Genomic DNA, 70490 nt, shown 5'->3' on the forward strand with positions numbered 1-70490 from the left:
GGGGAAGGATCGGTGGATTCGGCCCTTCAACCTGAAAGGCACCCGGGGATATCTGCTCCTCCTGGGCTTAAGGTGTCTCTGAAGCTCCGGCCAGGAATGAGACTACCATCTTTTGAAGGATTTCTGAAGTGGTAAATCAGAGGTTGGGGAGGAGTGTGGGATGTCGGAGAAACTCGACCCTTGCCATCCCTTGTAGGCGCTTGCGATGCCAAGGCAGGCATCGAAGACGGCAATTTCCCCGAAAGAGAAACAGAGCGAAGGGGAGAAACCCCAGCGCTTTAACCTCGGAGTGCCGCGAGGGGCAAGGGCCCCCAGAAGCTCGCGGGTGGGAATCCCAGAGCCCGCGGTAGCTCCATGCGCTCAGTTCGCCCACCCGCCAAGCTGCGGCGTAGGGCCGGGAAGTTCTGGCGCGAAACCGCAGGCCCCGCCCGAGGATCTGCGCGGGGCGCGGCCCCCGGGCGCAGCGGCTGCCACTCCCAGCTCTTCGCCCCGCGGGGAGCGCGCCGCTGCCCACCGCCTCCAATCATGACTCTGCGTGGAGCGCTTTAAATATGCATAGGCGCGTCACGTTGTGCGAGTCGGGATCCGTCCGTAGGGAGGGAGCCAATATCTCTATAAATGTGTCCAGAGTGGGCCGAGAAGGGTTAAAAGACTGCAGGAGAGAGAGAGGTGGGGCGGGGGTCTACAGCCCCGGTGATCGGAGCCCTGGTTGGCAACACCGGTGAGTTGCTCCTCTCATTGCCCTCCCTCGCTGTTTCTATCAAAGGAGTGCTGACCCGGGGAGGAGGTGGGAGGTGCCCGCGGATGCCTGGCGTGAGCGGTCCTGAGGCTGCCAGGACCCCCCGCAAGGGACTGGCATTTTGGCCTGGAAGCCGTCGGACTCCGGGGAAAGTCCTGAGTGCGCCGGCCTAGAGGAAGGCACGTTCCCTAAGGGTGCGTGGTCACTGCCGCCTTCCACCGCCAATCTGCTTTTAGAGCGAAGTCCTTGTCCGAGGTTATAAATCTCGGTTTTGGCCTCCAAGCCCCAGGCCTTTCCTGCCCAGAACAGGTGACTCTGCCCGCTGCCGGCGCCCCAAATCTCGCGCCTCCTGCGCTCCGAGGGACCTGACCCCCCCGCAGCCTCGCCATGTTGCCCTGGGGACTGAGCTGCCTGTCGGTCCTGGGGGCGGCGGGCACCGCTCTCCTGTGCGCCGGCCTGCTGCTCAGCCTGGCCCAGCACCTCTGGACCCTCCGCTGGACGCTGAGCCGGGACCGGGCCTCCGCCCTGCCCCTGCCCAAGGGCTCCATGGGCTGGCCCTTCTTCGGTGAAACGCTGCACTGGTTAGTTCAGGTGAGCAGTCCGTCCGTCCCCGCGCCCCAATGTGGCCCCTTCTTCCCTGGCTCCCACTGACCTCTCCTCGCTCTCAGTGCTCCTAGGGTTACTAGCCAGTCTCTTCCTGGAGCATCCCCTGTCCTTTGCCCAGCAGCTGCCTGGAAGGGACTGTATGTCACTGTAGTTCTCCCCAGGGTAACTTAAACACGTCCCGACACAACGCGGGGGTGAACAGAGGGGTTCTAGGAAGGGGTCTGAGGAGCACGTCACCCTAGTCCTACTAGCATAGAATCAGGACTCGGGGCGCGTCTCAGCGATCAGTCCTTGGGCGCTCCGTCCCCATTCAAATCCTCGGTTTCCTCATCTCCCCAATGGGAACAGGAGCATCTATAATCCCATAGGGTAGTCGCGAGGCCCATTTGAGACTCTCAAGAGTAACGCGCCAGCTGGAGCAGGGAGTTGTTATCTAGCGGCACTTGGGACGTCCAGCGGCCCCAGCCCTCTGCTCCGCCCCGCTCGCCCGCAGGGCTCGCGCTTCCACAGCTCCCGCCGGGAGCGCTACGGGACAGTGTTCAAGACGCACCTGCTGGGCAGGCCGGTGATCCGCGTGAGCGGCGCCGAGAACGTGCGCACGATCCTGCTGGGCGAGCACCGCCTCGTGCGCAGCCAGTGGCCGCAGAGCGCGCACATCCTCCTGGGCTCTCACACACTGCTTGGCGCGGTCGGCGAGCCGCACCGGCAGCGGCGCAAGGTGAGCCAAAACCAAAGAAGCGGCCGTGGGACCCGCGGTTCTCAGGCTTCTGCTGCGGGCCAGGCCGGGGCTAGGTGTTAGGGGTACACAGTGGTCCTGGCCCGGACCCCTGGCTAATGAGTATGTGGCCTTGGAACAGTCCCTGGCGTTCTCCGGCTTCGGTTTATAAGGCCAGGGCTGGGACTGAAAGGCCCTTTCATCTTCGATCTTCTGTGACTCTGATACCAGAAGCGCCAGAAACTCAAACTTGGAGAGGTGTCAGGTACAACTTCCTGGCGGAGGTGGCAGCTGGAGCCTGGATGGATGGGAGGGAGTGTGTACATCAGAGAAGTAAAGGGAATGGCGCGAGCCAAAACCAACACGTTTAGGTCCAGGCCGCCTAGAAGTGAAGGAAGGGACCGAAATTGGCCCTCCGGCTCCTCTGGAATCGCCAGGCAGAGGAGGCCGGACCGCGGCCAGAGCTGACCCCGCGCGCTCCCCGCAGGTCCTGGCACGAGTGTTTAGCCGCGCGGCGCTGGAGCGCTACGTGCCCCGCCTGCAGGGGGCGCTGCGGCGCGAGGTGCGCTCCTGGTGCGCGGCCCGCGGGCCGGTCGCCGTCTACGAGGCCGCGAAGGCCCTCACCTTTCGCATGGCCGCGTGCATCCTGCTGGGGCTACGGCTGGACGAGGCGCAGTGCGCGCAGCTGGCCCAGACCTTCGAGCAGTTCGTGGAGAACCTCTTCTCGCTGCCCCTGGACGTGCCTTTCAGCGGCCTGCGCAAGGTACTACCGCCCCAGGCCCAGACCTTCCCCGTGGGGGCTCCCCAGCGTGAGCGGGCCTCCCAGACGAGGACTAGGCTTCCTCGGCGCGCCTCACGCGTCAAACACGCTGCGGGACCAAGGCACTACCCAGGGTGGGGAGGCGGCGTGGTACGGCTGTGGGCGCCCGCCGGGCTAGCTTCTGTCCTGACTCGCTGTGTGACCTGGGGCGGGTCACACACCCTCTCTGGGCCGCTCCTGACGGGACGTGCTGCGGCCGCAGTAGCTGCCGGCTTCCCGACTTTGGGTCTCCGTGGCAGGCGGCCGGCCAGTCAGCCCAGCCCCTCCCCAGAGCGGCGCCTCCTCGCCGGGCCTCCATCGCCTCTTTGGAAGCCCGGATGGCTGCAGAAGGGATGGGAGCTCTGGGGCCGCAGACATGCCCCAGGCCCAGCCCGGCGCCAGCCCGTGTTGGAGAGGGGTGGGTGCCAGAGCCCCGCCAGCGGCCTGGGGCCTGCTGGTTTCCGGATCGGAGAACCGCGGCGTCTTCAGACTGCAGAGCGACGGGCTGGCCCAGAGAGCGACTAGGAGGCTTCATCCGCCTTTCCTATCTCCCTGCTCTGGGGCTTCTCACTGTGCCAGTGCGCTGGGTTCCAGTCCCCTGAATAAAAATAATAGTTATGTCTAAAGGGGCATGCTATGGGCTGATCGCCTTGCATACATTTTCTGATTTAATCCTCTCAGCCTGTAAAGTTATTACAGTATTTTCTGGGTGCATCAAAGTGTCCCTTCCTCTATGCTGAAGAAACTGAAGCTCAGAGAGGTTAAATGACTTACCCAAGATCACACAGCTAGTAGGGGCAGAGGCAGGATTTGAACCCCATCTCCTCTGACTACAAAACCCATGTGCTCAGATGCTTTTGCTGTGCCTGCTCCCTGAACTCTGGAGCAGCACCCCACGCTCTTGCCTACCCCCTTACAGAGGCCGATGCCTAGAACATCCAACAGTGTCCTCTTAAGCCAGAGCTTTTCTGGGTGCATCAAAGTGTCCCTTCCTCTATGCACTGGTGCCCACTGCCCCTGCCTGAGCCTCGTGCAGGGAAAGAGCAATGGGCTGACTCCACCCTGACTGGGCTCTGTGCCAGGCATGGGCCCTGACAGCTGGGTGGCTCCGGGCAATGTCTTGACCCCCTCTGAGCCTCAGCATCCTCCCCTCAGGACAACAGTAACTGTTTGCCTTGCCCCAAAGGGGGCTTGTGATAAGAAAGAATGATGTGTAGGAATGGTGGACACATTCCTGACCATTTATTGAGCCCCTACTGCGTGCCAGGGGTGGAGCCAAGCTGGGAAAGGTTAATGCCAGGATCTTGGCAGAACCAGAGCAGCCCTGGAAGATTCTGGGGTAGGTGCCCAGGCCTGTCCCCCTCAGCCCTCCTGTCCCACCTCTCTTCTCTCCCCGTGCATCTAGGGCATCCGGGCGCGGGACCAGCTGCATCGGCACCTGGAGGAGGCCATTGCAGAGAAGCTTCATGAAGACAGGGCTGCAGAGCCAGGCGACGCCCTGGAAGTGATTATCCACAGCACTAGGGAGCTGGGCCGGGAGCTCTCAGTGCAGGAGCTGAAGGTCGGTGGGGGGAGGATGCTCCTTCTCCCTCCTTTGCCTTCCTAGCAGGTGTCTACACTCGTGCTGCGTGCTGTGTGGCCCCACTTTGAGCCACTGGCACTCCTCAGGAGGAGGGGAAAGAGGAGCCTGGGTTTCAGTCATGGCTCAGTCGCACCTGCTAGCCTGTGGCCTTAGGCCAGTCGCCATCCCTCTCAGTAGGAGTGCTGAAGGCCGGCATCCTAGGCCCGTCCTTCCAGGTTCTGGCCACAAACAGCTCTGCTCCCTCCTCCCCCTTCTCTGTCACTCTTGGCCTTTGCTCTGCTGTCCCCCTGCCTAGGAAGCCCTCTTCACTGGACTCAGTGTCAAACTCCGTGTCCTCCCCTCTTCCTCTCTTCCCATAACCCATGTCGGCACCTCTGCCTGTCCGTTTTGCCACTGCAGGGTCTCCCACAGAATCGGAACTCCTCCCCATGTACGCACAGAGCACACGCAGCAGAGTGAGCAGGGAAGCTTCAGAATGGCCCCCAGGACCTGCTGGAGAACCCAAAAGGGAGTGGAGAGGGCGTGGGGCAGGGGAAATTTAGAGATGGGACACCTCAGCCCTCCCGAAAGCAGCTCCCCTCCTTTCTCTGGCCCTCCATTTCCCACTTTCCGCCAGCCATGAAGCGTGGGGCTTGGCCTTAGTGTCTTCTCTGAGAATGGGGCTAAGAATTTCTGTCCTGACTCCTGGGTGGCTGTGAAGTCGGGAAGAGTCAAAGGGGTTAGAAGTAGATGAATGGTGGGCTCATGAGTCCTGGGGGAGCCCGTGGATAGGAGCAGCTCTGGGCTGTGAAGGGGAGCGGTGTGGAAAGGTGTGGGAAGGGGTGGACGGTCCCTTTGCTTTGACAGGGCCGGGGAGGGGGTGACAACGCCCTCCAGGTTCTCAGGAAGAGACCCACTGGCCAGCAGTCTTCAGCTCTGCTCTGGGCATCAGGGGCTGTTGGGGCTCCAAGGGCTCTGTCTTAGTTCCCCATCATGTCCAGAGCAGGCAGTTCGCCTGGGATCACATCATTTAGTCCACAAATATTATGTACTTATTTGGTGTCAGGCTCCGTCCTGGGACTGGGGATGTAAGGTGAGCAAAACACAACCCCTGCCTTCGAGGTGCGGGAGGGGAGGGGTGCACACGGATTCTGTGACCACACAAATCTGTATAAACCCAAACTGTGGGTGCTGCCAGGAAGGAAGACACTGGGAGCTGGGAGGGCAGAGGCAAGCAGTGAGGGCTGGGGCCTGGAGGGTGAAGCCACCAGGCCGCTCCCCTGTCCTCCCTGGGCTGCGCAGGCAGGGAAGAAGCTGAGTCACTCACGGGGACCGAGACTCCACTAGCGGGCGAAGGAAGCCCTGATGGCTGCTGTGGGGCCAGGCTGGGGCTGCCGCCGCAGGTGCCTTCCTCAGCTCCTCCTGAGTCCTCGTCAGGACGCCCGGCTCAGGTGGCAGACAGCACCAGCAGCTGAAGAGCCCCCCGGGCCTCCCAAGCCCGACCGCTGGGACTACCAGCTCTAGGGACCCTGCGCACCTGTCGGAGCCTCGGTTTCCAGCCCTGGCAAACGAGGGCAGTAACTGCCTCACAGGGTTGGGGTGAGACTCAGATGCGTTATTACGCGTAAAGCACTCAGAGCACACAGAATCCGTTCCTAGCACTATCTCTGGGACCCCTCCTGAGGAAAGTGGAGAGACGCCGGGTTTGCCCGTTGCTATAAGTGGCTTTCCCAAGGGGCAGGCTTGGGCTGCGCGCGGAGCCGCCACAGCAGCACGTCCCGGGTGGCTCTCTGGCCTACGCGCCACGGTGACCATGGGCCCTTCGCGCCTCGGCCGTGGGGCCACGAGGCCAGGGCCCCGCCGCCGGAGACTCAGCGCCGCCCGGGCTGTCTTGCAGGAGTCGGCCGTGGAGCTCCTCTTCGCCGCCTTCTTCACCACGGCCAGCGCCAGCACGTCCCTCGTCCTGCTGCTGCTGCAGCACCAGGCGGCCATCGCCAGGATCCGGCAGGAGCTGGCGGCGCAGGGGCTGGGGCGCGCGTGTGGCTGCGCGCCGGGGGCGGCGGGGGGCGGCGCGGGGCCCCGGCCCGACTGCGGCTGCCAGCCCGACCTCAGCCTCGCGGCGCTGGGCCGTCTGCGCTACGTCGACTGTGTGGTCAAAGAGGTGCTGCGCCTCCTGCCGCCCGTGTCCGGGGGCTACCGCACCGCGCTGCGCACCTTTGAGCTCGACGTAAGTGCGCCGCGCCTACCCCGCCGCCCGCCGCCTCCCCGGTGCCCCGGTTCGCGCGGAGGCCCGGGGATTAGGACGCCGAGGTCTCTTCTTCCCCTCTCAGAGCCTCCGCTTTCCCGACTGCAAAATGGGCTGAGCCCTGTTTCCTTTCCCGGGTCCACGGGAGGGACGCAAAGCCTGGGGAGCCGACCAGGTTAGGGGCCCCGCGCGCTCCAGCTTTTGGCAGCAGTGCGGGTCGGTCAACTCGAATAGAGCCGAGTTTTAGAGTAAAACCATACTTTTCTTCGTGCAGTACCCTCTTAGCCAGTGAGTCTCGGTGGGGTACAAGAGAGCCCCCCACTGTCCCATACCCCACCCTTCTGGCTCCCTCACAAGATCAAGGAACCGATCGTTGTTAGCTTTCTAGGAACCTCGCTAAAGCCAGATTCCAGGGAAACGGGACAATGAAAACGCGGGTTAGAATCTCTTAGGGGTCAGATCAGGCTGGGCAAGAAGGTCAAGGCCTAGGCCTGGCCTCATCTCTGTGAGACCTTGGGCACTTGCCGCCTCCCTCTGGGCCAGTTTACTCTCTGGATGGAAGCTGTCTTGGTCCCTTCCAGCTCTGACACTCCAGATGGGGTCAGGGCTGTGTGGCACAGTGATTGCACCGGAGAGTGGAGCCCCAGCATTGCCAAACTGAGGGTGTTTGCCTGAATGGCTGTTGCTGCAGCCCCCTCTGCCTCCAGCTCAGTCGCTGGGAGACTCCTGGCAGAGAGGGGTACCTCCTTCGCTGACCCTTAAACAGGAAACGTGGTGGCGCACTGCAAATCAGGGTTCCGGGGCATGGTAGGGACTGGGATTCTGCCCTGGGGGAGCTCCTCATGGAGAGAAAGGGGACCAGGGCCAACAGCTTCATCCTAAACTGTGGCATGAGGAAGAGTGCCGAATGACACCAAAACATTTTAGGGACTGGCATCTCAGCTGCAGGAGTGAAGGGTTAGGATGGGGACAACACACCACAGAGAGGGGACAAAAGTGAGTAGATTAGTGAGGGGTTTAGAAATGTCTTGGATGCTGCATCTTGGAATTCAGACTCCATTCTGCAGGCACTGGGGTGCCCTACAAGCCCTTAGGGAAACAGAGGGAGAGGAGCACAGGTCTGCCATGGTGAGCAGAGGGCAGGCGTCTTAGCCATCCTGCGGTTTACAAATGGGAAGACCAGCGTCTAGAGGGGAGAGAGCTCCTCTGTGGTTCTAAGACCTGTCCACCTGTTAAGAGCCTCTGGAGCCTGTCCAGGCGAGGGAAGCAGCTGATAGGGGGTTGGGAGACACATCAAGAAGAAGAATAGTTGAAATAGAGGTAGGCAGAGGGAACATGAAAGCCGCGTTCCAACGACTTAAGGATGCCCCAGTTTAATTCTCAGGTGCCCCTTCTTAAACGGGGGCTACCAGACCTGAAATGATGGTACAGCTGATGGATGGAGAGGACAGAGAGGCAGTCTGCACTTCAGTGCCAAGAAGAGCTTCATAATGAGCTGACCATAGAGGAATGGGGGTCCCTGTCTTTTGCGTTGTACCTACCCAGGCAGCTGGTAGGTGCAGGACTAGAATTTAGGTCTCTTGATCTAATGTCACAAGGAAAAAGAAAGACAAATACAAAACATCAAAACATAAATGACAATAGATCAAATTTACTGACCACTAATATATAGACCAGATCCGTTATTCTATCCTCACAACAACGAAATGGGCATTTTTGTTCTCAATTAAGAAACTGAGGCTCAGAGAGGTTATCTAGCCCAAAGACACACAGCTCACCAGAGAAGGAGCTGAGATAGGAACTCAGAGCCGCCTCCTAGCTTCCCGGTTAGACGCGCGTTCCTGCCGGTTTTCGGAAGCCTAGTGGATGCATCCGGGGTGGAGGGGTCGGCTCAGGCCCCGTTTCCAGGTGCCTAGCAGTCAGGCGGGTCTCCTCACCTCCCCGCAGGGCTACCAGATCCCCAAGGGCTGGAGCGTGATGTATAGCATCCGAGACACGCACGAGACGGCCGCGGTGTACCGCAGCCCGCCTGAGGGCTTCGACCCGGAGCGCTTTGGTGCGGCGGGCGAGGATGCGAGGGGCGCCTCCGGCCGCTTCCATTACATCCCGTTCGGAGGCGGTGCGCGCAGCTGCCTCGGCCGGGAGCTGGCGCAGGCAGTGCTCCAACTGCTCGCCGTGGAGCTGGTGCGCACGGCGCGCTGGGAACTGGCCACGCCTGCCTTCCCCGCCATGCAGACCGTGCCCATCGTGCACCCGGTGGACGGGCTGCGGCTGTTTTTCCACCCGCTCGTGCCTTCGGCAGCGCAAGATGGGCTGTGCCTCTGACCGGCTGCGCGGCGGGACAGGACTTGGCCAGTGGCAGCGGCGCGTTCGCAGCGCCGCCCATCTGCGCTTCCCCTGTGCCAGATCCGGCGCTCTCTCACTCGTTCAACAAACGGTCACCGAATGAGGCTCTGTGCCAGACTCCGAGGGAGGGGGAGCACGAGCCACTGCCATGGCCAGAGAAGCTCCGCCGGGCCGGTGAAAAGATGCCTCCTGCCCGCTCCGCGCCCTGGGGAAGGAAGGTCATGGGCCAAGCCTCTTAAGCCCTTCCCAGGATCTCGAAGCAGGAATGGAGGGAACAGATCGCCACTAGGAGCTAAGGGGCCTCGCCTTCCCGCGTCAAACTCGGCAGGATGCATGGGACGTGGGGCTCCGGGGAGGACTGCGCCTCATGGACCGTGCCAGAGACTCAGCGCACTCGGCCTGCAACCCCCCGTGCGAGGAAACAGGGACGCCCGGAGCGCATCCCTGGCCTGGCTCTGGGCCATAGGAAGACACACCGAGAAGGTGCCCAGCGGAAGGCCCTCAGGCTGCTGGCGTCCGCTTGGTGCGCTGTGGCCACTCTGCCGGTCTTGGCTGAAACTCAGAACTGTGGGCGCTTCCAGGGCTCTAGATGGCTCAACATCACCGGATTCTGCTGGAGACTTCTTAAAAGAAAAATTCATACTTCAGGAACGCGTTTAATCTTCCCATTTATACAGGGGAGAATAGGCACACCGAGATGTCTCTAAGGCTGGCTTATTTCCATGGGAGGTTGAGACATAATCAGAGAGGTTTGAGATATTTGTACCCCAAACAAGAAGGCCAAGAAATAAAGTTTCCCGGCAGCAGTTCAGCCAGGAGACTAAGGCTTAGCTGGGCAGCTGCTCCCTGGCAGGAAGGCATGGGGTGGAGTGTGGGGGAGACCTGAGAAAGACTCCCCCCCAAGGACCCATCCGAGTATACCCAGAGAGTGGCTGGGCACTGGGGCAGCTGGAGATCCAGGCTGCTGAAACTTCCTTCCTGAGTTATCTTTGTGATAGCTGGTTGCAGAGAGTTCCAGTTTACCTCTTCAGTCTCCTCTATTAGAGGAGAAACTGAGGGGAAACTCACCTGAGGAGCCAGCAATGGGCTCCTGGGCTGCAGTGTTCTCCGCCCCATCACTTACCCTCCTGCTCCAGCCTCTCGGACTATGGCCACCACCTAGGACTCAGCCCTTTCGTCCTTTCATAGTGACCCCTAGGTTGGCTTAAGGACTGTCTCTGGACCTTTCCAACACAGAAATTCCCACCAGTGTTTAAATCAAAGCCAAGAGTCTCCACTGTCATCATTCCCAAGAGACCACTTCAACCTGCCACCCATCTTCAGACATGCGGGGGCAGCTGGACATGACGGGGTGAGCCAGGGAAGTTGCCGCCCAGGCCCAAGCTGACCCCTTAGTGAACCAGAAGGAAGCTGGTGCCCTCCTGACCTTATGCTTAAGGTGGATCCCGGGGCCAGAAGGAAAGGGGGAAGTGGCAGGCGCAGGCAGGGTCAGGAGCTCAAGAGCACTGCGGGCCCTTCCTAACCAGGCTGACACCGCCATAACCCTCATCTAAGGCAATTCATCATCGGCTGCTGACCGCAGGCCTGGCGCCCGCCAGGCCATGGCCTCCAGAGACACCAGAGCAGGCAGAAGTGGCAGAGCTGGGACCTGCCCTCAGGGCGCTCCTGAGGCTGCAGAGACAACAGCCCCGCCTGAGAAGCTCCACCAGGATGAGGTGGCTTGGGATTGATTCTGATTTGGGGAGAGAAGAGAAATATGGGGAGGGGGTTTGCAGAAGCCCCAACGGTATAGCTGGTTCCGGGAGACCTGGTTTACCTGCTGTGGGATCTGGACCAACTATGAGCCCCAGGAGGAGGGGCGGCTCCAGCTATACTCTAATTTCCCATCCATCCATCATTTTCAGTAATTTCATGGACTATCTGAGCTCCTGTTTTAGTAGCTCCAGGTTCTCTGAGGAAGGAGCAGACGTGGTTCTTGCCCTCCTGGACTCGATATGCTCAGGAAGGAGGTAGACAATGAATAAACCAGCAGACAAAGGAGCAAGAACACAGTCCGATGGTGATAAGTGCTGTAGAGAAAATAAAACAGGCCTGTAGTACAGAGTGCCTGAGGGCTGAACTCAGCAGGGTGGGCGGGTGGGGAGACCTCCCTGAGGAGGTGACAGTTGACTTCGGAAGGAACCAGCCAGTGGGGACCTAGCAGAGGGGTGCCCCAAGCAGAGGAACAGCAGGTATAGAACCCTGGGAGGGGAATGAGGGCTCAAGAGATGGGAAGGAGGGGTTGAAGGGAGAACTGGGAGGAGAGGTGCCTAGCTCACATGACTCCAGTTTGCCTCTGCGTCCTCACTCCCCTCCCCCAGAAAAAAACTACTCCCTCCCCCTCAATTCTTAGGAAAAGTGAGGCTGTTTTGTAAACATCTCGGAAACATTTTGTTTTCCAATGAACCAACCCCCCCGCCCCACCCACCACTACCCAAAAAAGCTTGGCAAGGTTTTCAGGTCAAAGTTCTTATTGGGCTGGTAATTTATTGACCCCTCCCCCCTTCAAGATATTCTTTAATGATCTTCCCTCTCCCAGTTAATCCTTTCCTGCCAGACGCCCCTGTGGGGCTAGATGGGCAGATAGGCTAAAACATTTTCCCCCCTGTGGCAATTTCCAAAGCGCAGGCAGGCCCCGCTCATCTTGTGACCCAGCGCGCGCTGAACTTGGCGAGGTGGCCCTGCAGAGTTCACTCGGATGTCACGGTCCGGCCTGCAGGGGTCACAGGCGGGTCAGGCCCGAGGACTGGGAACGGGCCCCAGGTCACGCCCCCGCTCAGCAGCTTTGCTCACCGGCCCCAGGCACTGTCCAGAAAGGGGCGGGCCCGAGATTTCTGAGAATTACCTCCAGCGCGTCTCCTCCCGGTTCCTGCTGGTGTCCAGGTGTTGGCTGGCACCGTTCACAGTCGCCAGATCCTTAGAAGAAATGACAGTGGGAGAGACCCTTCTCTGGAGCCTCTGAGACGCCAAGTAGGGTTATGGGAAACGCTGGCTTTCCGAAACACGCCCTGTGGCGACCTGGGCTGGGAACGTTGCCCGGCCTGTGCGATCCCTACGACTCTGCAGACATTTCCCGATCCTGGGGGCTTTGGGGACCACTGCAGGAGAGCCACGTAATTAACTCTCAAGATCAAAGAGTTTTCTATCTCCAAGGGACGCTTTCCAAGGTGTGCGGCGAGCTCCTGCGAGAGCCCGTGTTCAGTTTTAAACAAACGTCCATCATTCTGTTTTCGTTTTCGGCGCCTTTGGTGCGTTCCGCCCTCCAACCCAGGGAGCCCTGACTGGTTCGAGGCGGCGTGGCTCGGGTGCGCTTCCCGCGGTATTTGAGCTCCAGGCATTGGCTGCAGTAGCAGCTGATGTCGTTGGGCAAAGGCCAGAAGTCCTGCTTCCCAGTATGGATTCCCTCAACACTCCCATTAGCGGCCGGCAGAGGCCTGGGTTTAGGATGGAGCATCCCTTTCACCTGGGTGGGAGCTGAGAGAGCGGAGGGAGGCTCCAGTGTCCCGAGTCCAGGTCACCCTGGTAACGTAGCCTATCGTGCCTGGAACTGGGAAGAGTATTTGCAACCAGAAGCCCCTTTTGGAAACTCACAACTACCCCGAGGTGTACACAGGTGGTGAATGATCGCCTCCATATTAAGCGGTGGAAGCAGGCGCAAGGATGTATGATGCCTTGACCCAGGTCATACAAGCAGAGATGGTGCTGGGACTTGGAGCCCACATTCCCAGGCTTTCCTTCCTCTCTCTCTGTCTCCTTATCCTGCCGGGCTAAGGACCCTCTTCCCCTCTGCCTAGCTGAGGCTGCAAGCCCCAGGGCCCTCGGAATCCCGCCGGCTGTGGCCTGATCGCAGAGCGCTGGTTGCCGAGCCGCGGATGAATTGCCCCTGCGGTCCCCTACTGGGGCGTCAGACTTGTGCAGGGTTGCACCGGAGTCCTGAGGGACCTGGAGGCCCTCTTGCACCCTTAAGTAGGTGCTTCCAAGACTTCATGAGTGCTGGCCTCCTTGAGGGGGTTGGAGAGCTGGGAGCCCGCAGGTCATGCCTAACTCCCCGCGGCTGTCCCTTGGGTCCTGGCCCTGCGCTTTTCTGCGGGCTCTTCGAAAAAGTCGGGAAGCCTATGCTTTGTTCTGCGTCCTGGATCTATTTCCCGACTTGTGGGACGAAGCAGCTGGACGATCCCTGAACACACTTCCCTCTGCTTCCCCAGCAGGTGGAAGGGAGCCCATGCGGCGCCTGTAAATGGAAAGTCAGCGAACGCAGCTCTGGGCTGGGACCGCCCGTCGGACTCGGCGGAAGGGATTCCAAAGAGACCGCCAGGAAGCCCAGAGCTTGGAGTTCGCGCTCCCTGGAGCCGGGCTCGGCCCCTGGCGCCATCTCGGAGCTCCGCACACCTTGTAGGGGGGAGGCAGGCTGCTCCAAGCCCCGCACCCCAGGAGGCGCGCTCCGAGGGAAGCCGCCACCACGCCGCCTCTGCCTCGGCGCGGAACAAACGGTTAAAGATTTTGGGCAGCGCCTCGCGGGGGGAGGAGCCAGGGGCCCAATCCGCAATTAAAGATGAACTTTGGGTGAACTAATTTGTCTGACCAAGTTAACGTGGGCAGCAACCTGGGCCGCCTATAAAGCGGGCGCTCGGCGGGGTTCGAAGCGCTGGCGGCGGCGGCAGGTGGCGCGCCATGGGGCTCCTGGCACTGCTGGCCAGCGCGCTCTGCACCTTCGTGCTACCGCTGCTGCTCTTCCTGGCCGCGATCAAGCTCTGGGACCTGTACTGCGTGAGCAGCCGCGACCGCAGCTGCGCCCTCCCTTTGCCCCCCGGAACTATGGGCTTCCCCTTCTTTGGGGAAACGTTACAGATGGTGCTACAGGTAAGGGAGCTTGGGGCGGGACAAGACTATTCTCCCCAGCCCGGCTCGGCTCCGGGCTTCCACTGAAGCCGGGGTAGGCGCCCCCGGGAGGGAGGTGGGGAGGGAGGTGACTACGGCTAGGATCGGGGCTAGCTGGAGGCGCAGCGCTCCCCGGCGCCCCCTCACGCCCGCCTCTCTCCTCCGCTTTCCTCTCGCAGCGAAGGAAATTCCTGCAGATGAAGCGCAGGAAATACGGCTTCATCTACAAGACACATTTGTTCGGGCGGCCCACAGTGCGGGTGATGGGCGCCGACAACGTGCGGCGCATCTTGCTCGGGGAGCACCGGCTGGTGTCGGTCCACTGGCCTGCGTCGGTGCGCACCATCCTGGGCTCCGGCTGCCTTTCTAACCTGCACGACTCCTCGCACAAGCAGCGCAAGAAGGTGAGGGCGGGGGTGCAGGCGCCTGGACAGGGAGGGGGACTCCATTTGCTGGAGGGGTTCAGGCAGATAGATGCTGGGCGAGTTCTAGCTGCATGAGGCGTCGGCTAGGACCCTCTCAAGCCCAGTTTAGCTTTCCTAGCCTGGAAGTGCCTTGGGTCTGGTGGGATTGAGGGTGCCTGGACCCTGGAAGGAAGAGGGACGGATGGGACCCGGTTTTAACCCTATCCCCTCCTCGGGGCTCAGGTGATTATGCGGGCCTTCAGCCGAGAGGCGCTGCAGTGCTACGTGCCGGTGATCGCCGAGGAAGTGGGCAACAGCCTGGAGCAGTGGCTGAGCTGCGGCGAGCGCGGCCTCCTGGTCTACCCCCAGGTGAAGCGCCTCATGTTCCGCATCGCCATGCGCATCTTGCTGGGCTGCGAGCCCCGGCTGGCCAACGGCGGGGACGCGGAGCAGCAACTGGTGGAGGCCTTCGAGGAAATGACCCGCAATCTTTTCTCGTTGCCCATCGACGTGCCCTTTAGTGGGCTGTACCGGGTAAGAGCGGCATGCAGGGTGCGGAGCTAGGTGACCGGGGCACCAGTACCCGGCGTCTGCTTACCGCCTTGCGCTCTCTGCGCTCAGGGCATGAAGGCGCGGAACCTCATCCACGCGCGCATCGAGGAGAACATTCGCGCCAAGATCTGCCGGCTGCGGGCGGCGGAGGCGGGCGAGGGCTGCAAAGATGCCCTGCAGCTTTTGATCGAGCACTCGTGGGAGAGGGGAGAGAGGCTGGACATGCAGGTGAGTGTCAGCTTCAGGAGAGGCACTGTGGAGTTTGTATCCCCTGGCTTTGCAAGCGCGGTTCCTGGGGTCCCCAAAGCGCCCTTCTCGGGCGCAGCTTCCCAGAGTGGGTAGCTCGCCCAGACCCCAGCGATGGGACCCCGAAGTTGAAATACCAGATCCGGAGAGCTGTGGAAGAGGCTGCGGCGGAGCAGGGAGAGTCCCCGGCCCTTCTAGGTTTTAAAGGGAAAGGTGGAATTTGCACAATGTAAATAAAGAATCTTGGGCGATTTAAGTACAACCAAGGCTTTAACTCAAAGAATTCCTGGTAGAGAAGGATCTTATTGGCCTTCCTGCTCTAGCTGAACTCAAGAGACCTTGCATTTTGTTTAAAAATGTTGCTTTCCTTGACTTTCTGTCAGCAAACTTTTAGCCCTTCTCGTCTTCCCTCCAGAACTCTCAGTTCGGTTCTGAGTAACCACCCTGGAAAACTGCATGCAGATTTGTAAAATCATCCTCTTATTCCACTCTCAGGCACTAAAGCAATCTTCAACTGAACTCCTTTTCGGAGGACACGAAACCACAGCCAGTGCAGCCACTTCTCTGATCACTTACCTGGGGCTCTACCCGCATGTTCTCCAGAAAGTTCGAGAAGAACTGAAGAGTAAGGTAGGAGGGCTCTGAAGGTTTCTTGGTAGCTTAAGAAACTCATCTGCTCCCTGGCTAACTTCCAAATGAGTAAGTGTGCTGCCTTTGCTGAATAGTTTGAAAGTGTAGAACCAAGGGGTGGGTGTGCCAGTGGAGAAAAAGAATTAGCCTGGTGAATAAAAAGGAGGGAATCTTGAGCTGTCATCCCACTCCACAGGGTTTGACCTTGTACTCCTACCCCTTCTCCAGTTTTTGATGAACCATGGAGATTTTCAGATAGGTTCCACTCTCTTGGATTTGTGCATTGGAGGGCATGAATGGGGACTCTTAGGTGGTGGTGGTGATGGGAAGGAGGAGATTGGGGGTTCTAAGGGGTGAGCAGCATTCACTTAGAATTGTAAATAGACAGTGGATTTGCGCCAAGGGGTGGAGGCAAATGGTCACTAGCTACTCCCTGTTCCCCCCTCACACTCTCCCATCATGGGGCCTTTGGGTTTAGCCGCCACTTAAGCCCTGTTTATGTCTGCTGGGCTGATTTTATTGGAGCACAAAATGACCGTTCACCTCTGTGTGACTGTTTTGATAGGGTTTACTTTGCAAGAGCAATCAAGACAACAAGTTGGACATGGAAATTTTGGAACAGCTTAAATACACTGGGTGTGTTATTAAAGAGACCCTTAGACTGAATCCCCCAGTTCCAGGAGGGTTTCGAGTTGCCCTGAAGACTTTTGAATTAAATGTAAGTTAAAATTCTCCCCTCCCCTTCTGTTGTGGTTTTGAATCTCCTCTCGCTTCCCTGTGCGTTGGCTTAAATTTCTTATGCTTTGATGATATTGTCCTGCCCCATGTGCACACGTTTCACAACCTGAATGTCTGTCTGTCTGTCTCTTTCCACAACCCCCCCCCCCCCCCCCCCACTTTCTTTCAACTCATAACTCCTTCAGGGATATCGGTGATAGCTTTTTGTTGTCAAAAGTTACATTCCAGTCTGTCAGCCCTCGGGACTTCACAATCTTTCACAGGGGTACCAGATTCCCAAGGGCTGGAATGTTATCTACAGTATCTGTGATACTCACGATGTGGCAGATGTCTTCACCAACAAGGAGGAGTTTAATCCTGACCGATTTATGCTGCCTCACCCGGAGGATGCTTCCAGGTTCAGCTTCATTCCATTTGGAGGAGGCCTTAGGAGCTGTGTAGGGAAAGAGTTCGCAAAAATTCTTCTCAAAATATTTACAGTGGAGCTAGCCAGGCATTGTGACTGGCGGCTTCTAAATGGACCTCCTACCATGAAAACGAGTCCCACCGTGTACCCTGTGGACGATCTCCCGGCCAGGTTCACGCGTTTCCAGGGAGAAATCTGATGGGCGGGAGTGCCCAGACCTCAGACTTATTTGAAGTGTACACATGAGTTTTTACATAGTGTCGTGTTGATTTTATTATATTTAATTGCAAAAATGTATATTATAATATTTATGTGTCTGCTACAGGACCACAATCTTTAAATATTAAAATAATGAATTTGGACAGTTGCCAAATAAAGTAAAATTTGAAGGTGCTTCTCTTGCATTTAAGATTCCTGTGGGGGAAAGCTCATCGGTTTTGTATTTGTATATTTAACCAGATTTCTAAATGTCTACATGCATGGTTTTGTCATCAGTGCATACCTATTTCCTGTGAGGACAAAACTTGAGCTGTTTTTTCTCTTAACACTTATTAGAAAATATGCATTATATGTGTATGTGTGTGTGAGTTACTCCAAAGGTAACTTTGTAAATTTTTCTATGGTGATTTAGATTCCCTATTTGGAAAAAATCTATCCAAGTTAATTTTAGATCTTTTTGGTTTTGTTTGCTTTACTTTAGAGAAAGATGAATTTGAAAAGGTAACACTTTGAGAACTATCGTATTCTAATATAACACCTTTAGTCCTACACTTATTATGTTTAATAAACATAATAAATTCGTGTTGTTACATAGTGCCAGAACTGTTTTCTGAAGTTAAAGCATTAGGTAATTCAAAGCCACTCTCTCTGATTATGAACAATTATTGACTAGAATGAGACCAAAAGCCCCTCGTCGGTTTCCTTTACTCAGAAGTTGCAGATGAAGACAGTGTTGGAAAAGGCCAGTTTCTGGTTTAGATAAGCTAGTCCAGGTTTTCTTTATTGAAAATAAGGCGGGAGGAGTAGATTTAGCAAACTGACAGATAAAGTTTTTATCTATGCCAGGCAATAGGGTGTGAGCCTGACATGACTGATAAAATGGCCCAGTCATGACCCTGTGAACCTTGGCTAACCTCTGGGAGAACGCGGTTTTGTCACATTTCTGACCCTGGCATAGCCATGTTCTGAACTGAAGGCCAGACTCTCAATCCAGAAAGGTTAGCCCCGGTGACGTGCTTATGCAAGCACATTTTCAGTTTTGAAATGGCACAATCTGCTTACTGAACCTCATGGCTTGTAGGTTTTGGACTTTAAAATTTTCATTACAATTTTAGAATTTGGCACTGCTGCAGCAACTAGGTGGCCTAAATAGGTGTCTGAAAAGGGTTCTGTCTACAATTAGAGTTGCATGTTCTACCTGACTTTAGTTTTTTAGGGGGAACTTGGATTATACGTATTGTTGGAATCCTTTGATTTTTAAGGGGTGTTTACATAATAACATATAATGCCTTATAATAACCTTATAATGCCTTTTTTAAAAAACGAGAACTCACAGGCTTATTTAGTTTTAGCCAAAGCTTTAGTGTACTGTGGTATGCAAAGATGACCCCTCCACCCATAACTTTCTCCCCGGATCATTCCTGCTAGGAGCACATTAGCCTGGGGACATCATTTCAGATAATTTATACAAGGCCATTTCTTAAGGGTTTCAATACTCTTCATTTTGCCAGAGGACAGTTAGCGTTTCAAAACACTGTCTTTGGCGACTCCGTGACCTCGTGTCTCTGTGAGCATAGGGCAGAAAGAAATTTGAACCCTTTTAGCAAACAATTCAATTTTTAAGATACACCTTTATTTTTTATCTGGAGAGCAGTGTTTCTGGCTTGCATTTCCTGGGGCTATATTTAGCCCAATTATACTCATTGATTACAGAGTAGCGCAGAATTTACCTTGAAAAATACTTTCGTTAAAGACGCAAGCTCTGATAACGCACTTAGTGCTGAGTGAAGGCAGTTCAGAAGAGCTGAGGCAGAATCATGTCTGCCGGCTGCTGTTCAATGGGCCTGGGTCACGACTACCTGGGCAAGATGTTTTTGCTCGGGCATCTCTGGGTCTGTCCATGCATCACCCAGTGGAGAAGTGTTTCGGGAGGCCACTGTTCTAGTTTTAGACTCGGCTGGAGTTGAGGAAGGAGGGGAGCCCGCTGGGAGAAATGACTCTCTGGGGCTTCCAGGGGCACGGCACAGTGATAGAAGGGCGCTGTGCTCTCCAGGGCCTTGGGTGGACCTGCCACGCTGGCCAAGTTGGTGCCCTCTGCTTCCCCTTCCACACATGTCCTTGGCCCTGGCCACCTCCCATCCCATCTTCTCTTCAGTCAGGGGTGGGGTGCCACCGGTGACAGACTATTGTCAGGACTGGCGTGCAAGAGCTTCCAGCTGGGTCTAGAATGCGTGAGCATTCAGAGGGATTGTAGCCTTCACCCAGCTCAGCCCTGAGAGGCCCAGAGATGGCCTGTGATTTGCCTGGGGCCACCCAGGGAGTGGCAGAACCAGGGAAGGGCCCTGCTGCTGTTTTTTCCTTTTCTCTCTCTCTTTTTTTTTATCAGCTAATAACACCTGCCTGATTTCTCTCCAAATTTTCACTGCCAGACAACTAGATCCAGGGTTCTCTACCTCCTAACTTCCCTTTATATCCCCTGCCACCACTCCCCTGCCCTGTGACAATCCTGATCAATTCTCTTGCAGGCCACCAGAGGCAACTGGTGAAATGGGAGCAGTGGCAGGAAGTGGCTGCTCCCCCAAGCTCCTCCTCTCCCACGTTTCAGGGTGCTTTTCGCACCATGCCACCCCCCAGAGGTCCACAAGGGGGCGGGCTTCTCCCTTCTATGCCAAGCTCAGGGCCCAGGGGTTTTCCCCACCAGTGTTGGTGAAATCCAGTGTCCACAGGCTCTGACCCGGGGTCTGCTTTTACCCCAGACAATGGGAGGCTCTGGACCACCCAGGGCGTAGCAAGTACTCAACCTCAGGCCTCGTCACGGCTGGCTGCCTGGCCCCTCTGGAAGGGTCACCCTAGGCTGGGTTGATCTGGATCATCATTCAGTTCCTAAAGTAGCCAACATCTCGCTGTGGCCCTAGAGGTCAGCTGGCTTGCGTTTCCAGCACTGGCCACATACTGCCCACGATCTGACCTAGGTTGCTCTCCCAATCCCTGGAAGATGGCTGTCAGTTTTGGGGTACGGAAGGAGCATGTTTTTTGAAGGGCATGAGCATACTAGTCAGTGTTCAAATGACCTTAACCAGGTCCAGGAGCCAGCTGACAAGAGCACTGTAGCAGTGCTCGAGGAAACAGGGATGTTTGAAGAGGTCGTGGTGGCCCCGCCTTCACATAGCTAAAGGGCCATTGCAGAAAATGCAGGTTCAGACCTGTTCTGAAGGACAGAGCACGCTTTTAGGAGGGTAAGTGAAAAGGAAGGAGACGTTAGCCCCATATAAGGGAAACAGTTGAGACAACTAGAGCCCTCTGGTGATGACACAGTCTACCTTGTGAGAGAGCAAGCTCCCCGTCAATGGAGGCATCCAAATGGGAGCTGGATAACTAAGCTGCCGTAAGGGTTCTGACATGGAGATGGAAGTTGGGTTAAATGACCCCCAAGTTCCCTTGCAAAATTAAGGAGTCGTGATTCTCTGCGATTTGATGCTGTCTTAATTCAGCTCCTCAGATACCTGCTTTACTCTGAGATGCAGATTATCTCTGATCCAGGGAGACAGGACATCCCCACAGCCTCTTCCAGAAGCATTCAGCAGTCCTTGGTGATCATTCTGCCAAATCTCCGAGCCAGACGTGGAAGTGGGAGCCCAGGAGGCCTGACATGTGACCTCCCAGAGATAATGAGTCCCCTGTGGATTGCTGGGAACCTCTCTCCTGCCCTGTGACCTGGTGCTGCCAGCTCCAGTTCCTGTGTGGGCTCCAGCACCCCCTAGGCCTCTCCCAGCTGTGCCATGCTGACAGTCCACTTGACTTGGCTTCTGGGGTAAGACCCTGCCACTTTCTCTAGTGTCCCCTGGCCTCCACGATGGCATGCATTGACCTTGAACTCTGCCCAACTGTCCTTTCTCTCTGCCTCCTGAAAAGCTACTAGAAGGCACGAAAGCTACTAGAAGGTGTCTCATCATTCAAATCTTGTAAATTTAGCCCTTTCTCACACACCTCCCTGCCCTCCCCAGAACACATGCACACATAGTAGGTGTTCTCTGGGAGAGAAGGCTTCTTGGAGCCAATTGACGCCGTTCACCTTATGTCTCTCCAGCTTCACAGTACCATTGTTTATCTTTGAAAAGTGAAACTTTCATCCTTGGAAAATCTCAGCAGCCGCAAGCTTACACGGCTGTGGTTTAACAGCATGTCACATTCCTGAAACCGATGCTCCATGCGTATTTGGCCAAACAAGCTTTCCTTCGTTTGAAGTAGAGTCCACTTGAGTTAGAACCCTAGGCCAGGGTGGAAACTTAGCCCTGGATTACGTGGTGGGTTTTCTGGGTGAGAGTTATCATGTTGCAACAGTCCTAACCGTGTATCCGCTGCACAGAAGCCTACCCACACTGTGCAACTTCTCACCACTGCCAAACCTCTCCCCGGTCCATCGAGGGGTTGGAAATCGACTCACTCACTTCTCCCCAGAGATGCTTCAAGATTTTTATCTGAAGCCACTAATGGGTTCACTTCATTCAAATACATTGTGAAAAGAGGACCACGTGCTTTGCTTATAATAGATATTTGACAAAACGCATTGATTGGTTCATTAAGTACGGTCATACCGTCCAAGGTAACAGTGATTTACTTAATGATGGAGGAGGGGACTTGGTATTCTGAAACGGAAAGTCCAGTTCCTTTAATGTCAATTAGTCAGAGATTTTTAGAGCTGGACACATCATCCAAGGCTCTCAGTTTATAGCTGAGAAATCGGAGGCTCAAAGAAATTTAAGGTTACAACAGAGAATTAGGACTGGCAGTCCAGTGTCCAATACATTGTAAGACTAGCCCTCAATTAAAAAAACCAATGTTGTTTATTTATAGACGTGTCAGGAAAAAGGGGCAGGTAAGTGGATAATTTGAAACCAAACTGCTTCCAGGTTCTTGCTCCTCCCTGTGCCTCAAGAGCGCCTGGGCTCTCAGACGGGCCATGCACTTGGAGTTATGTGGCCACTAAGGGTTTGACAGGAAGCCTGGCAGAAGGTACAGACTGCTGGCGTCTCTGGTGGGGCTGGGGGCTGGGTCTGCCCATTGGTAGAGCTGGACCCTCAGACGTTTTGAGCCCCTACTGCTGAACAGCAGAAAATAGTTTCCATTATGTTACATTGTGTTCCACCGCCCTCCCCAAATATATTGCAGTCCTAACCCTCAGTACATCATAATGTGGCCTTATTTGGGAATAGGGTCTTTACAGAAGTCATCAGGTTAAAATGAGGTCCTAGGGTAGGCCCTAATCCAATGTGACTGGAATCCTTGTGAAAAGAGGGCATTTGGACACAGAGGCAGACACGCACAGAGGGAAGATGATGTGTAGGCTCACGTGGAAAACACTGTGTGAAGACGGAGCCTGAGGTCATGTATCCACAAGCCAAGCAATGCTGAAGGTTGCCAGCAAACCGCCAGGACCTGGGAAGTGTCAAGGAAGGGTTCCCCTACAGGTCTCAGGGGGAACCGATTTCAGACCGCCAGCCCCCAGAACCGTGAGACAATCAAGTTCCATTGTTCTAGGCTGCCCAGCTCGTGGTACTTTTTTACGGCAGCTCTGGGAAACTAGTACAGTTCTCAAAGGCAAGAAACTGTATCTGTGGGCAACACTGGTCCCCAAACTTTAGCACGCATCAGAATCCCCTGGAGGGCCTGTTGAAATACAGATGACTGGGCTCCATCCCAGAGCTTCTGGCTCCGACCCAAGAATTTGCATTTCTAGCAACTTCCCAGATGATGCTGACGCTGCTGGTCCTGGGACCACACTTGGAGGACCACCCGTGAAAAGGTTTCTGATCTCTAAGGCAAGGATCACAGACTCAGGAGGCCAGTAGGTAATGTTAACAAGGGACGTGTGCCAGGGAAAGAGACAGCTGAGACGGGGGTGTGCTGATGCAGGGCGTACCATCCTTTCTCGAGGGGCAGGTCCTGCTCAGCCCCAGCCGATCCTTCACCTGTGGGAATGAAGCGCTTCCAATTTTTCAGAAGGTACTGGAAAACCAGATTTTCATGGGAATATTCTGTTTTTAGATGTTGATAACTAATTCACATTTTTAAAAAAATTGTGCAGGCAAAAGAAAACTTGTTTGGGGCCCTGGCGGCTGCCAGTTTGCAACTTCTTGGGTCTTTGATCATTGGGGAGTTTTCAGAGGGCTTGATCGAGATGGCTTAGCTGAGTTGTTCCATAGCAGAGTCTCTCATAAGGTTGCAGTTAAGATGGTGGCTGGGGCTGTGTCATCTGAAGGCTCAACTGAAGCTGGAGGACACACTTCCAAGATGGCTCCCTCCTTTGGCTGTTGGCAGGAGGCCTCAGTACCTTGCTATATGAATCTCTCCATAAGACTCTTTGGGTGTTCTCAAAACATGGCAACTGCCTTCCCCCAGAGCAAGTGATAAAAAAAAAGCAGTAAGACAGAAACCTCAATATCTTTTATCACCTGGCCTTAGAAGTCACACTCCATCATTTCCACCATATCCTATTGATTATACAGGTTAGCCCTATCTATTGTAGGAGAGAGCCACATGAGGATGTGAACACCAGGAGGTGAGAATCATTGGTGGCCATCTTGGAGGCTCAGTTTTTGAGTGGGTGAGTCGACTCTTTTCCTGCCTTCTCTTTAAAGCGTTTTTTGTCTCTTTTCTGGGCAGTTCTTGATTTCTAACATTTTCGTTGTGACCCATCACCTATGGACACTTAACAGCTGCCATCAGAAAAAGTCTATTACAGAATTTCTCAACTGACGGACGGAGTCTAAGGGGTCCTCTGGGCCAAGGTTGCAAGTTGGAGACTCTTGAGTGGAGCCTGAGAGAGTGGGCGTTTCAGCTCTTCTGTTTGCCAGAGTCTCCAACCAGCCCACTTCATCCATACGTATTATTTTGCAGACTTCTGAGTTATCTGACCCTGATCTAAGCCAACTGGCCTGGTTTCCCGGGTCTCAGAACTCAGTGCAAAAACGGAGAGAGTCCTGGGAAAACTCAGATGGTGGTCATCCTAATCAAGCACATTATTTGACAAATGAGGAAAATTCAGTTCAGATAGCAGATGTGAATTGATTAGATTCTCCCAACTCAAAGTGTGGGCCATGGACCAGCAGCAGCTGCATCACCTGGTAGCTTGTAGAGATGCAACAGCTCAGGCCCACCCAGACCCGTTGAATCAATCTGCAGTTTAACAGGAGTCCTAGGTGAATCTTAGGCACACTGTGGTTTGAGACTCTCTGCATAGGAGCAAAACCTGAACTTGGGACCCCTGAGGATTCAGATTTGCTGCCCATGTGGGTAAAATAGACCTAACAATGACCCACTTCTGCTGTGGTAATCTGACCTTGACGTACACATCTTATTTTTCCTTCCTGCCTCACCCAACTCCTGAAAATGAAAGGCATCTAAAATTTCATTGTTGGAAGGAACCTAAACGTCCCAGCTCTCACCTGAGTTTGAGTAGTGGTTTTCATAAAACGCTTCTCACATTTGAAATTTCTGCGCCCCCCCCCCCCGCCCCCAAACAAAATGCCATAAACACAGATCAGGGAACACTGCTGGGCATTTAGGTTATTTCCAGTTTCTGATACTGCAACCAACGTGCAGTCCGTATGCTTGTATGTGCAGCCTTATGTACAAACTAGTGCTTTATTTCTGTAGGATAGATTCCTGAAAGTCAGGTCGCTGGGTCAATGAGAATATGCATTTAAAATTGTAATGGATATCCAAAAAAGTGCCTGTCCAACGAGGAGTGTCAGAAAAAATAGCAGTGCATTTATGTTACGGAAAACTATGGAGCCATAATAGAGTGAGTGCCATAGACATCCATTGACGTGGAGGGATGGCTATGACATGCTGTTCAGTAGGAAGAACAAGTTGCAGAGGGACTTAGATTCTTGGCAAGGAGAATTGAGGAGGATATGTGCAAAGAAATTTCTGAATATATTTAGGGATACTCCTTCTGGTTATAAAGAACATGTGTTGATTTTGTAATTACAAATTTTAGAAGAGGGAAAAAGTGGAGGTGCCACCCTTGCCACCTCCATCCTTTCCTCTCTCTGCTTTCAGAAACGATGTCCCGGTTGCCATTTGTGAGCATCTGACTGGCTGAGCCCAGCAGTGGCTGCCGATTGTGGGAAGAGGGAATGTCTGACCTCCTTTTGTCTAAGGGACCTTGCCACCCACCTATCTGGGGATGTCCCCCAAATAGGAGATGTATTGTAAACAACTTGGCCCCTAATCAACTAAAGTGGAAAATTTTACAGCTCTACCTTTTTGAAAACCTCCGTGTGGTTGGGGAAGCAGTCCTGAGTTAATTAACCTTATTTTTGTAGTGTGCAAGGGAAAATAACAGCCAAAATTCACTGAGCATTTACTACATGTGCTAAGTGTTTTACGTCATCTCATTTCGTTCTCACAACATTTCCATGATGTGGGAACCGTTTTTAATGCCCCTTTTACAAATGGAACCACTGAGGCAGAGAATGGTTACTTAACTTGCCCAGAGTCACACAGCTAGTAAGAAGTGGAGTCGGGATTTGAACCCAGACTGGCTGAGTAAAAGGTTCTGGTCATTACATTATGCTGCCTTCAGGTTTATAGTCCTTGGAACTGGCACTGAATTTATCTGGCATAAGGATTCCTGTTGTCACTGAGCTCTTAGTATATGACAGCACTGTCCTAATTGCTTATCATGAGTTAATTTAATCGTCACAACCACCCCAGATGAGACAACAGAAACTCAGAGGGATCAGCAACCCCTCCAGGGTCCCTCAGCTGGAAAGAGGCTCAGTCAGGGTTCCAGCCCAGGGGGTCTGTCCCCAGAGCCCCCACACTCAACTTGACCCTCCAGAGTCATCTGTGCCTTTTACTTATCAACATGCCAACGTGCTTTTTCTTCCATATTGATCTGAAATCAGTTCTGTTGGGGGATATAGAAATTTGGGCAATTGTCAGGATAATTCAGCTGAAGTTGCGGGTTTTATTTCAATTTTCCATTTCATTTTGACACAGAGGATCTCTCCCTAAGCTGATGTCAGCTAAAATAATTTAAATTAAATCTGAACTCTGTCATTGGTGGGGATTTATTGGGAAGAAGTCTGAAGAGACAAAGGAGGTGTGTGTGTGTATGACTGCAGTTCTCAATTTCCATCATTAACGAGATGGTGGGAAAGAACAAAAGAGGGAGAGAGATCGATAGCATTTTCTTGTTAAATCGCTGCACATATAAAGATATGGCTCTTTTGCGGGGATTTATTCAAAGGAGGATTTTATTGCTAGAGGAAATGTGTTTTTCTAAGTGAAAATACAGTTTATCCTCAATTTGAATTGCAAATCCTTCCAAAAGCAGAGTGGGAAGGAAGGATAATGCCTAACGGGAATGAGTTCTTTCTACTTTGTTTTATAAAAACTTCCTGAGACAAGCTTTAAAAAATCGTAATTATTTTTAAAAATTCAGGTATCCTCCTGATCTGAATATTTTAAATAAATCAAAATAACCCGATAATTTTATACAATATCAACTTAGTTTAAGATGGAAAAAAAAGACACTCAATACTCTTGCAGCTGGACGATTGGAAGCAGAAAATTGAAGGGCATATTTGGCAAACCATGACTCTAGAAGCCAGATTTGTTTCTAGAGGACAAACCACATGCTGGAGAACAGGGCTGAAGAAGTGGGGGCAGGGGAGATGAATTGACATTTGTTTGGCCCACGCTGAGCACTGTGCTAGGTGACATATTTATTCATGTTACCACAATTCATCCTCACCACTGCCCTTCGCAGTGAGCGTCATTGTACCCATTTTGCAGAGAGAATAACTGAAGCTCAAGGCGGTAAAGTGGCTTGTCCCAAGTTCTCCAGCTGGTAATTAGTTGTGAGGTTATTGGAAAGGTTCTGAGGGGAGGATGTGAGGTCATGATGGAGTGTGTCAAGGAGAGGACTGAAGCCAAAGATGTGTGGGAGGTAGATGTCCTGGGGCTTGGTGACGCTCTCCATCACGGAGTGACGGGCAGGAGGAGCCCAAGCTTGAGAGCCATGGTGACCAGGCACAGGTGAGGTCCTTGAGAGGGATGGGAAGCAGGAGTGGATGCTGATTTGAGAAGGGATGGTTGGGTCTGTGGAGTGGAGACCCATGGGACACCAGGTGCAGGTGTCCCCAGGCAGGGACCAGGTCTGCTTCTCAGGAGGAGCTTGGCTTGTGGAGACAGCTATGGAGGGAGAGAGTGATGTCAGCTGGGTACGGCTTGTGGAAAGGGAGAGGATGCTGAGGAGTTGGGAGGAGGGAGTGCACCAGAGACGGACTGGCCTGAGAGGAGGGAGAGAGTCAGGGAGCCAGATCCCCAAAGCCAAGGGGAGAGGGAGAGAGGCTTTTCATGGCTTTGGTTTTTTAAGGCTCTTCAGGAGGTAATTCCAAAAGGCACAGAGCATAATTTAGGACTGAGAGACAGAGCACTCAAAAGGGAGCTTAGACGTTTAAAAAAAAAGACGAAAATTGGATTTCAAGGAATTAAGCTTTCATTATCAAAACGAATACACAAGGCCAAGATGTGCTTTGTTATCTCTGTCTTCCATCTTAACGGATGTGGTAGACTTCTTGTGAGAATGAAAACACAGTGGGTGTGAGCTTCAGGGGAGGCAATGGGTCCACAGAGACGAAGAAAGTGAGGGGAGGGGAGCCTGTGTGTAAATTCGGGGTGATTGCAGCCTGGTCGGAGGAGGGCCTGGGGTCAGCTAATCCCCAACACTCCATGGGGGCCTGTCTGGCGCTTTTCCACACTTCCCAGCAGGAAAGCTGGGGTGACAAGGCAGGCGAGGGCTCAGCTCTCCTTGGCCAGTCGGTCCGGACTGTGCCTCCGGAATCCATGTCTGCCCACCTGTCAACGGGGCTTCCTTTGCCCACCGAGAAAGCAGTGGGAACGCCCCAGAGGAGGCTGGATGGACGCCCAGAGGGACTGGCATGCCTTGTCAGCTCCCGGATCCTGGTGCTGGGGTGGCCGAGTGCTGAGGGCAGGATGGGTTTTGAGGCTTGCTGAAGAACATTTCTTCCCATGCCTCTTGGGAAGCTGGTGGCTGCTGTCCTTGGAAGCGGGCTGTGTGTGCTGAGGGGGCTTTCCAGAGGTGATGCTGGGCAACCATCCTCATATGAGACCCCTCTGCCTAATTTTGAGGAAGAGGTGATGCCTTAGTCAACTTGGGCTGCCTTAAAATACCACGGAGTGGGTGACAACAACAGAGCTTTATTTTCTCATAGTCCTGGAGGCTGGGAAGCCCAAGATCAAGGTGCCGACAGATTCAATTCCTGGTGTCTCTTCCTCTTCTTATAAGGATGCCAATCCTATAGGATTTGGGCCCTACCCTTATGCTCTCATTTAACCTTTACCACCTGCTCACAGGCCCTGTCTGCACAGACAGTCACATTGGGGGTTAGGGCTTCAACATACAGATTGGGGAGGGGGAAGAGAACACACACATTCAGTCCATAACAGGCGGAAAATTTAAATTTGCCTCCCGACTTCCAATCAGACTCCTTTTGTCTTCAGGAGCCACAGGCTGTAGAGCTGGAAAGGCACATCGATTGTTTTCAAGATGGGGAAACTGAGGCCCAAGGGAAAAGTGCTTATCTAAGTCCTCCCAGGCTTATTGGCACAGCCCGTCCAAGGTGGCACTAAGGGTTTGTTAGCTCATCGGTCTCCTCAGCTGCATGGGACTCCTGGAAGACGGGGCCCACGTGTACTGTCAGATTATCCTTGCTCCCCTGATGTAGCCACAGAGAGAGCTGATACGTGTTTGTGGGATTGTCAGCTTTCTCACGGCCCCAAGCATGTGGCGGGACGCGGCTCCTCAGGAGCTGCTCAGTAGATCGCTCCTTCTCCCCTCCTTCCATCCACTGGCTGAGACTGATAAGCTTTGTCTCAGTTGAAATCCAAATTTCCGGGTGAGAGTCTCATTGGTCCAGCTGGGGTCCGGTGTCCCCTATGGGGGTGATAGGAGTAGGGCTTCCAGGATTTCTAGAGAAGAGATGAGAGGAGGTGAATCAGAAATACGCTGCTGGTTAAGAGAGGATTTGATTTTTCTTGTTTGCAAATGCTGTCTGCCTGTTTGTAGTATCAAGGAGAGTTCAAACACTTTTTTCTATTATTTTTGGGAGAAATGGGATATTTCCCTTGGTGGAATATCATAAATTCAATTATATGTTTTTCACAACAGCTGTAATAGAGCTGATGTATTATATGATTTTTAAAAAATGTATAGCAGGGGCTGGCCCCGTGGCTGAGTAGTTAAGTTTGCGTTCTCCGCTTCAGTGGCCCAGGGTTTTTATTTTTTATCACATTTTCAGGTAGTAACCTGTTAAAATGCTTGGACCATTTAACCCTGGTCATTGGTGCCCTTTGAAGTCCTGAGTGAGTCCAGGAACCGCTGGTGCTGACAGCTTTTTCCTGTGATCTCTCCAGGAAGTGAGCGTCCCTGGAGCTCAGGATCTGCCTGCAGCTGCTGCCCCAGCCCCCTGGCAGCTGCAGTCCTCTTCCTCCTGCACAGCCCTTCACAGTCCTGGACCACCTGCGCAGGAAGTCCCAAGGCCCCTGCTTAACTTTCCAACCCATGGAGTTTTCCCTTTGGTTCTTAGACCCACTGTGGATTTCCCTTCCCCAGGGCCTTTGCACATGCTGTCTCCTCTGCCTGGAATACTCTTCTCCTCCCACTCTTTGGGTGGCTGGGTCTTTGCTCAGGTTCACCTGAATTATCCTTAGGAGACCTTCCCAGTTATTCTATATCAACACTGTATCCTTCACAGCACTTGCTACAACCCATAATTATTTAATTTCTTATTTCTATGATTGCTTGATCATTTTCCCCAGTAAGCAGCAGGCTCTTGATTGTCCTGTTTACTGCTGTGTGTGTGAGGTGGTCGCCACATGGTAGGAGCTCAATAAGTATTTGGTGAGAAGAAAAAGACAGGGGCTTGGGGAGAGGGCAGAGGCGGTGTGCCCGCAGGACAGGCTCCTGAAGGGGGCTCTATTGTCCGGTTGGCCAACCAGATTACCAATCTACCTGCTTCTTCCTTCTCCCTGGCTGATCTGGTAGCCACAATCCCAGCTTCCTGAGGCCCTGGTAACCATGTACCCTGGTCTCCTTCCTGCCTTATGCTTTTCAGAGACCCTCAGCTGGCCTTAGACCCAGACATTCAATTCACTCGCTCATGAAATGTTTAAGGGCCAATCTTTCATCATCCGAGTCCCCTTGGGCCTGACCTGATGTTTCTGGCCCGGTGAGGCAGCCCCCCCAGAACCACCCCCCAAGTTCCTTCTCCATGCAGCAGCCAGAAGATCCCTTAAATATGCAAGCAGGTCATGGCACTCCTTTCCTCAAAACCCTGCAAGGGCTCCCCATTTCACGCCGAGGAAAAACCAAAGAAAGGTGTGACCATGGCTGAGGAGGCCCCGTGATCCAAAGCCCCTGCCCGCCTCGCCTCTCTGTCCCCATCTCCTGTTTCTTTCCCCTTGCTCCATCTGCATCTCGCCCCGTACTGGTTCGCAAACATGCCAGCCCCACTCCTGCCTGAGGGCTTCTGCACTCTCAACTGCTCAAATATCCAGCTGCCCCACTCCTTTGTCCCCTTTGAGTCCTAGCTTGGCTCCCATGTCAGCTTCTCAGGGAGGCCTTCTCGCCTACCCTATTGAAAATTGCTTCCTTCCCTCCTTGGTCTTCCCTCTCCTCTTTCGCGGCTTTGTTTTTTTCCAGAGCACTTTATCATCTAATAAGTCATATAATTTACCTATTTGCCTTGTTTACAGTCTATCTTCCTCACTGAATATAAGATCCTTGAGGACAAGGGTTTTTTTTTACATCCCTGTGCCCCTGGCACTTAGAACAAAGAGGTCGTCAAAAAACATTGCTGAATGAATGAGTACACATTTCAGCCAAAAGGCAGCTCAGAAAGAGTGCAAGGGGGAAGTTTGAAAAGTGCTCAGGTTGAGTGAGGTGGAGTTTTCACCAGCTGCAGGCCGGGATGGCCACCCCTTCCTCCCCCAGATAAGGAGAATGTCCTGAGTTATACACAGGGGGACCTGAAATGGCCACCACCAGCCCCGTGGAGGACTAAGGGTTCATCGATTCAGGCTGAAAGGCAACCGACTGTGGAGATTGTCTTAGCCTCGCCCCCCGGGCATATTCTTGATGGTGGCTCAGCTCCTGTCCAACTCTCCAGGCCCATGTGATACTCAGGAGTAATGTGGTCAGGGATTAGGGTGACTTTAGGGGCTAGAAAGAGGAGAACCAGCGTAAATAGGGCTGAGGTACATGCCTTTCCTCATGGACCAGCTCCGTGGGACAGCGTGGTGGCAGATCCCTGGATGGTGCCTTTAATGGCTGGGGTGAATGTGTGTGGCTTTCCCAGGTCAGATTCTCCAAGCAGCAGAGTGGGGCTCTGGGCAAGGACATTCCTCAGAGGGGACGGTGTAAACACCCACGAGGTGGGAGAAGGGAAGTGAAGGGGGAAATGGAGTTTAGAATGAAAGTTTGTCATCCTATAAAGACAGTATGGCCTTTCCATCTTCATTGCTGCCTGGATTATTATTGCTTATCTTCGCTTTAAGCTTCAGAGAACAGATCACACATTGGACGTCTATGTGAGCTTACTCTCTGTTACACTGAGAAGAAAGGGTGGCTTTTATGGTCGCTGCTCCTTGAAGAGTGAAGTGAGCCTGGGACTGGTCAGACAGATGTCTAGGGTATATTCCAAAGTTAGTACACATTTAGGCATTCTCCTCCCTTCCATCTGCACAGGTGAGCACTTCATTCATTTATGCATCTATTCATATTTGCATTCTTTCATCCATCATTTATTCTCTCATTCACACAGTCGCTGTTGTCGACAGAATTCTAAGACGGCCCCCAAGATTCCCACCCCTGGTGTACACGTCTTATATAGTCCCCTCCCCTTGAATGTCAGAGGGATTTGTGACTATGATGGGCTCTCATTCTTGTGATTAGGTCGCATTATATGACAGAAGAGATTTTGCGTATATCATCAAGGTCCCTAAGCAGTTGCCTTTGAGTTAATCAAAAGGGACATTATCCTGGGTGTGTCTGGACCATTCAGATGAGTCCTTAAAAGGGACCAGCCCCTTCTTGAAGGAAGAGATTTGAAAGGTGAGAGTGTGGGAGGGCAAATGGAGGGGGCCATGTGGCAAGGCCTTGAGGATAGCCTTTAAGAGCCTTTAAGGGTCTCTGGTTGAGAGTAAGAAAATGAGAATCTCAGTCATACTACAGCAAGGATCTGAATTCTGTCAAGAATCTGAGTGATCCTGGACGAGGAGCCCAAGCTTCAGAGGAACACACAGTCCAGCTGTCACCTTGATTTCAGCCTTGTGAGATGCTGAGCAGAGACCCCAATGACACTGTGCCTGGACTTCTGACCTACACAACTGTGAGGTAGCACATGGGTGCTGTTTCGGGTCACTAAGTTTTTGGTAATTTGTTGTACAGAATAGACAACTAATACAGTCACCAATCTTTACTGCCTACTGTGGCATTGAGCTGGAGCTGGGGGCAGAGTGAGGAACAGTACAGACATGGCTCTGCTCTTCAGGAGCTGGTTCTCTGATCATGGAAGAGTGCCCATAGCCCAGTGTGGGACGTGCAGATCTTCCAGAAGTGAGTCAGATTGTCCTGGGTTCAAATTCTGGCTCTGCCTTTTGCCCCCAGTCCAACCGTGGGCAGATCACTTAAGCTTCCTGTGCCTTGGTTTTCTCATCCATCAAACAAGGGCAAAAGCAGTACTACAAAGTAGATAACAGAGATTTGGGGGGATTGAACGGGATAATGTAAGCCGAGTGCTTTGTTAGTGCCTGGTATCTAGTAGGAGCACAATAACTGTTGGTTGGTATTCCATAATGTCCTCTTCTAGGACACAGGGGATTGGAGCAGGGGGAAGCTCCAGGCCGTTATTCCATCCCCAGCATCAGCAGGGGAAGGAAATGAGGCTTAGCCCACCTTGCTCATGCTCACAAGCAATGCCAGGGCTGGGATGAGAACCCATGAGTTCTGACTCCCAGCTCTCTGTCCTCTCCCTGCTCCAAGCTGCTGCCAGCTGGACTCGGCAGCCAAGGAACTCGGGGGCATTCCACACGCTGTTCTCTGTCTTGGTCATTGACAGTGACTGCTCAGTGACAATAGTTGAAACAAGGCATTTCTGAGAAATTTGGAATGACGGAGCGGATTCAGTCAAGCGGAAGCTGGCCTCGTGCTCTCTGCCCCAGACTCCTTTCTGCCCCATGTCTGGCTCTGGCTCTTTTGCTGTGGGGGGATGGGATTTCCACTGGAAAAGGTTGAGCTGCCCCGAGCCCCTAATTAGTCTAAATTTTATTACTCATGTGGCAGAATTGGAGCTGCCTCTAATCACTTGGATGGAGAATGCTTCGTAGTCTGGTAGATGTAAAAAGATGTAAAAAGTATAATTTGGTCCATGATTTTTGGAGGGTGCTCCTGGCAACATGTATCAAAAGCCTTAAAATTATACATATGCTTTGACCCAAGGATTTTAATTTTAGTTTTTGAGCAAATGTTTAGCTGTAAGGATGCTTGCTGGAGAATGTATTATAGAAAGCATTGAAAACAACCTAATGTCCACTGATGGGAGTTGAGGAAATTATGGTACATCTGAACAATAGATTACTATGTAGTCATTAAAAATGACAACGACAGCTAAGGACTCGGAAAGATATTTACAGGATATTTAGTCAATTTCAAAGCACTAAGATGGAGCGAGCTGGTTCCGGAATCTGGTGTCCTGGATGGGAGTCTCATCCTCACCATTTCATCGTTGGATGACATTGGACAAGCTACTTCACTTCTTTAAGCCCAAATTATTTCATACCTGAGCTAATAATTACACCATCACTCAGAGTTACTGTGAAAATTAAATGAAATAAATAATCCATGTGAAGTGTTTAGCGTAGCCTAGTACATAGAAAGCACTTGCTCAATAAACATTACTGTTATTATTGTGACCCCACTTTTGCTTTTAAAAACATATACATTAAACAGGTAAGGAAGAGATGAAAGTAGGATGCAAATAGTTATCTCTGGGTGATGGGAGCACATGTGGTTTAGTTTTCTTCTGTGTTTTCTTTATTTTCAGAATGCTGTACAATATATGAGAACTATTCTTATAAAAAGGCAAAAGGTCACTACGGACAAAGGAGGGAGAAGAGAGTTGTCTCGAATTGGCCCTCAGATAAGTTCCTTGGGAGCACCTCAGGTTGGGCACTGCAGGGACAATGAGCAGGAGTCGGGCCCTACCTTCCCTCCAGACCCACTCACTGACCACCTTGCAGTGCCCACGTAGCCTTCCCTGCCTGCCCCAGCCTAGGAGGGCCCCAGAAGCACACAGGCCTGGGTGCTTAGCGCTCAGGGAGGAGATCTGACCGAAGTCCAGGAGACAGGAGAGGCCCCAGTCATCTGTTTGCCTGCATCTTATCAGCCCAGCAGCCGGAAGAATTCATTGGAGGCCACCCCCACCCCTTCTGCCCTCGCGTCAGCTCTGTCAGCCTGGCTGTTCATTAGCATGTGTGACAAACTCCGTAATGCAAACAGAAGCTTTAAGCAGATCCAAACTGTTTCAATCTCCTTGGAGGGACAGCGGGGGACTTCCCCAGAAGTGACTGACAGAGGGGGCTGGGATGTGGCTTTGAGGATCAGTGAGGGCCCTGAAGGTGCTGTCCTCACCCTAGGAAGGTGAGAGAAGAGCCTGGAGCAAGAGAAGGGGGTCCCCACTACAGACACTGCAGCTGTTGTTTGGGGACAACTGATAAGCTGGGGAGAGCTGTTGGAGCCACACACGGAAAAGGGCAGGCAAAGGGAGGGGCTGGGGCTGCTCTTGCTTTCCAGTGAATCTGCTGGCAGGCTGTGGGGGAGGAACCAGAAAGGCACTGGTATCTTGCCGACCACGGCCACTCTCGGGGCCCCTACCCCAGTCTCTATTCGACAGGGAGGGGAAATGACCAGGAAAACAGCTGCTGCGAGAAGTTCTGAAAGAAATGCTGATTCTGGGCAAATTTGAAAAATTTATCGTCTACGTACTTATTATTCTGACAGCTTTATTGAAGAATAATTCACATACAATAAAGTATGTGAAGTATACACTTTCATCAATTTTGACATTTGTGTGCACTCATGAAACCATGACCACAACCAAGAGAGGGAACATATCTATCACCCACAAAAGTTTCCTTGTACCCCTTTGCTGTCTCTCTCTCCTCCCTGCTTCTCTAGTCCCCAAGAAGTCACCAGTCTGTTATTGTAGAGTAGTTTGCATTTTCTAGAATTTTCTATAACTGGAATCATAGAGTATACTCTTTTTTAGTTGGCTTCTTTCACTCATTACGACTACTTTGAGATCATTTATGTTATTATGTGTATAATAACTTGTTCCTTTTTATTGTGGAGTTTTACTCCACTGTATGGATATACCATTATTTGTTTACCTATTCACCCGTTGATGGACATTTAGATTCCAGTTTTGGACCATTACAAATAAAGGTGCCATGAAGATTCATGTACAAGTGTTTATATGGACATATGCTTTCATTTATCTTGGGTAAAAACCTGGGAGTGGAATGGCTAGGTCACATAGTGGGCATATGTTTAACTTCTTAAAAAACTTCCACACTGTTTTCCAAAGTGGGGTACCGTTCTGCATTGCCACCAGCAGTCTGTGAGAGTTTCACTTGCTCCACATGCTCCCCATTACTTGGTATGGTCACTCTTTTTGATTTTAGACATTCTAATAGATGTGCAGTGGTCTCTCCTTGTGGTTTTAATTTCCTTTTCCCTAATGATGAATGATATTGAGTATCTTTACATCTTTTCCGTTTATATATCTTCTTTAGTGAATGCCTGTTTGAATCTTTTACCTGTTTTTTTTGGCAAGGGGAGGAGTTGTTTGTTTTCTTTTTTGTTGAGCTTTGAAAGTTCTTTATATATTCTGGATACAAATCACTTATGTGATGGGCAAATATTTTCTCCCATTATGTGGCTTGTCTTTTCGTTCTCTTAACAGTGTCTTTCAAAGAGAAGTTTTTAATTTTGCTGACATCCAGTTTACAAGTTTTTTCTGTGATGGATCATGCTTTGGCGTCACATCTGTGCCCAACCCAAAGTTGCAAGGTCTTCCCCTATGTTGTCTTTTAAAATTTTACAGTTTTAGGTTCTACGGTTAATTAATGTGTGTGTGTGGTGTGAGGTATGGATCAAATTTCTTTTTTTTTTTGCATACGGATATGCAATTGCTCCAGAACAAGTTTTGAAAAGACTATATTTTCTCCACTGAATTGCCTTTGCACCTTCGTAAAAAATCTGTTATCCATATATGTGGTGTTTATTTCTGGACTCTATTCTGCTCCATTGATCCCTTTCTCTACTTTTCCAGCAATACCACACTGTCTCAATAGGTGTAGTTTTATAGGAAGTCTTGAAATCAGGTAGTGTATTCCTCCAACATTGTTTTTATTTCTAAAGTTGCTTTGGTTTTTTTAGGTCATTTGCATTTCTATATGCCTTTTACAATTAGCTTTCAATTTCTAAGAAAGCCTGCTGGGAATTTGATCGGGATTGTGATCAATCTGAGGAGAAGTGAGATCTTAAGATGTCTTAAGACATCTTAGATAGTATTCCTATCAAAGAATGTGGCATATCCCTTCATTTTAGTTTCTCTTAGGAATATTTTGTAATTTTCAGCATATGGGTCTTGCATATCTTTTGTCAGGTTTATCCCTAAGTATTTCACGTTTTTGGTGCTATTGTAAATAGTATTGTTTTAATTTCAATTTCTAGTCATTCATTGCAAGCATATAGCAATAAAATCCATTTTTTATATATTGATCTTGTATCCTGCAACATAGATGATTATGCCATCTGTGAATAAAGATGGTTTTACTTCCTCCCTTCCAATCAAGATACCTTTTGTTTCTTTTTCTGGGCTTGTTAAACCTCCAGTACCATGTTGATTAGAATTATCTTAGTAGGAAAGAATTATCTTAGCAGGAAAGCATTGAGTGTTTCACTATTGAAGATTTTATATAAATGCCCTTTATCAAATTGAGGAAGTACCTTTCTATTCCTCATTTGCTGAGAGTAAGTATTATTTTTTTAAAATCAAGAATGAATGTTGGTTTTTATCAAATGACTTTTCTGTATCTATTGAGATATTCATATGATTTATCTTTTTTAGTCTGTTACTATGGTGAATTACATTGATGTTAAACTAACTTTGCATTCCTGGGATAATACTTACTTGGTCTTGACCTTTTAATATATTTTTAGATTTGAGTTGATGAAAGTTTGTCAAGAATTTTTTTTTTTTGAGGAAAATTAGCCCTGAGCTAACATCTGCTGCCAGTCCTCCTCTTTTTGCTGAGGAAGACTGGCCCTGAGCTAACATCTGTGCCCATCTTCCTCTACTTTCTATGTGGTACGCCTGCCATGGCATGGCTTGCCAAGTGGTGCCATGTCTGCATCCGGGATCTGAACTCTGGGCCACCGAACTGTAACATGTGAACTTAAACACTGCGCCACTGGGCCGGCCCCCGTTAAGAATTTTTGTGTGTATTTTCTTGAAGAATGTTGGTTTGTAGTCTTATTTTCTTATAATGTCTTTATATAGTTTTGGTACCAAGGTAATCTTGACACAGAATCAGTTGGGCAGTATTCCTTCCTTGCCACTTTTCTGGGAGTGTTTGTGTTGAAGTGGTATTATTTCATCCTTTAAAGTTTGACGGGATTCACTTGGGAAGCCATCTGGGCCCAGAAATTTATTTGCGGGAAGGGTTTTAAACCATAAATTCAATTCCTTTCATAGTTATAGATGTACTCAGGTTATATTCCTTTTTGAGTGAGCTTTGGTAGTTTTTGTCTTTCAAGGAATGTGGTCATGTAAGTTTTCAAATTTCTTGCCATAAAGTTGTTCATAATAATTCCTTATTGTCCTTTAAAAATCTTTAGAATTGGGAGTGATGTTAACTGTCTTATTTACAATAATGGCAATTTGTGTCTTTTTTAAAAAAAATTTCTGATCAACCTGGGTAGAGGTTTATCGATTTTATTGATTTTCTCAAAGAACTAGTTTTTGCTTTGATTTATTTTCTCAATTTTCTGCTTTTTTATTGATTTCTGATCTGATATTTATTTTCTTTCTACTCTGGATTTCATTTACTCTTCTTTTTCTTGATTCTAAAAGAGCAAAATGAGGTCATTAATTTGAGAATTTTCCATTTTCTATGTAGGTGTTTTAGTGATGTAAATTTCCCTCTAATACTGTTTTAACTATTTCCTCACAAAATTTGATATGTTGTTTTTTCAGTTTTATTTACCTCAAAATACTTTCTGACTTCCCTTTTGATTTCTTCTTTTATCCATAGGTTATATAGGGGTGTATGATTTAGTTTCAAATACTTGGGGATTTTTCAGATACATTTCTGTTACTGATTATAACTTAATTCTGTTGTCATCAGAGAACATAATTTATTTGACTTGAATCCTTCCAAACTTATTGATAGTTGTTTTATGGCTCAGTATATATTCTGTCTTACTAAATGTTCCATGTGTACTTGAAGAAAACGTGTATTTTTCTATTTTTGGGTGGAATGTTCTATAAATATGAATTAGATCAAGTTGGTTGATAGTGTTGTTCAATTCATCTATATCCTTACTGACTTTCTGACTTGTTCTAGCAATTAGTAAAAAGGGAATATTAAAATCTTCAACAATAATTGTGAATTTGCCTATTTTTCCTTTTCATTCTATCAGTTTTTGCTTCATGTATTTTGAAGCTGTGTTAATAAATGAAGAAACATTTGAGATTAATTATGTCTTCTTGATGTATTGACTCTGTTATCATTATGAAATAAGCTTCTTTATGTCTGGTAAAATTTTTTACTCTGAAATCTACTTTTCTACTTTGATATTAAAATAGCCACTCCAGCTTTCTATTGATTAGTGTTAGCATGGTACGTATTTTTCCATCCTTATACTTCTAACCTTATTGGTTCCTTACATTGGAAGTGGATTTCTTCTAGGCAGCATATAGTTGGACTTTGCTTTTTTATCCAATCTAGCTATCTATGCCTTTTAATCTGGATATTTTTACACCATTTACGTTTAATGTGATTATTGATATAGTTGGATGTAAATCTACCATCTTGCTATTTATTTCTTTTTGTACCACCTGGTTTCCCCCCGCTTTTTTTACTTTTTCTGCCTTCTTTTGGATTGAGTGTTTTTTCTTAGTCCTTTTCATTTCTTTAGTTCGCTTATTAGCTCTAATGCTTTGTTTTGTTATCTTTAACTTACTACAGTCTATCTTCAAGTGATATTTTACCACTGCATTCATGTATAGCACAAGAACCTTAAAACAATATACCTCTACTTCCGATTCTTTCCTCTATGCCTTTGTACCATTGTTGATATATAAACATAAGTTACGAACCTCTCAATATGTTGTTGTTTTTTTTTGCAGAAACTATCAATTATTTAAAATATATATTCACATAATAAGAAAAAATCTTATGTATTTGCCAACGTAGTTAACATTTTTGGTGTTCTTTGTTCCTTTCTGTAGATACATAGTTCTATCTGGTGTCGTTTACCTTCTGCCTGATGGACTTCCTTTAACTTTTCACATAGTGTGTGTCTGCTGTGATTAATTCTTTCAGCTTTTGTATGTCTGATAAAGTCTTTATTTTTGATAGACATTTTCACCAAGTAGAGAATTTTAGATTAGTAGCTTTTTGCTTTTGGTACTCCAAGGTATTGGTTCACTGTCTTGTCACTTCACTATTTCTGACAAGAAATCTATGGTTATCCTTACTTCTGTTCTTCTGTACTTAACGTGACATTTTTTCTCATAATGCTTTTAAGACTTTCTCTTTATCGCTGATAGTCAGCAATTTGATTATGATGTACCTTGAAGTAGTTTTCTCCAAATTTCTTGTGCTTGGAGTTTGTTGAGCTTCTTGTATTTGTGGGTTTACACTTTTCATTAAATTAAAAAAAAATCTCAGCCATTATTTCTTCAAATATATTTTCCTTTCTTTTCTCTCTTTCCCCTCCTTTGGGGACTGCTTGAAGTAGTTTCATGACTGACTGATGCCTTTCTCATTTTTAAAATTCTCTTTTCTTTCTTTATTTCATTTTGGATAGTTTCTATTGTTATTTATTCAAATTCACTATTTTCTTCTGTGAAGTTTCATCTACTGTCAATCCCATTCAGGATATTTTTTCATCTGAGATGCTGTAGTGTGCATCTGTAGAAGTTCAATTTTGGTCCCCTCCTCACTTTTTTGGGTAACTTCTTTGTCTCTACTTATCTTTTTGAACACATGGACTATAGTTATAATAACTGTTTTAATGTCTATCTTTGCTAATTCTGACATCTGCATCAGTTCTGAGTCGGTTTGGACTTGTCATTTTTCTCTCGGATCATATTTTTCAGCTTCTTTACATATCTGGCAATTTTTTATTGGATGCCAAACATTTTAAATTACATCTTGTTTGTTGTCAGATATTTGTGTATTCCTGTAGATATTTTGTTTATCCATTCATCTGTTGATGGACATCTGGGCTGTTTCCACTTTTTTGGCTCTTGTGAATAGCACGGTTGTGAACATGCCTCTGTATGTGCTTGTTTTAATATCTGTTTCCAATTCTTTTGGGTATACACCTAGGAGTGGGATTACTGGGTCGTATGGTCACTCTATATTTAGCTTTTTGGGGAACCGCCAAACTGTTTTCCACAGGGGCTGGACAATTTTACATTCTCAGACTTTTTTTTAATAGTCAACCTGTTTGAGGTATGACTTACATACCTTAAATTGCATACATTTTAAAGTGTATAGGTCAATTAGCTTTATCTATACATTTTATGTATACATTTGTGTAATCACCATCACCATCAAGAAATAAAACATTTCCATCACCTTCAAAAGTTTCCTGGGGCTGGCTCCATGGCTGAGTGGTTAAGTTCACGCGCTCCACTGCGGTGGCCCAGGGTTCGGATCCTGGGCGTGGACATGGCACCGCTCGTCCGGCCACGTTGAGGTGGCGTCCCACATCCCACAACTAGAAGGACGTGCAACTAAGATATACAACTGAGTACAGGGGGGGTTTGGGGAGATAAAAGCAGAAAAAAAAAAAAAAAGATTGGCAACAGTTGTTAGCCCAGGTGCCAATCTTTAAAAAAGAAAAAAAAAAAGGTTTCCTGCTGTCTGTTGAAATCAACCCATCCTCCAGTCAGCCACTAATAGGTTTTCTGCCACTGCAGATTAGTTTTGCTTGTTCTAGAACTTCATATAAATGGAGTCATGCAGTATGTACTCTTGGATTTGACTACTTTTACTCAGCATAGTGTTTTCTAAGATTCAACCATGATGATGTACGCTTTGCAGTTTGTCCCTCTTTATTGCTGAGTAAATTCTAGTTCATTGATATACTACAATTTGATATACTTTGGGGTTGTTTCCAGTTTGAGGCTGAGTAAAGCAGCTATAAATATTTGTGAGCAATTCTTTTTGTGGTCATACATTTTCATTGACCTTGAGTAAATACCTAGGAGTGGAATTGCTGGATCAAAGGGAAGGCGTATATTTAACTTTATAAAAACTTCCAAAGTGTTTTTAAATTGCTTCTCAAGTGGTTGATGATGTAGCTCCTATCTTGTGTGTCCTTAATGACTTTTTTGCCTATTTGTTCTATCAAATTTTGAGAGAGGGTGTTAAAATATCTAACTATGATTATGGGTTTGTCTATTTCCCCCTTCATTTTTCTTAGTTTTGCTTCATGATTTTTGAAACTATCATTAGGTGCATACTCATTTAGGTTTGCTGTGCCTTCTTGAAGAATGGCCCTTTTTATCATTATGAAACAGCTCTCTTGTAGTATTCTTTGTCTTGAAATGTACTTTGTGTGGTATTGACATAGTCTCTCCAGACTTCTTATACTGTTTGCATGGTATATCTTTAAACATCTTTTTAGTTTTCCATGTATTTGTGTCTTCATAATAAACATTTATCTCTTGTAGACAGCATGTATTTGAGTCTTACTTTTCTTTTTCTTTTTTTTTTTTGAGGAAGATTAGCCCTGAGCTAACTACTGCCAGTCCTCCTCTTTTTTTTGCTGAGGAAGCCTGGCCCTGAGCTAACATCCGTGCCCATCTTCCTCTACTTTATATGTGGGACACCTACCACAGCATGGCATGCCAAGCAGTGCCATGTCCGCACCCGGGATCCGGAACTGACTAACCCTGGGCCGCCAAGAAGCAGAACGTGCAAACTTAACCACTGCGCCACTGGGCCTGCCCCTCTTTTCTTTCTTTTTTTTAAAAGATTGGCCCTGAGCTAACATCTGTTGGCAATCTTCCTCTTTTTTTTTTTTCTTTTCCCCAAAGCCTTCCAGTACACAGTTGTGCATTCTAATTGTGGCATGTGGGACACCACCTCAGCGTGGCTTGATGAGTGGTGCTAGGTCTGTGGCCAGGATCCAAACTGGTGAAACCCTGGGCCGCCAAAGTGGAGTTCGCAAACTTAACCACTTGGCCATGGGTCCGGCCCCTGAATCTTACTTTCATCTAGTCAGACAATCTCCACATTTTGATTGGGGTTTCTACATTTAAAGTAATGACTGATATCCTGTGTTTTAATATGTTGGCTTGCTACTTGTTTTCCATTTATTTATTCAGCTTTTTGTTTCTTTATTGCTCCTTGTCTGATTTCTTTTGGGTTGATCAAATATTCTTTGATATCCCATTTTATTTGCTCTATTTGTTTCTTAGTTCTACATTTAAAAATTTTTTAAATCGTTTCTCTAGGGCTTACTGTATGCATCTTTAACTGACTGACGTCTGTTTAGAGTCAGTTTTACCACTTTAGGCTTCATATATCACACTTCATACCGACACTTCCTACTTCTGATGTCCTGTTTCACAAATGCGATAACCTTACAAAATATAATTCTATTTACCCACCCCCATTTACAAGAGGCCTCTTATTTCACCGAATAAACATGATTAAGACATATTGCCTTCTCTCAATGAGCCCAGTACAGAGGAAAAGATGGATGTGTAAAGGAAGAATTGTATCACAGGGAGGCAAAGAAAGAGGGAACCCTCAAAAGGAGGCAGAAATGGCCTCAAGGAGAGATTTATCAAATCTGATCAAAGAGGTTGGAAATCCAGGAAGGCTTCACAGAGGAGGTGCTAGAAATAGAGTTGTGAACATAGGTATAACTTAGTAGGTGCAAAAAAGAAAAATGGTGCCAGAAGGAACTAGGAAGCACATGTAGTTCAGTGTGGCTGGAGCAGGCAGCAGGCAGCGTGGGGAGAGTGAATAGATGAGGCTGAAGTTTAGGGCATTATCTCCAGCTCATGGAGCACCATGTGTGTCCTGCCAAAGTTCAACTCCAGTGCATGGGTAAGAGGGAGCCTCTCAACAGAGAGCTCTAATACATGCAGATTTGTTTCAGGCAATGGAGGCTGGCCTGGAGGGGGCAAGGCATGAGGGCAGAGAAAAGAGTTTGTGGGTGAATTTGGTTGTCCCTGTGAGAAACAATGGCTGTTCCAAAGGGTCTGGAGAGAAGGGCTGCAGAGGCAGGCACTACCAGGGAGCTGAGCCATAGGACGTGCTCAAGTGGATGTGAGGAGCGAGAGTGAAGGAGGTGTCTGGGATGACTAGAGGTGGAAGTAACTTTCCCTAGGATAGAGAAAGCAGACCATGGTCATTGTCAAGAGAAGGGGGAAGATGAAGAGTTCAAGATGGGACGTGTAGAGTGTGGGGTGTCTGTGGGAAGTTAGAGATGTCCCAGAGACAGCTGCAAATACCTGGTGTCCAGGGCAGAAAAGAATAGAATTGGGATTGGTCAATGGGTGGTGGCAGGGAGGTGCCTGGCAGCTGTGGTTATGGATGAAACTGACCAGGCTGAACATGTGGAGTCAGAATAACAGGCAAGAAGGGAGGCCTGGAGGGGAACTGGAGGGAAACCATCCAAGAAGAGAGGGGCTGCCAAGATTCCATGCTTTAAGGGAGCATTACTGGTTTTATTCACTTGTTAAATATTCCATTCGTCTTTTTGCTTAACCTAAGAGGACATTTCACGTTAATTGAGCATGTAGGCTTTTCACTCCTTATTAATGTACCAGTCTCTGCTTCTCAGAGCCAGGAGGATGGGTCATGTGACCCAGCCCAATGGATCACAACCCTTGTGACTGTGCATGGCATGGAAGGATGAGGCACCCGTGGCTGCCTTTCTCTCCCCACTGAGTCTCATCTTGGTGGGCGTAGCCTCAATGAAGGTGAAAGAAGCCAGTCTTTACTGAAGACCTACTATGTGCTATGCACTGTATAGGCCATTTACTGACATTATTTGTCCTTCAAACCTCAACAGGGAAGTGAGAGAGCTATTGGCTCGTTCTATTGATAAAAAACCCCAAATGCTCAGAATTCTGGAATGTGCTTGTGGCCGGAATTCTTTGCCATATTAACCTTTTTTTTTCCTTTTCTAGTATTTCCGCCCTCCTTTTTCTCCCATTCAGACAGAAAGTCTGTCCCTGTGCTCCTGAGCTCTAGGTAGAGTTGAGACAGAGTTTCCTGGTTTTTTGTTTCCAAAAGCTTAAAAACTTTAAGAATAGTATTTGTGGAGGGAAGGATTTTATTCACACTGAAAAGAAAACCCAGTGCTCCTCGGGGCTGGAGGCAGGAGGTAAGGAGAATGGAGAGTCCTTTTCCCCAACCAGTACTGCAACGGAGGGCTTCCTGGTGAGTCTCAAGTGAGGGATAAAGGACAGCCTCACAGAGCGTCCCTGCTCCAAAGGTGGCACAGAACGGGGAAGGGAGAGGCGTTCTGCAGATACCTTGCAGACAAGAACAAGGATTATCCTGAAGGGATCTGAGTGGAGCAATGACTCAAGACTGATGGGCCTGCCTCCATTACTGAATTTGCCCTCAACCCTCTTCCTGTCCCAACCTCCATGCAGGCCCTGGGGAGGGAAGCGGACAGTGGCGTCTGGCGAGCTGGCTCTCAAAAAAAAAAGATAGAAGCTCTGATTTGTAGCACTTGCTGATGCTGTGGTGTAACTAGCCCCACCACGGCTGATTTCTAGGTACCAATGCAAGGTCGCTGAATGCAGAGTCGGGAAGAGCTGTGCGCAATCTGCTCTGGTGAGCTGGTGCGAGCCGGCTCTGGGGCATCGCGAAACTCTCCTGGTAACCCCCTGGAAAAGACTAGCATTATCATCCCTTATCAGCAAAATAGAAATGAAGTTGTGCTTTCAAAAACATACTAATTTATTTTTCTTGCCCACCTGATTTATGGACAGAGGTAGTATCTGCTACTTAATCTAAACCCCAAGAAAGTGGCTGACCTGGTATTTGAACCCAGGGCTACCTGACCCCAAAGCCTTGCCAGCCTTCCAATGGACTCTATTCTCTAAGCTGAGGCGCTGTGGTGGTGCTTGGCCTGTGCTGCTGTTCGAGATTCTGCCCCCATTCCCCACTCTTGCCCTTCCATGGTCCCATGAGAAGAACATCCTTGGCTGGGAGTAGGGCAGTAGTCAGGGGCATCCTTTTAAACCATCCTTCTCATTGCTCTAGTGAACACTTCCCTGGAAATCACTGGGCAAGGGGGCTAAAGTTTACTTTCAGATTCTGGACACAACAGCCTAATTGTGAACATTAAGTCAGTGATTGCTGGCTGGCAGGGGGAAGGGAAGGGTTCTGTGGGTCATGATCTTGACACTGCGGCTCACTTTGCTTCTGTCCATGCTCTTGGAGATTGAGAAGCAGCCCTCACTTCTCATGTTCACTGTGCAGGTAATTTAGTCCCCAAGGAAAGGACAAGTATGTGGCATTCACGCCACCATTTCTCCTTTCTAGGCTTATGGCTGAATCACCAATTTATCACAAGATTTTTTCCCGCTGAGCCTGACTAGGCCTCATGAGCCTCAGTACTGCACTCCAGGAACTATTACCAAACTGACAGAAGGAGGCTGAGCCAGGTCATCAGCCCAGATAGATGCCTCTCACCTCCCACCTCACCCTTCTGTACCTGCTTTGTGATGCTGGGGCTGGGACTCTGCCCACCAGGGGGAGCTAGAGGGAAGTAGCCAGGCTGGAGGAGAGGAAGGAACCTGCTCCTTCCTGGCTGATTGGGGTCCTCTACAAGTCATCACCCAGGCAATGCTCCTTCACTCCAGCACAGACGTTTCTTCCTGTAGCAGAAGCTGAATTTAGTTTTGTAGTTTTCCCAGCACTTGTAAACCCAGCCTCCTGTGCCTGCTTAGAGACACCAGCACCAGCCTGCCAGCCCCTTCCTCAGGGGGCTGAGTCTTGTCTCTGTGGGCCCCTCCTTGGAGCTTCTATGGTTTCACAATTCCCTTTGGGCCCTGGCTGTAGGGGTGGCAGCTGCTTCCTGCAGTTGCTACCTTCATAATACCCTAGAGTTCTCTTTTTACTCTTGTGGTTACCTAGTTAACAATTCTTTGTATAAACGCTGTCTATTAAGATGACTGGTGTGGTTTCTGTCCCCTGACTGGACCCTGACTGATATAAGACAAACAAAATAACACCTGTTTGCCATCCCTGGCCTGGGCCATTAAGGCCATGTCAGTGGCAGGAGCTTCTGCTATATAAAACTTAGGGCTCGTCTTCCACTCCCATAGCGTGCAAATCTGGCTCAACAAGCACAGTGAGGCAAGGTGAAGTATGAAGGGCCCTGAGTAACTTAGCTCTCTTGTGCTGGGGTGTTCAAGAGGTAGGCTCCCCTCCCAGTGCACCAACTAAAACTCTAACTTCAGAGCTGGGTGGAGGGAACCTGAGAAATAAGCCTCTTCATCTTGGAAGATGAATTTAGGGCTCAGAAAGGGGAAGGCAGTTTGCTAAGGTCACACAGCAGGTGAATGATAAGGTGGGAGTAGATCCCAGGTCTCCTGAGCCACTGGGCCTCCTTGGATCACCAGCTGGTTCGTAACTGTCTCCACTTAATAAATATCCCGGCTTAACATGGAGGTTGTGCCAACTTATCTCTCTACTACATTCTATTAAATAAAGTGAAAGAGATTTCTTTTCAAAAAATGCATAAAAATAGTTAAAACAGTTGTTTTTGTGCTTAAAATGACCTGATCACTAAGTGTAAATGCACCGTCTCCAATTCTAAATTTTTAAATATAAGTTAAATGTGGCAATGTAATATAAAGGAGCATGCGCACACCTGGGTGCAGCTAGTTGTGAGGCTGTGGGTGAGTTTGTTGACTCTGGTTTCCTGTAAAACAGCAGTTCTACTCATCTTCACCTCTCAGTGTAAATACTGGGGCAAAGCATCCCCTTAATAGATGGGAACTCTCGTTGATGGCTGACTTTAACACTTGCTTCAACTGCAGGATATCCGCTTCTTTTTCCTATTGGTCTCTTTGATTCTGAAACCATTATTTTTTTCAGAAGCACTATTCCTGGCGTAAAGCCTGAGCTTAACAAATGTTGGAGATTATTAAGTTGTCGCTATCAGCTGTGGTGTTTTCCTGAGAGCCCTGGGAAGTACAGTTCCCATCCAAAGGGACAGTCGAGACCATTTTCTTTCAGGAAATTGAGGACTCTTCTCCTGCGTCACCTCTTCCTAACCCTGGAAGAGGTTCCTTCTGGTGACTGAGCAGGCCACTTGGTCTCACATTCCTTGTGACCAATCAATGAGGTCACTGAGTGTGGGGCCTGCTGGGCTTGGCCTCCAGGAGAAAGGGCCTCTAAGGCCGTCACCCGGCCCAACTGGTTCACACCCTGTGATTTACTGTGCACCAGGGCCACTGACACCTTTATGCCCCCTTCTCCAGGCCAAAGGGACACTGCGAGGGGAGTGGTGGCCGGGAACCCATCCCTGGGTCACCTCCACACAACTCTCCCATCATTGATGATGTCCCTTTGCCCTGGAAAACAAAAACCTGGGCCCCTTGACTTTGGGTTACCAACACTTTGGCATCACCTTTGAAACCATGATCTGAATTTACGACACAAGCGTGAAAGACTATTTCAGGCTCCGCCCTCTTTCCCGGCTGCTGAACTTCATGTGGTCCAGAGTAAATCACCCTCGGTCCGCAGGGCTGGCATTGTTGTGGGATGTTTTATATCCGCACTGGCAGTTATCAGGGTGGCCAAGTTGAATTGCTAAGTGTCGAGTTACAGTTGTTGCCTTTCCTTGCCTTGTGCATAATTATGAAGAAACTAACCACCAAAGGTAGGCTCAGCGCAGGACCTCTCAGCAAGGAGGTTTGTAAAGGGGAGGGGAGAGAACAAGGCAACCTATCTTCCAGCCCATGGAGGGAGCTCCTTTCTCCAACACTGTGGACAAAGAAGCCGCTTTCTCCTTGGAGACGAGGTGGCGCAGAGCACCAAGTGGTCCCTAGACTCACTGCCCTGAGGAAAGAAAGGACTGTGTGTTCCGGGCCTTCAGGTGGCCAGGAATGGGGGCTGCCTGGCTTTAGGTCCTCAGCGTGCACAGGTGGGGACAGGGAGACACTAGTGTCCCAGAGACACAAGCCAATGAAGCTGCGGTCAGGAAAAAAAGTCCTTAATCTCTTCTCTGCTCATATTTGTGCCTGGTGCACATTTTTATTATGAGTTGATTGCATTGCATGTGGGTAGCTATTTACACATCTGCCGCTCTGTAAGGCCCATAAAGGTACATGAGGCCGTCTCCACTGACAGAGCCCTGGCCACACAGCTGCTGGAATAGCTAGGCCCCAGTACACATTAGTTATGGGAGTGCAAGCTTTCTCTCCTGCGCCGTAGCACAATATCTGTAACCCTTGGGTCAGGTAGATTCAGTGGATGCTCCCAGTTCTTTCTGGTTCTATTTTTTGCTGGTGTCAGAGCGTGAGGATGTCTCTGCTTTTCCATCTGGTGATGGAGGATGCAGAAGAGCATGGAGGATGGGGAAGGAGATGGTTCTGAAAAGTACCCCAGCAGCTCTTCCGCATCTGGGTCCCTGTCACATGCTCCCTGAGGGCCCTGACCTAGAGGGCCTTCTTAAGGCTTTCTGCCCTTGAGTAACTACCTTATTATCACAGTGTAACTGAAAAACTAATACATTCCGCTAGTAAAAACTCAGCAAAGGGCATTTAGTGAAAAGAAGTCTGTTTCCCTCCTCAGACCCAGGCTCCCTCTCCTCACTCCCCAGAGGAAGCCATGGTTACTGGTTTCCTGTTTTGAGATGTTCGTGTTTTATATTTACTTTTACTTGTATGAAAATGTTGGGGATGCAGGGGAGGGAGGAATTGTGATTTGCTGCAGGCCCTTGTCAAAGGTCAAGGATGAGGCTGACCAAATTGACAGTCGGCACCATGTCTAAAAGCAGAAGGGCTGTTGGCGTGAAGGCCTTGGGAGGTTGGGTGGGTCTTCCAGGAAGGAGACGGAGAGGTAACTCGTGTAACGAGTGCATTATTATTTCAGAACTCTGGGCTCTGGGGATCCAGAGTTGAAACGTAGGGCTTGCCCTTAGTCAAGTCTAGTAGGAGGGACATGCAGAGAACTTGAATACAGTGCAATGATGACACACAGGGACAACGATCTCACAGCACAGAGGGAGCAGAGGAAAGGGCAGAGTAACTTAGTTGGGGTAGATTGGTGGGGAAAGGCTTCCGGACAGTGATAGTATAAGAGCCGGGCTTTGAAGGATCAATAGGAGTTGACTGGGCTGATAGGAAGACTGTAAGGGAAACCACATGTGTGGAAGTTTGATACCTGGGGAACTGTGATCTGGTTGGCACTGTTGAGCCTAAAGTGTGTGTGCACATGTGTGTGGTGTGTGTGTGCATGCACGCACATGAGTGCGTGGCGGTATGTGAGTATAGGGATGAGGTTGGAGATGAAGCTTGAGAGGTACACAGGAGGTGGATTATGAAGGGAACTCCTCTGACTGATGGTTGGGGACAAAATGTGTTTCCTTCACTCATTCTTCATTCCACAAATATTTATTGAGCACCAGCCTGTGCCAGGTAAGGTGCTAGATGTCTAGGAGATGATGGAAAACAAGGCATCAGGGTCCTTGTCCTCAGGGACTGACATTTAAAGTGTGTGTGTGAGGGGGGAATGGGTGGACAAGGAACCAGTAAATGCATGCCAATTGTCAGCGCTGGGAGAAAGAGAATTGGGGGGCCCTCAGGGGGTCCTCTTGGAGGAGATGATGTTGAAGCAGAGACCTGAAGGATGAGAAGGACTTATGCATGGGAAGACATGTCCAGGCAGGGGGACAGTGGGCAGGTCAGCCGTTTGAATGAGAAATGGAGGTTGAGCTACGACGTTCCCAGATGAGTAGAGGTGACCAATCCAATGATTAAGAATCCTGGTAGGTTTGGGGGATCAGAAGGGGCCAGTTTAGGATGGTATTTGGAGAAGCAGAATCTGGCTGCCAAGTGGAGGGCATGGGGGAGCAGTGGAGGCTGCAAATGGGAAGACAGGCTTAGAGGCACGGTAGGGTCCAGGTGCACGAGGTCAGGGCCTGGGGGAGGGTAATGGCTCCCCTGCCCCTCTCTCCAGTCCATGTCCATGTCTGGCTCACTGTTCCTCCTAAGTATCTGACAAATCCATCCATTCCTTTCCATCCCCAATTCCCACTGACATCCTGGATCAGGCCACCATCCTACCTGGATCTGGAGCCTTCTAGCTGGTCTCCATGGCTCCATTCTTAACCCCTTGCAATCCGGTCTGCATGCAGAAGCCAGAGTGAGCTTTTAAAATGGGAATATGATCACATCACTACCTTGCTCAAAATCTTTCAAGTGTTTCCTGTTGCCCTCAAGCTCCTTAAGATGATCTGGCCTTACTAGGTTCAACATCATCATCTCACAGAACTCCTTGTCCCTCTCCCACCTTCCCCAACTTCTCCAGTCATAAGAAGCTCTTTTTACTGCCCTGAATTGGTCTTGCTTTCTCTCTTGTTTCCAAGCCTTTCTGTGATCTCTTCCCTCTTCCTGCAATTCTCTTCTTCACCTTTTGTGTCTTTTGCCCCCTCAGCTGTCTCATTTCTGTTCATCTTCTGGGCCTTTTTGCTCTTTCAAGAGCACTTTTCTGGCTCACCAAGTCTGGTCAGCTGCCCCCCATGGCAGCGCACACCTACCTGCACCCTAGCTCTTATCATGCAGAGCTGTAACGGTCTGTTTCCTGTACTAGATGCCAAGAGAATCAAACTTGTGTCCTTAGCCCTTAGCACAGTGGCTGGTGCTTGCTAGGTCTTTATTGTTGAATGACTGACATCTGAGAAGTGAGAAGGAAGAATCTGTAAGGCTGAGGAAGGAGGAGTTGGAGGTGATGCCATCAGGAAGGGCTGATGGCTGTGGGACAACACTAATAATAATGATAGCGAACATTCATTGGTTCTTGCTGTGTGCGAGGCACTATTCTAAGTGCTTCACGTGTATTAGCTCATTAAGCCTCCGGAACACAACACGAGGAAGATGCCATTAGTGTCTCTGTTTTACAGATGAGGAAACTGAGGCACAGTAAGTTTCAGTAACTTACCCAGAGTCATACCAACTGGTAAGTGAGAGGGCTGGGATTCAAGCCAGGTACTTTGGTTCCTACACTCTCTGTACACTGTGAAGATACATTTAATTTGGGCACTTCAAACTTTAAATGACAATAAACCAATTCTCTCAACAGCTTGCACTAGCCTCATGGGGTTGTGAACAGCTCAGCTGGTCCAAATTGGACAAGCTAAAATATCCCATTAGAAGTGGAATCCCAGAGGTGACTCCCAGGCCAATATGAGAGTTCTAATCTGGCCCTGAACTCCAGTCCGGTGACACAGTCTGGTGGAACAGCAGTAAAGCTATCACCTCATGCTGGAGACACTCCTCCAAGTGACTTTCTAAACCAGGCAGCTTGTGAATAACTGGATTTTGTTGACAAAATAGACAATGCCAGTCAAGAACTCCATCCTGCTTGGTGATATAGTAACTGGCTATATTGTAAGTCACTGTTAAAAATTTACATGTTTATGGACCTCAAAACAAGTCTTGTAAACGTGGGGGGCAGGTGTGGTATAGGAAGTTCTTTGAAAGACAAAGACAAATCATTAAGTCACTCAACAATGTTTATTGAGCACCTGCTCTGGGCAGGCAGGGGGCCAGGGTCTGGGCTTACAGTGATGAATAAGATGAGATGGTCCCTTGCAGAGCCTGAAATATCATAGGGGAGACAGATGAGAAACAAGGGAACAAAAGTGACATTTGTGGGGGCTGGCCCCGTGGCCGAGTGGTTAAGTTCGCGCGCTCCGCTGCAGGCGGCCCAGTGTTTCGTTGGTTCGAATCCTGGGCGCAGACATGGCACTGCTCATCAGACCACGCTGAGGCAGCGTCCCACATACCACAACTAGAAGAACCCACAACGAAGAATATACAACTATGTACCGGGGGCTTTGGGGAGAAAAAGGAAAAAATAAAATCTTTAAAAAAAAAAAAAAGTGACATTTGTGATTAGCGTTACGAAGGCAACACATGAGGGGTTGAGTCAGCTGACATTGGGGTGGTGATGGTGGGTGTCCGAGCGTTGTGCACGCAGGCTTCTTTTAGTGCTGGTGCCCTTGGGCTTTCACTAAAAAGATGGTGGAGGAATTGAGGGTAGCGTCAAGCTATAGGAGGTGTTTGAAGCATGACGCCTCTTTAATACATCTGAGCTTCTCTTGGAAAATGCACGCAGCAGGAAGCAGCGTCGATCCCTCTCCAACGCTCCTGTAAGTAGCCCTCAACCTCTGCTCAGACACCAAAGGGGCTGTTTCTCTAGGACCCTGAGACTAAAAGTGGACTTTAGGTCCTTCAGACGTTGCTGATGGGATTGTAAAGTGGAACAAGATTTCTGCAAAAAGTTTGCAATATCTACCAAGAGTTTTAAGAAGGACATTCCTTTCAGACCCCAGCACTCTCCCTCCAGAAATTAACCCTGGGGAAATACTCAGAATTGAGGCCAAAAGATTTCTGATAACAATGTTGACTTCAGGGTAATTTAAATTGTATAAAATTTGGAAACAATGAATAATACATAAATAATTATGGTATAATTGATTATGGTGCAGTCATTTTTTATGAATATTTATGGGAAATGGTCACTGTATAAGTTAAGTGACAAAAGGAAGACAAAAATATAACAAAAACATTAAAAAATGGTAGGAGTCTATTTTTAACAAGCATAGAGATACATGAATTTGGAAAAGATTGCAAATGTTATTGGTTATCTCTGGGGAGATAAATGCTATTAGTGAAAATCTGTGGGGAGTTCAGGTGATTTTCATCTTCTTTGAACCCTTCTGTGTTTTCCCAAATTATCCTCAATAATCAGGTCTCGTTTATAAACAGAAGAAAGACATTTAAAAGTATACCTTTACTTTAGGTAAAAATAAAAGTGTGTTCAAAGGTTAAACTCTTCTGCTATTTCCCTGCCTGGAGGATTTATCGAGACATGAAAAGGGGAAAGAGAAGTGGATCTCCCTCGAGGAAAGTCCTGCGGCTGCTAGACCCCTGAAGCCGTGTTCCTCCTCCTCTGCTGCTTGAGCACGTCTTCCCGCAGCAGTGAGAATGAAGAGCCAGCAAGTATTCCCCAGGTTTGCTGGCAAGCCTGTGCTGGCACGGGAGAAAGACAAAGGAACTGAAAAAGCAAGGGCCAGCGTTTATTGAGTACTTACTCTGTGCCAGCCACAGTGCCAAGAACGGCACATGCTCACGCTCACTGTCTTCTGAATTTGTTCATGCATTTAATCCTCATAGTGATCTTATGGTGTTGGGACTGTCATTACTCCTATTTTAAAGCTAGGAACACAGAACCTCAGAGGGATGGCATACCCCACATCACACACCTGGTGAGTGGTACTGCCAGAATTTGAACCCAGGTCTGATGGTGCTAAGATGGGGAGTAGGAAAAGCAAGGAACAGGGAGGAGAGGAAGGAGAGAAAGACAAAAGAGGGAAGAAACCCAACGTAGGTTTCAGCAAGAGGCCACGAGTGCAGGTCCTCTCCACTCTGGAGAGCACGTCTGAATAGGGTGCCAAGAAGCAGTTTGGAGTGAGCAAGACTGCTGCCTTCACGTACGTGGTCCTTAACGATTCCAGCACCAGCTCTCACCCCTTTGCCTGGCTTTCTTTCCTCCAAGGGCAGCAATAAAAAGATTTTTAAAAAATCACTTGTGACTGATCATGAATACTAGTAATTGAGAGAATTTTTGTGAACGGTTGAGAAAAAGGCACACGTTTCTGGAGCGAACGCCTGGGCGCCCTCAAGGACTTCCCAGGTTGACAGCAACGCTTTTTCTTCCAATTTCATTTTTGAACAGATGGCTTTTCTGTCCTGTGCTACAGATAGGAGCGCCCCTAGGGCATCCCTTCTGCTCATTGGCATAGGGTATGGAGGTTGGTTTGGTTTCCAGATGGAACACAGATGGAGAACGTGGCGGGGTAAGTAAGAAAAAGTGTTTTCAGAGGTTTCTGAGCGAACGAAGGAAAAGAGTTAGAGATTTCATGTGAAAGACAATGCCTATTGCTGGTAATAGAAGGGGAAACGGTGACAGAAAAAAAGGGAGAGTGCAGTGTGGGCATGAGGCGCTTGAGGGGAAAGGAGAGGGGAGGATCAATTCTTCATACCTGTCACCAGGTGGCAGCACTGGCACAATACAGCTTGGTTGTGTTTAATTTTCTCGCATGGAAGTCTTGTGTGACTGTGGGGTGGGGGAAGAATGGGAAGCAACAGTTTGGGGGCTGGGAGAGACCGATAATGGCAGCATGCATCTGAGTGATACAAGAATGTCAACACTCATAGCTTGTATTGCCCTATAGTGTTCTTCATTGGGCCCATTTGTCAGCAATAGAAAAGGTGAAGGAAATTAACGGTTACTCCACACTTCCTATAAATCATCTATTGTGCTGAGTTCTCTCATTTACTTATCTAGTTCTATAACAGTCTTGTGGTCGATGTTATAACCATTGTACACACAAGGAAAAAGAAGCTTAGAAATGTTCAAGAGCTTGTCCAAGGGCTTAGAGCCAAGATTCAACCCAACATGTGCCTGCTGCCAAAGCTCGTTTCAATTTACTTTCCCTGTGGACTCCAGAGATCTGGAGGCACTGTGCGCATTGCTGAACCATCCTCACTCTCAAAGTCCAAACTTGACTGAGTCAGTGTTTTTAAACTTATGTGAACATAAGGATTCCCAGGATGCTGGTTAAAATATATCAATTCCCGGGCTCTACTCCTAGACCTACTGATTAGAATCTCCATGAGAGGAACCTGGCAGCCTATTTTTAACTTGCTCCAAATGTGATTTCGATGTGCTCAGGCAAGTTTGGTCAATGCTGGTATAGGCAGATTTTCATATTTACGGATACAAACTCAGTTGACTGTAAACTGTTTATCTCTGCAAGGTTTTATGTGGTTCAGGAAGTAAAATCCCTCATGTTATATATATATGTTTTCCCCTAATCTGTCAAATACTGCTCAGGTTTTTTAATTGTGACATTATTTAAAATAATCCACCGAAATTATGTTTAGATTTGGCAGTAAGGCTAAAACACAGCAATATTTCACCCCCTATGATGTTATTCCCCATTTTACTTTGTGTGTTAGAGCTGAAATATTTTTTTGGTTGAATTCAATTGAAAGGAATTCTCTGGTTAAGCGGCAGGAGTCTGAATTAAAACACTGAGCGATAAAAGCCCAGGGTACATCTTTAACTTCTTAGTCTTGCCTTTGGTGACTCTGATACTCTTTCCAGTTTTGTCCATCTGAATGAGATTCAGAGGAAGTCGTTCGATCTACATCCATAAAATCAAAGAGAAATAGAGGTTTGGGGAAATTGTCTAGATAATTAGGCCAAAAACATTTTGGTCTGAAATCCTCAAATGTCAATTGTAATAATGCTTTTCAAGAGTACTGGGCTATAAACGATTTACATGAAACTTTCACAGTATAGGAGGTCATCTGAGATCCAGTATTCTAGTCCCAAGAACTGGCAGGTTGCAGAGGGAAGCAGAATTCTCTGATAACTAACGATTTTAAAATTAATACTCCCTTTGAATACCTCTCTACTCCTCCGCCCAACCTAACATCAGCATCTATCCAAGCTAACAAACACATTGAAAAAAACTTGCAATGCAGTATTTCACGAAGCACTCTGAAGGGTGAGGTTGGAGAATTCCTATGGTTTCAGACAAAGCTGTTGACAAACGTGCATCTGGTAGAATTAGCTCGCTTAACAACTGAAGGCATGAAAACTGACAGGATGCTTTGAAAGAGAATGATTTGAATATGAGATATTAAGAAAGCCTTCAGAAAACGGATGAAGTCCTCTAATATTTTTGTGAGAATTACTATTTTTATGATTGTACTACAAAATAAAATGTGAAGGATATTACTGTTGGGCTATCATGTAATGTCATCAGAAAAACTGCACCAAAAAACCCTAGAACATTCATTTGTTGTTTGTTCTAAGAATTAGAACACATTTACTATTATTTTCCAAACGTGGTTTAATCTAAGAAAAACTAAACTCATTTTTACTTAGTTTCATTTTTACTTATTTTTTCAATTATTTTATTGAGATCATATGGTTTATAACACTGTATAATTCTGGTGTACATTATTATTTATCACTTTCTGTATAGACTTCATTGTGCTTATCACCATCATTTTTGAAGGTAAATTTCCAACAGTTTTTGTCACTATTTATTATGTCACTATTTACATAATTTTAAAGTATTTTTCCTTTTAAAAATTTACATAAAATTTTTAAAATATTTAATTTTAAATAATTGTTTAAAGAGGATTCACTTTAAGTATGAGGATTAAATGAGTTTTTACACGTAAATCATCTAGAACAGGGCGAGGTACGTAGTAAGTACTCTGTAATTTTAGTTATTATTGTCGTTAAAATGTAAATTTTTTTAAAAACAGCAATTATACTTGGATAACGAGGGCAGCATGTTTTCCATTTGGTCTTAATGACTGTTACCATTTAATATACGCTCTTTATTAGACACTTTACATATACGATTTCATTTGATGCTAGGAGACAGGTGCTACTTTTAGTCCCATCACAGTTGGAAACTGATGACAAAAAACCTTAAGCCTCACAGCTGGTAAGTGGAAGAGCCAAGATTAGAATCCAAGTTTGACTGCGAAGACTAGGCCCTTCCTCCCTTTTCTGTCTCTCCCTCTTTTCCTTCCTTTTGAATTTTTATTACAGAAAATCTCAAACATACAAAAACAGGAAAATACTGCCAAGAACTTCTAGATGGGCTTTCCCCAGCTTCAACAATGATCAAATTGAGGCCAACCTTCTTTCACCTCTACCCAACCACCGCCCCGACATCCAAATTTTATTTGCACAAAGTTCCTGACATTGTATAATCTCAGCTATAAATATTTCAGTGTATATTTCTACAAGATAGGGACTCATGCAAACACAACCACAGTATCATTATTACACCTGAAAGAAAACAACAAGAATATTAACCAACATTCATACAGTCTTTGAAATTTTCATGATTATCTCAGAAATTTCACCTCTGGTTGGTTTGAATCGGATCTGCACGTCACATCTGGTTTACATATTCCTCAGCTCGCTCTTGTAGATTCCTTCTCCATTGTTTTCTTTTTCCTTGAGATTTATTTGTTGAGGAAACTGTTGTTTATCCTGTAGAATTTTTTGCAATCTACATTTTGATTGTTTCATCCCCATACTGCTGTTTAGCATCTGTAAATTGGTTATTTACTTTTGTTTTTTTTAACAAATTTTTGTTGAGCTCCTACTGTGTTTCAGGTTCTGGGTTCCCATCCACCTAGTTTCCTCCCAAATGAGGCTTGGGGCCTAGCCAGGGACACAGACATCAAGCAAGCAAACAGAGAGGAAATTCTATTTATATTATATTTATATAATATATAAGTACGTATTACTTATGATGTAAATATAACTCTATTTGGTCTTCAAGACACTGTGAAGTAAAATGTTTTTTATTATACTAAAGAAGTCATTGTGACGTCAAAGAGAACCAGACAGGGTTCAGGTCTTCCCTGTCATATCAAGGATGTGTGACCGTGTAGCAGGGGGTGGAGTGGGAGGGTGGAGGTGGGGTTGTGGGGAGGTGTACTATGTCTGGATTCTGGTGTCTTCATCTTTAAAGGTTTGATAGGTTTTGCTCAAATAAGAGCTTTTCCAATCTTCGTAGAGCAATGGAATCCTTTTTCTCCCCTACCTGAACTCTCCTGCTGTGGTAACGGTGGAGCTGTTCTGGGTGAAGCAGAGGATGGCGTTGAGCCTGGCCCCATCTCACTCTCTATCCCTTCCTTTCATGCCTGCCCCCCCCATCCCCTAGGACAGCCACTGAGACACATCCTTAGAACTCAGGTCTCCATGGAGTGGTCAGAAAACCACTGGATTAGGTAATGTTCGATGTTCTAAGCATTACCAAACCATGAAAGACCTGGGTGAGTAATGCCTCAGTATCTCAATGGGTTTGGAGCTCTATGTATGTTATTCTGTGTATGTGTGTATGTGCATGTGTGTGAATTTAATTTATCAATGGAAGTATGAAGTGCCAGAGCTGAAATGCTCTAATCCAGCCACTCCTTTTTAGTCAGCCTTCCTTCAATTGCAAGTGACAGAACCCAAGTCAAACTAACTTGTGCAGAACAGGGAAATTATTGGCACATTTGACTAGGAAGTGCCTGTATGTCTCTGGCTTCAGGCCTGGGGTTCAGCTAGTACCGTCAGGATGCTGGTTCTCTCCACTTCTCAGTTCTTCTATAGTCCGCACTGCTTCCTTCTCTGGCAGGTGTTCTTCATTTTGTGGCCGCCAACAACTCTAGGCTTACGTCCTACCTGACCAGCAACCTCCCTGGAAAGAGAGGGTCTTCCTTGATCGTTTCTACAAAAGTCCTGTGTATCCACCTTCTTTGGCCAGGTGTGGGCCACATGCTCAGCTCAACCAATTGCCATGGCTGGGGTAATTCAGAATGATATTTGGCCATCTTGGGCCACTTAAACCATATGAAGCAGAAGGATTCCTCAAGAAACATTCACATGCTGCTACCATAAGAATGGAGAATATCCTCAAAAGATGAACACCGTATTTAAAGTGACCATATAACTTATCATCCAGACTGGAATGCTTCAGAGAGTCGAAGGCTGCACCTTTAATGGTTACAATGGGACAATAGATGTAGCGTCTAGGAGGGGAGATACTCCTGAAAAATAGGACCTCTGATGAAATAGGCCAAGTGAGGTGTCGTTTGTAGTGTCATGTCAGTGACCATCTGCAACAGCTTTCCATCTCTGATGTGTTCAGATATCCTGCATTAAATCGTTTAGGGGCACAGACATATATACTGTAGAATGATACTGTATAGTCAGTGGTTAAAGTTTGTGGGTCTAGAATCAGGTGGGTTTGATCCCAGCTCTACCACTAACTAGCTGTGTGACTTTGGACAAATTACATAACTTTTGTGAGTCTGTTTCCTTATTGCTAAAAAGAGACTAACAACGGCACCTATCTTGAAGTTTACTGTGAGGAGAAACAAGACATTGTTTATCAAGTGCAGCACTGGAACATGGTCAATGGTCAAGGAGCGCGTTATTTCTATTAATTCTGTTATTGGCATGCCTGTAGAGACTTGTGTAGTCCCTGGCTTGGCCTCGCACTAACCATTGTTAAAGTCTGGACTTTGGATGCTCTTTGGCTGTATGTGTCGGAGGATCGCTGAACTAAGTGGCCAGTGTAATGACCTGCTCTCTCTCCAGCCACACACCTGCCCAGGTGTTTCTCCTCTGTGGCCAGCCCTTTTGTGACCTGACCAGGCAGTCACAGCCCTAGCCCCAAATCCAATCAACTGGCGAGTGATCAGCGTGTGTGTGTGGCATCAACGCGACATTGAAAAGCGTTGGTAAGTAAACTGCAGGGATGTTATAGCATCTCTGGGGAGTGTTACACTGCAGGCAGGAAAAACTGTGTAAAGGACAGTCAGAAATGTAATCAAAAATCAACTTGAGCCATCCCTAAGCCTCCGCAGTTCACAGTGCTAAATTCCAAGCCAAAAAGAAAAATACGAGCCAAATATTTTAGCGAATGTCCTTAGCCTCAGACACCTGGTTTGGAAACACAGCACCACCTGTGCCGCATTAAACCTGTGAAAAACCCAGGAAGGAAATACAGTGCATGGGGCCAGAAAAGGGCGGGCTCCTGGATCCCTTAGGTCAAACAGCAGGCTGTAAATGAGTCTTTTCAAAACAGACATATTACTTGCCAAGATTGCTGCCTGCCACAAAGAAGGTACACACAGCGGTTGTTCCCAGCAAGGGTTATACTATATGGCTATTAGGGGGAATAGAAGCAGCTTGATTCTCGCCAATGACAGGAAATAAGGTCAAGTAAAGATAACAAGTCTTTGAATTAAAGAGGCTTTAAACGCACATCCTGGCCTCACGGCTTTAGCAGCGAATAGGAATTATGGAATGAAGCCTCGGGTTTTCTTCCTCCCTTTAAGCTGGACTCCTGAAACACACCCTTTTCCTGATTGACACGAAGGAGGTCTGCGTGGGGAGGACGCCAGCTTCCTGGGACCTCCAGCTTGTTTCTGCCCTTTCTAGATAGACCCCACTCCCACGTTGCTAGTGAGATACAGACTGGGATCGTTTCACGAGTTAAAATCTCACCAGCAGTGCAGCCTTGGTAGTAAACATCTTTAGCTTTAGAGGTCAAGACTGCGTTATTTTTGTCTAGGTAATCGGGGAGGGAGCTCGCAGACCCCAGGAGGAGTGGGCCAGCCTGTTTCTCTGTTGCCATATTTTTCAAGGACAAGATGTCCAAAGAGGCTTGACTTTATTCAACAAGTTGGAGTATCAGTTCAGGGAGAAAAAACAACAACAAAAGGGAACATCAAAACGTTGTCGTCAGTCAGAGAAACACCTGCCCCGCTGTGCAGACTGGATTGATTATATGTGTATCTTGATTTTCTTCTTCCTGAGTCGGGGGCAGGGTGCCCAGTGGGAGACGGAGTAGAAGGGGGGAACTTAAGTCAAGCAACAAATTCTAACATTAAAAAAAGCAATCTGGTTAAGTCAGTTAGCCAACGGGCTAGTCTGCAAATAACCAGCGGGTTGCCTGACTCAAGCTTTTGTGGATGCTTGCTGGCGTTGGTTCTGGCGCCCATGACTCTACGCCTGGGTCAGCTTCTCTCCCCTCTACCTACTGAACGAAGTACACAGATTCTTTGTGCTTTTCAAGTTTTCCTTTTCTGTTAATTAAAATAGAAAAAAGACCTTGATTGTGGCAGTTAAGCCAGGACTCTGTCCTAATATGGCAGAAAGACATTATTTGTTGGAGACGTCCAGAAGGTGTGGCACTTAGAAAAGTCATATATGCATATATGCAGGGTCAGGGGTCAGGGTTGTCTGTTTGCTAGTGGTGATGGGTCCTTTGGGAAGTCACTTTAAATCTCTAAGCTTCCGTTTTCTCACCTGAAACTGGGTATAATGATAATATCTACTTCATACGGTTGTTAAAAGATGAAATGAGATGATTCCGTGCTTAGCCTGATGCCTGGCACAGAGTAATGGAAAATTCCAGAGATGTTAACTATTCATTGTGTTATCATTGTGATCTTTGTAGCTCACACACACCCTCATTGCTTCATGGAGAGTCTAGAAATCTATAAGTTTCAAAAATATTATTTCTGTTATGTAGAGAATGATTCGAACCTCTGCCGAGTTTCCCTGTGTGGTTTGATTTTAAATAGATTTTTGGTTCCTTGGCTTTTACCTGAATTAAAAGCTCAATTCTAGGTTTTGGAGTGTTTAAAAATTTTTAATATGCATAGAATAACTTTTTTACAAACGTGATTCATGTTCATTGTTTAAAAAAATATAAATGAGTATTAGCAAAAAGAAGAAAACAATTGGTAATTCTACCCCTCAGAGATTACAACTACCCACATTTTGGTGAATTATTATTGTGCATGTTCTGCAGCTTTTCACCTAATTATATATTAATGTCTTTCACATCCTTAACTAGTCTTCAATGTCGTGTTTAATAGCAACAGAGAATTTCATCCATGAGGCAACTCATTTATTTAAGCAGTCCTACTTAACTATTCAGACATTCAGATCCTTTCCAATTTTTCCACTTACAAATAACATCATTGTTAAACTCCACCAAATTTCAAGATGTGGTTCTCAGCTTTGGGGCTTCATGCCACCTCTGCTGAAACCTACAGATTTTTCTGAAATCCACTACAACCAAAACTAGCACCAAGGATACCCCTTCAAAAGGTAGGGATGTTAAATTCCTCTGTGAGAAGAGGCAAAATTGGGGTCATTTTCATGACAGCTTTTACTGCATGAGGTGCTCCAAAGAGGCATTCCCCTCCTTTTTCGTTTTCTCCTAATCGTAGGCAATTTCCTCAGTGCAGCAGCAACCCCACCTTTCATGGGGGCGTCAAAATGCGTCCTCCAAATAGATGGTCCCTAAGACAAGGGGAGAGTTCACACGCATGTGTTCTGTGCAATGCTTTAGCGCCTTTAGACAATGGCCTGCCTTCTATTCGGGGGCAGAATTGACTGCGTAAGGCCTTTTCCGGTCTGACTGAGATTTGGACTCATTTGAAGGATATATACGTGACTTCATTTGCAGTTGAAGACAGGTCGTTTAATCTAGGAGTGGGGATTTCAAAGGGATTTGATGTATGAGATGAACTGCTCGGTAAAGAGAAGTGGCCCAGGAGAGCACAGGAAGGCTCCGTGGGAAATTCCTGGTGGCTTCCCAGCTCTGGTTAAGCCCAAGGCTACTGATAAGCAAAAGTGTCAAGTAAGTGAGGGTTGTCCTCTGGGCTGCATCTTGCCTTTCACTGCCCCCAAGCACTTAAGAGTGTCATGGACTTCATGGGGACCTCTGCCTCCTGCTGAGCCAGCTGCTTAGGCCACCTTGAGGGAAGCCGTCATTGCAGGCTAGAAGAGGCCCAACCCTCGTCCTAGAGGAAGAGAATACTTGTCTTTCTGCTGGGACACCAAGGTTACTGTAAGGATAAACCACCTTCCCATGAGTAAGGCTGGTGTCGGGGATGCTTAGTGTGTAGAGGGATCGCTCAGAGAGTGGCCAATGAAACACAGGACACTCAGTTACATCTGCATTTCAATTAAACAACAAACAACTTTTCGGTATAAGTGTGCACCCTGAGTACACAGTCTCTAATATTTATGATTTCCCCCTATTTTTTGTAGTTGTTTTTATCGTACCTAATTTTAAAGCTTTTTTTCTCTCGAGGAATCTTTCCAACGCATTGAAGTGAGATTCAAAGAAGCAGTAACTCTCTCTTATCACTCTTACTTCTTTGCTGTATGTGACAGTTCATTAAAGCACGCACATTATAACAAGTACAATGGGCATAAGCTGGCATGGGGACAAGCACACCCTACTTTTGAAGAGCATAGCACTCACTCCTGGGAACAGGAGGCAGGAGTCTACTGGAGACAGGTCAACTGGGCTTGGTGGTCAGCACGCTGTGGGTAGGATGTTTTCTAGCAGGATGATCAGCGGTCAATAGGTGAGTTGGTTAACTGGAGGCAAGCGAGAGAGTGACTGTTGTGCCAAGTTCTCAGTGCCAGGCACACTGTAAGTGTTCAATGAACGTTACTGTTATTATTATTAACTAATCTATTGTTAGAGGCTCAACTTGTCTACAGTTTATTGATTTTATAAATAACAATGTGATACATACTCTTGTAGTTTCATCTTTGCACAAATCCTTGGTTGTTTCCTTAGGATAATTCCTAAAATTTTATTGATGAGAAAAATGAGATCTAGAGTGGCAGTCTTGTGCTGGAGCCGGCTTGTGAGGGTGGACTGTTAATTTTTCAGAAATTCTATAATCTGGTTGCTAAACACAGCCATTATTAAAAATAAAATTATATAAACCTAACTAAATTAAATTAAATTAATTAAGTAAACAAAGGTCATAAATACTCAAAACTCATCACTTCCTAAATATTTTACTATTCTTGGAACCCTTGAGGTTATTTGTGTCTGCGGTATGTGTATGGTGGAAATACTAGAAAACGATGAGCTACTGCGTGCTTCTTACCAGCTCTGTGTTCAAAGCGATGTCAATGGCAGAGGGATGTCATGTTACCTAGCAGTCAGCCCTGGTGGGAGTATTTACACCATGGAAATTGGTAAGCGATACAAATTAGGGCCGTGTTTTACGTTGCTAAATATTTACACCCCTGCCTTTATACCACTGCAGAGAAGTGAAACAGCTACGTAGCTAACAACAGAACTGGAAGGAGAATCCATTTCTCCTGGAAGTGAGATCCATTTCTCCTGACTCCACCAGTGCTTTTGGACCATGTTTTGGTGAGTTTTTTTTTTTTTTCATTCCTTTCATTACTGACATACTCTAATACCTATTAAACATCTCTAAACATCTAAACAATCTTCATCCAAAAGCATGCAAGTTTTTACAGGCTATTGAGAAAGTCATACACCTTCGTTCGGTGAGTGTTCACTGAGTGCCTGCTGTGCGCTAAATTCAAGGAAGACAAAGACGAGTAAGACATATCGTGTTCTCAAATAGTGGTGCCCAGACTGTGGGTCACACAGCGAACGAAAGTCCTTAAGTCATTGCCTTGTATTAAATTAAATAATATAAATCAAATAACATATACCTGTATAATATAATAGAAATAATTTATGTTATTAACATATTATGTAAAACATACGTATGATATAAATTAAATATATACATACACACAGTTGCTTTACTATCATGTGATGGTCTACCCTTAAAAAAAATGTGCATAGGGTCCTAGGATAGAGCTAAGGGCGGCAAAAATGTGTAGTGATTGAGGGCATGAGCTTTGAAGTCAGACTAACTTGAGTTCAAGCCCTGACTTGCTCCTCTGCTAGCCCCGTGACCTTGGGCAAATTACTTAACTTCTCCAAGCTCCGGTTTCCTTGTGAGAATAAAAATAGTAATCCCCTCAGAAGATTTATTTGAGGATTAAACAATAATCTATGTAAAGAGCTCTATGACTGGTATAGGTTCAGCACACAGTAAATATAAATTTAAAACAAACTTTGAAAAAATAAATCTTAAAAGGATATTAATTCTTTGGAATTACAAACAGTTCGTGTGTTCCTGAAGTTTGAATTTCTAAGTAAATCCCGTTTGCTCTGGGGGTTACCTCCAGAGTTAGAGTGCTGGCTTAGACCAGCTCTTTGCAGACACACAAGGTGCCCTTAGACCTCAGTGCCTGTCCTTGTGGCCCTTGTCCTTTGCTCCTGGTGAACTGACCCCACATCTCACGTCCCGCTCATTACTTACCTCTCCCTCGCTTCTTACTGCAGCCTCCCTTCCAGCCTCAGCAATCCACTGGAAGTGCTCTTACAAGGTCACCAAAAAGATTTCCGGCTGATCTTTTTATGGCATTTGATGATGATGACTCCTTCCATGTTTAGGTACGATCGGGTCAATTTAGCTTTTAACTTTACATACCCAAAGGTATGGTGGTGGTCAGTTAATGGAGACAGCAAAGACAGGGAGGCTTGAGGAAAGAAGTAGAGATGGGGAAAAATATTGGTTAAAGCTGTGTTTTCACTTTGGTTTCTTTTTTTTTTTTAAAGAATGGTACCTGAGCTAACATCTGTTACTAATCTTCTTCTTCTTTTTTTTTTCTTCTTCTCCTCAAAGCCTCCGAGTACATAATTGTAGGTCCTTCTGGCTGTGCTATGTGGGACACCGCCTCAGCATGGCTTGATGAGTTGGTGCCATGTCAGCATCCAGGATCCAAAATGGCGAAACCCTGGGCTGCCAAAGTGGCACGTGAACTTAACCACTCAGCCATAGGCCAGCCCCCACTTTGGTTTCTTTTAAGAATGAGTATTAGTCAGAGAAATTTTAGAGTGGAGCATTACTATGTTTTTTAAAAAGTGGTCCTGGGGCTGGCCCCATGGCTGATGGTTAAGTTCGTGCGCTCTGCTGCAGGCAGCCCAGTGTTTCGTTGGTTCGAATCCTGGACGCGGACATGGCACTGCTCATTAAACCATCTGAGGTGGCTTCCCACATGCCACAACTAGAAGGACCCACAAAGAAGAATATACAACTATGTACCAGGGGGCTTTGGGGAGAAAAAGGAAAAAAATAAAATCTTAAAAAAAAAAGTGGTCCTTCTTGTTGACATTATTAGTGGTGATTATACAGTCAGAATTATTTAGTTACTCACATGTGTACCATATGCTTCCTCCCCCTTCTCACAGCTCAGATATTCTTTGGAGATTGTTTTCCTTTTCGAGGTATATCTTTAAGAAGCACTTTTGGTGAGGGTCTGTTGGTAAATGTTCTCAATTTTTGTTTATCTAAAATATCTTTACTTTTAGTCTTAAAAGATAGTTTCTCTAAGTACATAATTTTAGGTTGAAAGATATTTTCTCTCAGCACTTTGAAGACTTTATTCAACTGTCTACTGACTTCTGTCATCGTTGTTGAGAAGTCTTCTGTCAGTTTAATTTTCATTCCTTTGAAGGATTTGTCTTTGCTTTCTGGCTACTTTTAACATCTTTTCTTTGTCTAGAATTTGTCCTGCTTCACATTCATTGGGATTCCTGAATAAAAGATTGGAATCATACCAATTTGGGAAAATTCTCAGCGTTCTCTTTCACCTTCTGGAATATCAATTAGATGTCTATGGGACCTTCTTACTATCCTCTTGCTTATGTACCCTCTCTTTCATATTTTTTGGTCTTTGTTCTGTGTTGCCTTCTGTTTAATTTCTTCAGATCTATTTGGTTTCTTTAGTTGTGATTTTTTTCCTCCCCTGTGGTTTATAAGGATTTTTCCTCCTGGAAGTGAATTTTAAATTTAAATTTAAATTTTTATCTTTTAATTTCTAGAAGTTATAGTTGGTTCATTTTCAGGTCTGTTTTTATTTGTGTTTTTTATTCTATCATTTCTTAAGAATGTATTAAACACTCCTATTTTGTCCAGTAATTCTGATGTCTGAAGTCTTTATGAATCAGCTTCTATTATTGGCTGTTTCTGCTGACCTTCACTTTTGGCAGCTTGTTTCCTTTTGTTTTATGTAATTTTTGATTGTGAACCCATTTGCTGAAACTCTTTATTTTAAATAAAATTTTCCTTGCCCTTCTTTTGGGCTAGGTAGGTGTTATAATTTGTGGCCCCAAACCTCTGTGTGTAGCCAAATCTGCGGTTACAAAATCTCAGGGAAATTTTATTATTTTTGTTATTGTTCGCTCCACCCAGAGCCAGGGCTGAGGCAGACCATTTTCTTTGGTCTGTCTGCTGCCCGGCTTTTCTTCTAGTTCACCTTTTTCTCAGGGTGTAGCCTACGTAGGTCCTAGCTTTATGCAGTGTGGTCTGGCTCTTCACCCCATATGAGATGCCTGAAGATCCATAGATGCCCCGGAAGGCAGTGTTGGCAGTAGTCACTTAGCTCTGGCGACTTGCTTCAATCTTGGCCTCAAAGAGGTGAAGTGCTCCTGTTTTCTTGGAAGCTTATCTGTTTAGTTTAAAGAGGACTTTCTATATTTTGTCTAGAATTTTAACCTTTCTTTGTAGCCAAAGAGTTTTAGGATACCTAGGCCAGTATATTGCTGAAATGGAAATCTGTGTGCTTTTCCTTTGATTTTGAATTCTGAGTGTGCTTTTATTATATCTTGCAGCTGTTATTTCTTGCTAGCTCAAGCAAAATCAATTTCTGACAATGGAAACCAGGAGAAAAATGGAATCACTTAATGGAAACTCACTTTCTAGGAAACTTGACTGTTTTGGCTAACTCTGCAATCTACACAGCTTACATAGGACTCATTCAACATGTATTTACTGAGTACCCAGGACTGTTAAGGAGTGGCAGAGCTATCTGGCAGACAGGGGGCAGCCCCTCCTGTTGATAAGAAATTCACAAAGCAGCATTATAGATTCCTGTCATGCTTGGGTAGGAACGACCAAAAATCTCCCTTAGACAAGCTTCTCATTTGCAGATGAGTGAATTGATGGCTAGAGAGAGAGCATTTGTCCAGGGTTACTGGTTAGCAGTGCCTGGGACTTCTCTCAAAGATATAAATGCAGAAACTCATTACTATTTTTTAAAATTTTCTTGTGAATCCATTCAGACTTTTGTTCATTGAACATTAATTGAATACCTTCTCTCTGCTGGGTGCTAGAATGCCCTTTAGCTAGTAGGTACTCAGTAAATGGGTAATATACACACATATTTGCCTGTATATAGAAACAGACCCTCAGCTGCTCATGCTTATCTCTCTTCCCCTCCCCCTGCTTCCCACCCCAACACTGAGCTACATACTTCCACATGTAGGTGAGAGGGTTTGTGACTGGTGGAGAGGAGAATGATGAAATGGGAAAGGTCGTTCTAGAGCTCATGGGACGTGAGTAGGATTGGCTGAGCTCAGAGCCTTTTCTATTGGGACCATGACCCAGGAAGGGAAAGAAATCGGTGAGAACTGACCACTGGCGTGTATTTGAGTCCTGACACTGCCACATACTAGCTGTTAGACCAGCTCTGAGCCTCAGTTTCCTCTTCTGTAGATGGGAGTTACTGCTACTGAGTGCTAAACACTTAACTGTCCTTGCCTTTAAGAATGTGTGTGAAAAAGAGTCAGAAAATGGATTTCCACAATATTCTAAGTAACAAGAAAAACTGTCCTTAATACATAATGCCAAGAAGTCTGTGTGGATCTATTTAGCTGGGATAGATGTTTCTACAGCCTGGCTTACACTGGCGAAGATGGACAGTCATTCCTGTGAGCTCATCACTCTTCCTTCTTAGAGAAGAAACTTGCCAAGTTTTGTCTTCAGCTCTCCTTCCTCAAATGGAGGCTGGGTATCATGTAGATTACCCAGCCACTAGGGGGCCAGAGTCATTCATCAAAAGCGGCACTTTGCAATGAAATCATAAAAATCTTAAAACATCTTGAAGTTGGGGGACCTGCTTTTGCAAAAACCAAATCCTATTTGAGTGTAGAAGCCAACAAAATAAACAACAAGAACAACAAAGAAAACAAACATCTCGACACCCCAGGCAAGAGCCATAGCTTATCGTTTGATAAACAAATGGATCCAACTCTGCTCCCAAAGATAACTCTGCTCACTCAAAAACTGTCAAGGGTAATTTTTCATGACTTCAAAGTTAGGTTTTAAGCTCCCTTCCAGTTCCCACCATGGAAGCTGGATTCCTGGACAGGTCCATTTGAAACAGCCATGAACAGAACATGAAAGAACATGAACTGAACAGCTGATGCACGGTGGGGAGTCGGCTGGCTGGGATGGGGTTTGTGAATGTGGAGTTTGGACACCCATGGGCTATGGGAAATATGGGTGGGCTGGGGTGAAAAGTTCTCTTGTAATGAGAACTTCTTATGCCCCATGCATGGAGGGTGGCATCCCGGATGGACCTCTGCTGGGTCTGAGCCCATGAAATGGCTCAGCCTATCTCTGCCTCACTCTGAGGGTAGGAAGAAAGTTTGCTTATTGAGGAGAGTGAATCGGACACAGAGGCTGCAAACCACGGGCTTGCCCTGGCTTGCCTGTCTTCCTGGCAAGACAAGCATTTATTAGAGGCTAGTGACGACTCCGTGTGTCTGGGGACAAGCTGTCTGCATTTCTAGGAGCCGGCTCCTTCCCAAAGGGAAAGAAGGGTGCCAGGCTGTGGAAGGGTCCAATTATTGGCGGCTCTGTTTTGCAGAATGATTGTCTTTGAGTGAAGTACGTGTTGTAGAATCAAACTTGGCATTTTTAGTTAACATAAAAGGCTCTCAGTTCTTACATACCGTGTACGTATATAAAAAAGGGGAATTCTTTACACACATCTCAGGGAATGGCTTCGGAGCTGCTTTGCTGCTCTGAGAGTCTTCTTGGACAATGGCTCACGGGCAGTTGGGAACACTTGATTTCATAAGTAGGTTTTTCAACTTAAATTGCCTTTTGAATGATACTTTTATTCAACTTCCTTAGGATTTAAAAAAAATCCTTAATATTACTATCAAAGGTAGCCATTTCCACTAGCATTGTTGAAATCAGGTCTGTGGGGTTGAATGGACCACGGGCATCTTACCAGGGCCAAATACTGTGACAGAAGAATTTTGTAGAAGTTTTTGGGATACGTATGGCCCAGCCTTACAAGCTGGAAAACTGGCAACCACATTCCAGGGTCTGAGAGTGGGTCTGTGCTTGGTGGCTAAAGGTTCAGAGGACCATTCTGACGTTGACCTTTGAGTAAACTGGTGAGTTAATGCCATTGACCTAGCACCGTGACTGCGACAATAAGCAACTCTGTATTTTA

General features: G+C 47.6%; 2 protein-coding genes across 2 annotated transcripts; both read left to right on the forward strand.

Moving 5' to 3' along the window:
• The first annotated feature begins 1126 nt into the window (after positions 1–1126).
• LOC124234814 (cytochrome P450 26C1) lies at positions 1127–8990 on the forward strand. The gene is made up of 6 exons (XM_046652254.1): positions 1127–1330; positions 1839–2063; positions 2548–2823; positions 4265–4420; positions 6318–6647; positions 8613–8990. The coding sequence occupies exons 1-6, from the start codon at positions 1127–1129 to the stop codon at positions 8988–8990; spliced, it is 1569 nt and encodes a 522-aa protein (XP_046508210.1).
• Positions 8991–13601: 4611 nt separating this feature from the next.
• Positions 13602–17163, forward strand: LOC124236251 (cytochrome P450 26A1). The gene is made up of 7 exons (XM_046655099.1): positions 13602–13910; positions 14108–14332; positions 14576–14866; positions 14954–15112; positions 15626–15760; positions 16326–16478; positions 16762–17163. Exons 1-7 carry the CDS (start codon positions 13722–13724, stop codon positions 17101–17103), a joined length of 1494 nt encoding a protein of 497 aa, XP_046511055.1. The 5' UTR covers positions 13602–13721; the 3' UTR covers positions 17104–17163.
• The last annotated feature ends 53327 nt before the right edge of the window (positions 17164–70490 follow it).

Source organism: Equus quagga, chromosome 2 (genome assembly GCF_021613505.1).
Source record: "Equus quagga isolate Etosha38 chromosome 2, UCLA_HA_Equagga_1.0, whole genome shotgun sequence".
Lineage (NCBI taxonomy): Eukaryota > Metazoa > Chordata > Mammalia > Perissodactyla > Equidae > Equus > Equus quagga.

What these genes read in the sequence shown, in the direction of transcription:
- LOC124234814 (XM_046652254.1), top strand. Translation starts at nt 1,127, where the DNA reads ATGTTGCCCTGGGGACTGAGCTGCCTGTCGGTCCTGGGGGCGGCGGGC. An exon ending in CGCTGCACTGGTTAGTTCAG is followed by an intron (nt 1,331 to 1,838) that starts GTGAGCAGTCCG and finishes GCTCGCCCGCAG; the next exon opens with GGCTCGCGCTTCCACAGCTC. An exon ending in CGCACCGGCAGCGGCGCAAG is followed by an intron (nt 2,064 to 2,547) that starts GTGAGCCAAAAC and finishes CGCTCCCCGCAG; the next exon opens with GTCCTGGCACGAGTGTTTAG.
- LOC124236251 (XM_046655099.1), top strand. Translation starts at nt 13,722, where the DNA reads ATGGGGCTCCTGGCACTGCTGGCCAGCGCGCTCTGCACCTTCGTGCTA. An exon ending in CGTTACAGATGGTGCTACAG is followed by an intron (nt 13,911 to 14,107) that starts GTAAGGGAGCTT and finishes TTCCTCTCGCAG; the next exon opens with CGAAGGAAATTCCTGCAGAT. An exon ending in CCTTTAGTGGGCTGTACCGG is followed by an intron (nt 14,867 to 14,953) that starts GTAAGAGCGGCA and finishes CTCTGCGCTCAG; the next exon opens with GGCATGAAGGCGCGGAACCT.